This window comes from Sarcophilus harrisii, chromosome 3, assembly GCF_902635505.1.
Source record: "Sarcophilus harrisii chromosome 3, mSarHar1.11, whole genome shotgun sequence".
Classification (NCBI taxonomy): Eukaryota; Metazoa; Chordata; class Mammalia; order Dasyuromorphia; family Dasyuridae; genus Sarcophilus; species Sarcophilus harrisii.
In genome coordinates this window covers 525,321,121-525,393,209 of record NC_045428.1, presented here as the reverse complement: position 1 = coordinate 525,393,209, position 72,089 = coordinate 525,321,121, and positions in this window count along the sequence as shown.

Sequence of the window (72,089 nt, the reverse complement as noted above, 5' to 3'; positions counted from 1 at the left end):
ATGTGTTCTACAATACCTGCCTCAGCCACCATTAAAACCATTGGAACAAATTATTCTCATCCACTCATTTCACCAGGAAAAGTCTTAACTGTGCTTGGGGTAGGCATCTCCTTAATTCACCAATAGGTTTGAAGCCTGTTACCCTCAAACTGGGTTAGTTCTTCTTGATTTCTCAGGCCGTGGTTGCTATACCCATTATAGCTCACTGTTGAGTGACAGGTAAACACCAAAAGTAGGTGAGTAGCCCTAAAGAGCCCTGTCACCAAAGGTCCTAGTCCTCCCTAAATATGCCCCAAAAAAGTAGGCTATTCTGGTTTTTAATGCGGCCAAAGATAAAAATATTTCAATAATAATTTATTAAACACCTACCATGTGACAGGCAATGTGCTATGAGATTCAAATATATTATCTTATTTGATTCTCACAACAGCCCCATGAGCTAGGTATACAAGATACATACAGAACTGGTGGAAGTCACTTCTACCTCAAGTCTTAGCTTCCTTCAAAACATCTCTCAAGGGACACACCTATTTCCCCTAGATGAGGCCTTTCTTACTCCTTCTCTCTCCTTCCCTCCTACCAAAAGAGGAGGAAAATATGATTTGTCTAAGTGTTCTAGAACAATGGGAAAATACTTAAGGCCTGATGAAGAAGTCCAGGTAGCTCTTAGGTAAAACCCACCCAACCCATTTCATCACATTCAAGATTCCATATCTCTGGATTTCAATCTCTGGATTTTTAGAGCCAAGTGAGAGAAATCCGTATTTCCTCTCAGTGATGTTAAAGACTGTTTATATAAGATATTGAAGTTGGTATTTTAGTCTATTGAAAAAAGTTTTCCATGGAAACCAGATAATGAGAGGAAAAAAGCCTCAATCATAAGTCCTCCATTAAAATCTGCTTCTATTCATGTCTTACACATGCACATCCCTCATATTAGACTAAGGGATTGATGCTCCCACTAAGCCACCTACTTACATTTTTATTAGCTCCCAAGACAATCAATGAGCCTGGTCCTTTGGCTAAGAGAACTTGGAAGAATCGACAGAGACTGAAGTATAACTGTAAATCCAGCTGCTGTTGAAAAGTGAAGATTTTCACTAATACTAAAATTTTATTTTTAAAATTGCTATGTGTGATTGCTATGCTGTACAATAGTGTCAAAATCTGAAGAAAGTTTTGGAATGCTATGGAAAAATTTATACTCCAGTTTCATAGCCTTAATCAGGCTATTTGAATCATTAGAAAAGTTCTGATAAACCAGGAGTTCTTAATCTGTGAATTTAATTTTGTTTCTGTTTTCTATTTTTTCTATTCTATTTTAAAATGATAGATTTTGTCCCCTCACAAGGAGACACAAAGAAAAGAAAATTATATGCTTAAGGAACTTAAATTCCCTGGGAATATCCAAATGGACACAGATAGGTAAATACAAGCAAATAAAAAGACATTTTGAGAAAGACATATAATCTCAACCCTAAAAGGCTTACAATTGGGGGCAGGAAGGAAGAGAAAGGATAAAGCCCATTCAACAATAGCAATGATACAAAGCAAAATGTTTACAATTTTAGGGAGATAGCTAGTAAAGTGATAAGAGAAATGTGGGGAAAAGATTACTTTGGGGGAGAGAGAAAATAAGGTAAGACCTCATATGGGAAAGGTAGAGGAGACCTAAACTGTCCTTTTCTCAAGAATTATTCTGTTTCCATTTGACTCCCTCTAAAAATGCTGGGGGGAATATGCCTCTGATGTGCCCCCTAATCTGATATTTAGTGTTAAGTTCTGCACAAAAGAAATGCTTCAAGGCAAAAAATTAAACCTCCATAACAGAAAGTCTGAATGGCAGCTAATATGCATAGAGAGTAAAGAAACCACCATTTTTACTCTAGATCTTTCTAAACTCCACCAAACTTCCTCTTCTAACCTTATAATATCACATATATAGGGCTGGAAGGGATCCAAAAATTATCTAACCCAAACGTTTCATTTTATAAATTAAAAAAATGAGATAGATATTCAAGACTTACCCATAGTCAAACAGTTACTAAGTAGCAGATATGGGATTTGAATTCAGATCTTCCAACTCCAAATCCAATAATCATTCCACTGTACCAAAGAAAACTCTTCTATGGAAGATTAGCCCCAGTGTCAGGTTAGTTTTTTTAAATTGTTCTGAGAGGAAACTCCTCCCTCAACTCCCACTCACCTTTTCTATTCAACTAAGTATCTTAAAATCATTTCTTTCTTTATTGAAAATGTCTGCAATAAAGTTGCAGGATACAAAATAAATCCGCATAAATTCTCAGCATTTTTATATATCACTAACAAAATCCAACAGTCAGAGTTACAAAGAGAAATTCCATTTAAAATAGCTGTCGATAGTATAAAATATTTGGGAATCTATCTGCCAAAGGAAAGTCAAGAACTATATGAGTAAAACTACAAAACACTTTCCACACAAATAAAGTCAGATCTAAACAATTGGAAAAATATTAAGTGCTCTTGGTTAGGTTGAGCAAATATAATAAAGATGACAATACTCCCTAAATTAATCTATTTATTTAGTGCTATACCAATCAGACTCCCAAGAAACTATTTTAATGACCTAGAAAAAATAACAACAAAATTTATCTGGAAGAACAAAAGGTCAAGAATTTCAAAGGAACTAATAAAAAAAAAAAAATGAAGGTGGCCTAGCTGTACCTGATCTAAAACTATATTATAAAGCAGCAATCACCAAAACCATTTGGTATTGGCTAAGAAATAGACTAGTTGATCAGTGGAACAGGTTAGGTTTACAGGATAAAATTGTCAATAACTATAGCAATCTAGTGTTTGACAAACCCAAAGTCCCCAACTTTTGGGATAAGAATTCACTATTTGACAAAAACTGCTGGGAAAATTGGAAATTAGTATGGCAGAAATTAGGCATGGACCCACGCTCAACACCATACCCCAAGATAAGGTCAAAATGGTTTTATGATTTAGGCCTAAAGAATGAGATTATAAATAAAGTAGAAGAACAAAGGACAGTTTACCTCTCAGACTTGTGGAAGAGGAAGGAATTTGTGACCAAAGGAGAACTAGAGATCATTATTGAGCACAAAATAGAAAATTTTGATAATATCAAGTTAAAAAGCTTTTATACAAACAAAACTAATGCAGACAAGATTAGAAGGGAAGTAATAAACTAGAAAAATAGTTTACAGTTAAAGGTTATGATGAAGGCCTCATTTCTAAAATATATAGAGAACTAACTCTAATTTATAAGAAATCAAGCCATTCTCCAATTGATAAATGGTCAAAGAATATGAACAGACAATTTTCAGATGATGAAATTGAAACTATTTCTAGTCATATGAAAAGATGTTCCAAATCATTATTGATCAGAGAAATGCAAATTAAGGCAACTCTGAGATAACCACTACACACCTGTTAGATTGGCTAAGATGACAGGAAAAGATAATGCTGAATGTTAGAGGGGATGTGGGAAAACTGGGACACTGATACATTGTTGGTGGAACTGTGAATGGATCCAACCATTCTGGAGAGCAATGTGGAACTATGATCAAAAAGTTATCAAACTGTGCATACCCTTTGATCCAGAAGTTTACTACTGGGCTTATATCCCAAAGAGATCTTAAAGAAGGGAAAGGGACCTGTATGTGCCAAAATGTTTGTGGCAGTCCAGTTTGTAGTGGCTAGAAACTGGAAAATGAATGGATGCCCATCAGTTGGAGAATGGTTGGGTAAACTGTGGTATATGAATGTTATGGAATATTATTGTTCTGTAAGAAATGATCAGCAGGATGAATACAGAGAGGCTTGGAGAGACTTACATTAACTGATGCTAAGTGAAATGAGCAGAACCAGGAGATCATTATACACTTCAATAATACTATATGAGAATCAATTCTGATGGAAGTGGTTATCTTCGGCAATGACAGGATTCAATTCATTTCCAATTGATCAGTGATGAACAGAACCAGCTACACCCAGCAAAAGAACACTGAGAAATGAGTGTGGACCACAACATAGCATTTGCACTCTTTCTGTTGTTGTTTGCTTGCATTTTTGTTTTTCTTCCCAGGTTATTTTTTACCTTTCTAAATCCAGTTTCTTGTGCAACAAGAGAACTGTATAAATATGCACACATATATTGTATTTAACCTATACTTTAACATGTTTAACATATATGGAACAAAAAAAAAAAAAAAAAAACAGATATGGAACTGCCTGCCCTCTAGGGGAGGGGTGGAGGGAAGGAGGAGAAAAGTTGGAACAGAAGTTTTTGCAAGGGTCAATGTAAAAATTACCCATGCATATGTTTTGTCAATAAAAATCTATAATAATAATAATAATAATAATAATAATTTTTAAAAAGAAAATGTCTACAATTCTGTGAGAAAAGATAATAAATTATTTTAAATGTTCCATCATATTTGCAGATTTCCTTTTCCCCCTAAATCACTTTATATAAAGATAATGAAGTTAAAACATTGCCCAGTGAGCAGCCATAAGAGAACAGGGAGTAAAGAACTCACCCCAAGCTAGAATCAAACTTTTGGGGACTTTTTGGGCTTTGTTTTTCTGAGTTTTCTTTTTTAAATTATTTAAGTAGCTTTGGATTTGGAATTTCAAGCAGTCTTCAGGTACATTATAGAATTCTACCTTTTTTTCCTTTCCATTTTCTGTCTTTGGTTGAAGCAGCAAGTATTCACATGACTGAAAATACTATTGAAATTTCTTGGCTAGCTTCCCAGATTTTCCATATCCTCTCCAATATTTCTCAACTTTTTTTTGGTTATATTAGACAATCTGATAAGGGTGAGGAGGTACCTCCAAGTTGTTTTAATTTGCATTTTTCTAATCAAAAGTGATTTAGGACACTTCTTCATGTGCCTATATATAGCTTTGATTTCGTCATCTAAAAACTACCTGTTCATATCCTTTGACCATTTATCAATTGAGGAATGACTTGTATTCCTATAAATTCAATACTCTATATATTTGAGTATACTATATATATACAGTTCTCTCTCTCTCTCTCTCTCTCTCTCTATATATATATATATATATATATATATATATATATGTGTGTGTGTGTGTGTGTGTGTGTGTGTATGTATGTATATATATATATGGCCTTCATCAGAGATACTTGCTGTAAATAATATTTATTTACAAATAATACTTATTTGACCTCAGTGTATCCTAAGGTCAAATAAGTGTGAAAAGAAACCTTTCTCATCTACTGCAACATTACTTCCCTGTTTGAATAAGGAAAGATCCAGGGTTTACCTCTGCTCAGCATCTTTTCCACTGACCTCCAGTAATAAGAAAACTTCCACTTCATGTCCATACAGATATATTTTATAGTATCTATCCTTGGAAAGTACATGTTAAAAGTTGTGAAAGTAAAATGCTGGTATGGCTGAGAAACAAAAAGTACAAGAAATCTAAGGTTCTTCTCCAGCTTTCTGTTTTCCTTCTACTCTTAGTTGCATTGGTGTTGTTTGTACAAAAGTTTCAAATTAATATATTGGAAATTATCTATTTTATATTTTTTATTGTTCTCTATCTCTTGTTTGGTCATGAACTTGTAACTCAATTTCTTTAGCAATTTAGATATAATACTACTTGGTATACACACTATTTTATTGTCTATTATACCTTTTATCAAAATATAGTTTCTTTCCTTACTTATCTCTTTTTATTTGATCTATTTTTGCTTTTGCTTCAGGATTGCTATCCCTATTTTTTTACTTCAGGTGAAGCAAAATAACTGCTTCAGCCCTTTACCTTTACTCTGTGTTTGTGTCTGCTTCAAGTGTCTTATAAATGACATATTGTAGGATTTTGGTTTTTGATCCATTTTGCCATCAGCTTCCCTTTTTATGGAAGAGTTCATCCCATTCACATTCACAGATATGATTACTAATTGTGCATTTTCTTCCATCAATGTTCCCCTGTTTTTTATTCTCTTTCCTTTCATTTTTACCTTCTTTATCATTTTTTTACTGCTGTCTACTACCTCCCACAATCTGTCCTTCTTTCTGTTAGTCCCCCACCTTAATTTCTTCCCCTCCTACTTCTCTGTTGAACAAGATAGAATTCTATATTCAACTGGCTGTGTATATTATTCCTTCTCTGAGCCAATACTGATGGAAGTAAGGTTAAAGCAATATCCATTGCCCATTCTCCCATCTTCCCCTCTAGTGTAATAGATTTTCCATGCCTTTTCATGTGAAATAATTTACCCCATTTTACCTCTCCCTTACTTCTTCTCCCTTCCTGCTGTGTCAGAATCTATCCTCGTATGCTTATTTTATGGTTGTTTGGAAGTGAATATGGAGAAGTTATGTCAATTCATTACTTACTCTATCTTCTTGTCTTTTGAAAATTCTCTATTCTTTCCAAATGGTATCTACAATATCTACAAAATGATATTGGTAAATCACTACTCCATGGTTCAGAAAGAAAATGCATAGTTTGTTTCACTTCCTTAAAGTCTCTTGGGGGTACAATGTGGAACAATCAAGTATAAGTGAATAAGAAGCACATCAACTTTATTTTTCTTGGAATAGATCTGAGCTTATATCTAAGGGGAAAGGTGCCTGGCAAGAAAATGCTTTGATTCCTGCCAATACCCCAAATCCCTGCCCTTCCTATCCAAGAAAATTACTTTTAAAAAATCCACCTTTTGCCTAATCCAACCAAAAAGGAGAGTATCCCAGTCTTTCCTAGATCAAACTGAGGAAATATCAAAATTGACAAAAGAAAACTTGAAGTGAAACTTTCACCTCAGCAACTCCTACTCAGTGTATCCTGAGGTCAAATAAGTGTGACAAGAAACCTTTCTCACCTACTGCAACATTACTTCCCCGTTTGAATCAGGAAAGATCCAGGGTTTTTACCTCTGCTCAGCATCTTTTCCACTGACCTCCAGTAATAGGAAAACTTCCACTTTGTGTCCATACACGACGTATTTTATAGTATCTATCCTTGGAAAGTACATGTTAAAAATTGTGAAAGCAAAATGCTGGTATGGCTGAGGAACGAAAAATACAAAAAAATCTGACCTTCTCTCTTCCCTCATCTTATTTTGCTTTCATTCTTCTCCCTTGTTAAATTAATATTCTCCTGTGCCAGTTTCCCACACTAATAAGGATGAGTTAATGACTCATTTAATATAGATGTATATATATATATATATATATATATATATATAAGTAATTATATATGGGTATATATGCATGTTCTTTCATCTTGAATGCTGATTACCCCATAATAAGAAATATGGCCCTGTTCAAATAAAATGTTATCAGGGTTTGGAAAGATTTGCAAACATACAACATAAAAAGGAAATAGATTACTTTTCCAAAGACATCAAGTTCTTTTTTTGAAACAATAGATGGAATCTAAGCTCAACTACTTGCAGATAATTCTGGCAGTAGCAGATGGCCATGGACCATTTTATCTCTTACTCTCATTCCTTGCATATTATTGGGCTGGCTGAACCGGAAGTTCTCCCCTTGGACATTGTTTCTGCATGAGTCCATGGCCTGGGGCATTCTGGACAGGAACCCTCTCCACCCACCCTGACTTTGCTTAAGTCAAGGGTTTACCAGACTGCCTGAAAAATGTACTGTCTTTCCCACCCACCTGAAAAAGAAGAAACTGATTTTCTAAGGGTTCCTTTTCCCAAGAGAGGTTGGTGGCTGATTTGCCTTCTGATGGACTTATTTGCTACACTGACATGTACCACAAACTTAACAATGCTGATCTAAGGAGTGTGTTAGACATTTTATGTGACACCAATTAAAACTGATGCCTGCAGAATCCTAATGAATTGAAAAGGTTATTCACAGACTCCAAATTCACAGACTCCAGTGACTTTTAATGTCTAGGAAGAGAGATACTTTTAAGATACTTTCCACTTGTGTGGTATTGCAGCAGGGCAAAGGGCAGGACATAACAGATGTAGTTACAGAACAAGATATCACTCTTTTCCCTTCCAGCCCTCTTCTTCTACCTATATGAATAATCTGTTAGCTGTTAATGGGGTTTGTTACACTTTCAAGTTTGTGGCTATATAACCATTCTGCTATGTGTTGCTGATTGGATAAGATTCGTTTCTATTTAGAATATGGAAGTATGAGAAATGTATCCTTAAAGGAGTCTAAAAAGCCACATTGCTTAATGAATGATAGGATATTAGAGTAAGAAGTCAGTTAGTCCAGTTTTCTATGTGAAATTCTATAGGAAATTGTCACCTCTGAGGGTTAAAACAGAAAGCCTATTTCCATAAGGTACTGAAGACTCAATGTACAACTAACTTGAGCAAAAAACGCATCTTCCTGACCCAAAGATGCTCTTTTGCCTGACTTTGCTTGGTGGCTCTATCATTCCTTCTCCCGTGTTCATAACCTTGGGATTTAATTTGATTCTTCCCTCTTCTTTCCTTTTCCCATTCAATCAATTATCTGGTATTGCAGATTATACCTCTACAATTTCCTCACATGTGCCCCTTCCTCTGTGTTCCCACTGGCGCCTGACTAGTATGAGCTCTCTTCACATCTCCATCTTTTACCTTCTTCAAGTCATCCTTCCTACAATCACTTTATGCAAATCAGGTCATTTGTCAGTTCAGAAATCTTTAGTAGCTTTCTATTAATCACTAAGTCAAATTATTCTTTTGTAAAGACACCATGATATCAAACTGAAGAAAATTGTGAATTTGAGTCAACATTAATTCACACTGATACTCTGCTTATGTAGGTTCTATATACATCAGCCAAATTGAACTGCTCTTCATTTCCCAAACACAGCCCATGTTGTCCTACTTCTCTGTATTTGTCTATATCATCCCATGTGCTTGATATATCTTCCTCACTATATTTATTTGGCATAATGTTAGTTATCTTTTGAAATACAATCTAAAAACTACATTATCCATGGAGCTTTCTTTGATTCTCACTACCAGGAACAGCTTTCCCCGGGTCTTTATAATGTACTTTCTTTGTATCTTTCTAATATACTTATTTTTTATTATGCATAATACCTAATTTTGGGTATGTGATTTAGTTTACTAAACTGTAAGGTTTATGAGGACAGGGACTGTGTCTTGACTAAACTTTCCATATTTCCCAAAGCCCAGCACTGTGTTCTATACAAAGTAAGGAATTTAATACGTGCTTATTGGATTAGATAAATTTATGTCTCCAGCTAGGCAGTGCTAGCTTCTTGAGGTGAACTGCAGTGTTCTGCATCGCTGGTTTCTAAGAAAGAATTTTCAAGCTCTGGATTTGGACCACAAAATAGACACACTCTAAAGATGGAAAAGCCTGTGAATCAGGCTTCACTGAATATGTCTAGAAAGATACCATACTCCTCAACTGATAAATGATCAAGGATATGAGAAAATTTTCAGATTAAAAAAATTAAAGCAATCTATAATCATATGAAAAATTACTTTAAATCACTATGGATTAGAGAAATGCAAATTAAAGCAACAAAGCAATTCATACCTCTCAAACTGGCTAAGATGACAGGAAAAAATAATGATAAATGTTGAAAGGGGTATAGGAAAACTAGGAATAATACATTGTTGGTGGAGTTGTGAAATGATCTAACCATTTTGGAGAGCAATTTGGAAATATGCCCAAAGGACTATAAAATTGTGTATATCGTTTGATCCAGCAGTGCCACTACTGGGCCTGTATCCCAGAGAAGTAATAAAAGAGAAAAAGAATCCACATGTACAAAAAAAGTTTACATAGTATCTCTTTTTTATGATGACAAAGAATTGGAAAATGAGTAGGTGCCCATCAATTGGTGAATGACTAAATAAGATTGGGTATATGAATGTAAGAGAATATTATTGTTCTATAAAAAATTATGAACAGGCTGATTTTAGAAAGACCTATAAAGAGTTATATGAACTCATGCTGAGCAAAACAAGCAGAACCAGAAAAAAAAAATTGTACACAGCAACAGCAAGATTGTGTGATGATCAACTATGACACCATATTTGCTTCTTCTCAGCTGTTCAGTGATCCAAGGCATCCCAATAAACTTTGGATAGAAAACACTATCCAAATACAGAGAGAGAAGACTGAAAGTAAATCAACATATGCTATGTTCACTTTTCTTCTTTTTCTTCTGTTTCTTTCTCTCTTATGGTTTTTCTTTTTTGTTCTGATTTTTCTCTCCCAACACAATTCACAAGGAAATATGTAAAAAAAATAATAAATGAATGTACATGTATTACCAAACAAAATGTTGTTTCTACATGTAACTGAGGAAAACAAATTTAAAAAAAGAAAAGAAAGACACTATAAAGGTCTCTTAGCTTCCAGAATTCTCTAGGAGGATGGAATATCTTGTAAAATATCAAATCCAGGTCTTATTTTCATTGGACTGTCACATGTGAACCAACTCTTATATTAAAGGGCAGGACAAGATGAACAACCACAAGATTAGAACAAAGATAAAAGAAGGAAGAACAATAATGTGGCCTACCTGTGAACTACAGGGAAACCACAGCTACATGACAGAATATTCTGCTGTGGCTTAATTAACAGAAGGGCCAGCTCTTTTCAGTGTGGGTTATTAGAACAAGAAACCTGGATACTTGGGACTGCAAGTCCTGATTCTATAATTTTCTATTTGAAGTCTACTCTAGCAAATCACTTAATCTTGAACCTCCATTTATCTTTATGTTAAGTAGAAAGAATAGTACTTATATATCTCAAATGAAATGGTATATATGTAAAGTGCTTTATAACCTTAAAGTGCTACAGAAATATATAACAATAAAATAATAATAAAAAAACAACAAAAAATAACATCTAGATAGCATTTTATACTTTGCAAAGATCCTTATGTAAGTTATATCATTTGAATCTTACAACCATGGAAGGAAGGTAATATTGTTATCCTCATTTTACAGATGAAGAAACTAAAGCTGAGAGATCTTGTCCAGGATCACTTATAGCTAGTGCCTGAGGTAGAATTTGAATTCAAGACTGATTCCAATCCAGCATTCTACCTATTGTGTTACCTGGCTGCCTAGCACTATCATCATCATTGTCTTAATTATTAATCTCAAGCAAAGATAAAAGCAGTCTATGGTACGAGTCAGAAGAGACAAAGACAGAACTGTATAATAGCAGTTAAAGCCCCACACCACAACACAATCTCAATGCATCTACCAATTTAGCCTCCTCAGTCATACCTCCAAACAGAGAGAGACCCTCATTTTTATCATACAAAGTACAATAATATATATGTATATATATATATATATATATATATATATGTATCTTTAAACTTATACGTAGACAGATGAATACAAACAACCTTGTTGAAGACTCCATCCAGCTTTAGAGATCAGTAAATGACCCAATTTCATAACCTTCTTTATATCAAACTATCTATTCTGCAATCTCCTCTTCCAATCATTCCCAACCCTATCTTTGAGAATAGGATTCAGATCAATACTATATTCCTGGTAATCAATTGTTCTATGACTCTAGTAATCTTTCACTCTGACTTTTCTGTCCCAGATATCCTCCTGGCTACTATTCTCCTCCCTCTATGTTTTTTCTTTACCTACTAGAATGTAAGCTCCATGAGATCAGGAACTGTTTTAATTATGTTTATCTCCAGTGCAAACTATTATGCCTAAAACACATTAAGTGCTTAATAAATGATTTTCATTCAATATGTTCCCATACCTCCAGCATTAACATAGTGTGTTTCACAAAATGTTTGCTAATAATAATGATAAAATTAATATTTTTTCAAATATTCATATACCTTAGCACATATGATTTTTCTTTATGATAGAAAGTAAAAAATGTAGTATATGAATTGACTATACATATAAGATGGAGATAAGAGAAAGTTATCCCCATATTTCCCTGCTAGGCAAGAAAACGTTCAAGAAGCTAGACAGCATAACAAGAGTTTAGTGAGTTTTGTGGGAGAAGATACAACTGGCCAAAAACACGGATCCTTACAGATGACAGTCATAAGAATAGTACAAAAAGATAAAGGAACAAGTAAACAACATTTTCTAGCAACAAATAATATTATTCTAGTATTATGAAGAACAAATTGAGGAAATTAAGTCCAGTTAAATTCCTTTCAACAAACACACTTTATAAAGCACAATTTAATTCCACAAACATTTATTAAGCACTTAGTATTTATTTAGCACTGTGCCAAACACTAGGGGAAAAAAAGATAGAAATGGATCAGGCTTTTGCCTTCAAGGAAACTGTTCTGGGAAGGAGGGAAAGTCATAATACTTACATAGATGAGTATATATGAAATAATACAAAATAATTTCAAGAGAAAAATAATAACAAAACAGGATTAGAAAAGGCTCACTATGGAAAAGGCTCCAAGAAGGAGCAGAACTTGGAAGAAAGATGAAAGGATTTCAAAGAGCAAGGATTAGATTTGACACATGGGAAACAATTTGTGTAAAAGTAAGGAAGCATCTTAAATCCAACACATCTGAAACAGAACTCATTATCCTTCCCCTACCTTACTTCCCCTTCTTTCTAACTTCCCCTTCACTGTTAAGAGTACTACCATCCTCAGGGTCCCTTTGCTCACTCTCCCTCATCCCTCACATCTACTTTGTTCTTAAATCTTATTAATGCTATTTTCATAGCATCTCCCATAAATTCTTTCTACTACTACTGTGCCACATCTAGACTACTGCAGCAGTACTTGCACTTGCTGATCCTGTGCCTATAATACTCTCCTTCCTTCTCTTTGCCTCCAGACCTTTCTGAACGCCTTCACATTCCAGCTGAAATCCCAACTCCAAGCTTTTTTTGATCCCCAGCAATTCTAGTGCCTATTTATTCTGATATTATCAGAATTTATCATTTATACAATTTATCTCATTTTTATGTAGTTGCTTTGGAGGTTGTCTCCCCCACTAGACTGTGATTTCCCTGAGATTATGGGCTGTTTTATGCCTTTGTTTGTAACCCCAGTGAATAATACAGTTACCTGAATACAGGTGTTGTTAACTGATTAACTGAGTTACTGGAGAAAGAATGTGTAATATCAGGAATAGAGAAAAGATAGTCACTCAGTTTGTCTTAAAACTGAGAATATCCATGAATAAAACAGTCTTTATCTTTAAGGAGTATACACAGATAACTTTAATACAAAATTAAAAAGTAAAATGGAAGTCTCACTGACTCTGAAGCCAGAGAACCTAAATTCATCATCTCTGACTTTTACTACTTCTGTCACTTTAGGGCAGTCACTGTAATTCCTCAATTTCTTAATTTGTAAAATGAGGAAATTAGGCAAAATAATCATTAAGGTTATAACTCTAGCTCTATGATCCGATGATCAATAATAATTCCATGACTGTGATCTCATGAAACATTAAATCTCCAAGAGATGTCGCTGTATGAGGTTCAGGAAAAATGACTGTTTTCAACCTAAAGATCCTGGAAAGTTTCGAGGAAAAAGTGGTATTTGATTTGAGGGACAAATGGGAATTTAGCTAGCAGACTTGAAAGAAGGGTATGGCAGGCACAAGGAATAAGCAAAGGCATGGAGGTGAGAAAATAAGGCACAAGGAAAAAAAGACAGGCGTAGAGTCTGTAGGGAGAAAGGGAGTTGTACATACATGCAACTATAATACACGAAGGCCAAGGGAAACATTGTCCCTGTCTCCCTAATTCCCCCAGGCCAATCCCTGGTTACTCTGCATTCCTTTGGAGCCAAACCACTGCTCTGCATCTTGATGGGGGACCTCCTGGAGCAGCCTGGTTTGAAAAAGGGTGGAGGAGAAATAACAGAAGGGGTCATGGCTCTCAGTGGGCCAGAAGATGCATGACTATTTACGAGAGGAAACCCTTTTCCCTATCATCCCCACAGCTGTGAAGTCTGTGGGACTGCTTTTTCCCAATGCACCATTCGGTGGATAGACTTGGCATCCGTCTAGAAGCAAGCAGAAAATGGTGTTACAAAGGCCTTGACTCACCCCATCCCCCCACGCCCCATGCCAGCTGCCCCTGTACACATCATTTCCTCCTCCTCTGAAGTAAAAGGTCAGCCTGTGATGCCTCTGCCAATTTTTTAAAACCAAAAAAAAAAAAAAAAAAAAAGTGCCCTTCAGCAAGAGGGGGTGGAGATAAATTTTTTTTTTTTAATAAAAGAAATAGCAGAAAAAGAACACATGGGAAAAGATACCCTGAAGTTGACTTCAGAATTCTAGACTATGTGTATTATTTTGTGATTTTTTTTAAAATTAAGACAAAATGAGAGGAGCTGTTTCATGTCAATTTAGTGTGGCTCTTAGAAAATGACACATTCCTCTCAGAGGAAACTCATGTTTTAAGTTTATATAATGGTCATAGTGGTGATGATAATAGCCCACATTGTTAGGATGTTTAAGTCAGTCAATTCAACAATTTTTAAGACCTATTTACATAAGATACCCTATTAGTCTCTAGAGATACAAAGGCAAAAGTGAAATCGTCTCCATCATCAGGGAACTTGTAGTCTGCTGGGAGACCCAATAGACAGTTAAGTCCAAAAAAAAAAAAAAAAAAAAAATGACAACTGATGGGATAGGGAGACTGACAGCAAAGCCACAGACGGCAATGGGGCAATTTCTGTGCTACAATAGCTCAGTTGGACAACTGAGGAAAGAATGAAATGGGGAAGGACCTGTGTGTGTGTGTGTGTGTGTGTGTGTGTGTGTGTGTGTGTGTAGTTGTGTAGCACTTACTGGAGTATTCCACTCCACCTAAGGGAAGAAGACCAGTTCCCAGTTCAGCTTCATCCAAAGAGTTGGCTCCTGGATGTAGTCTTGAAGGAAGTCGAGGTTCCAAGAAGCAGAAATGAGGAGGGGCTGTGATCCAGACACAGCAAGGGAGCTGGCCTAGGCATAGGCCTTAGAGTTAGACAGAATTGAATTCTGGAAACACCTAGGAAGCCCAGGTAGATGTGTGAAGGGAAGCAATATTACCAACAAAGTCTAGTAGCAAGAGCTAGAAAGAGAAATTCTTTTTTTTTTTTTTTTTTTTTTTTTTATTTTTAACCTTTTATTTACAGGATATATCATGGTAACTTTAAGCATTAACAATTAAACCTCTTTTCCTATTTTCACCTCTTACCCCCCCCCCCTCCCTAAATGGCAGGAAAGTAGATTTAAATAAAAAATAACTTAGTACAAATAAGTATACAACCAAAACATTATTTTGCTTACAAAAAGTCAGACTCTGTTATTGTACAATTAGCTTTGAAGGAAATCAAAAAATCCCAGGCGTGCATAAAAAGGGATTAGAATTCAAGTAATGTTTTTAGTCTCTCCCAGAGTTCTTTTTCTGGGTATAGCTAGTTCAGTTCATTACTGCTCCATTAAAATGATTTGGTTGATCTGTTGCTGGGATGGCCTGATCCATCAGAACTGGTCATCATCTAGTATTTTGTTGAATATAAATGATCTCCTGGTCCCTCATTTCACTCACATCATTTGTAAGTCTCTCAGGCCTTTCGAAATCATCATTTGGTCATTTCTTACAAACAGTAATATTCCATAATTTTCATATACCACAATTTATTCAGCCATTCTCAACTGATGGAATCCATTCAGTTTCAGTTTCTAACCCTACAAAAAGGGCTGCCACAAACATTGGACATACAGGTCCTTTCCTTAAATCTCTTTGGGAAAATTTCCCAGTAGTAACCTGCTGGATAAAGGGTATGCACAGTTTATTTTTTGGCATATTCCAAACTACTCTCAAAATGGTTGGATTAATTCACAACTCCATCAACAATCATCAATTCCCAGTTTCCCCATCCCCTCAACAATCATCATTATTTTTCCTTCATCTTAGCCAATCGCAGGTGTGTAGTGGTATCTTAGAGTTGTCTTAATTTGCATTTCTCTGATTAATAATGACTTGGGCATCTTTTCATATGACTAGAAATTTTTCAATTTCTTCATCTGAGTGTCTTTCATATCCGCCATTTTCAATTGGAAATGGCGATTTTTATAAATTAGAGTTAATTCTTATATATTTTGGAAATGAGGCCTTTATCAGAACCTTTGACTGTAAAAATATTTTCCCAGTTTACTTCCCTTCTAATCTTTCTCATTAGTTTTGTTTGTACAAAAACTTTTCAATTTATATAATGAAATTTTCTATTTTGTGATCAATATTGATCTCTAGTTCTCTTTATTATAAGACCTTCCCCTTCCCAGTCTGGAGGTAAACTTCCTTTTTCCTCTAATTTATTAATAATTTCATTCTTTATCGGTCTGAACCCATTTGACCTTATCTTGGTTCGGCGTTAAGTATGGATCAATCCTATTTCTGCCATATTAGTTTCAATTTTCCCACAATTTTATCAAACGTAAGTTCTTATCCCAAAAGCTGGGATCTTTGGGTTTTGTCAAGACTAGGTTGCTTATTTGTTACTTTTTCCCTGAACCTAATCTTTCCACTGATATAATCTATTCCTTAGCCAATACCAAATAGTTTGGTAACTGCTGCTCTATAATATAATTTTAGATCTTAAGCTAAAACCCACCTTCATTTGATTTTTTTTCACTAATTCCTTGAAATTCTTGACCTTTTTTTTTCCATATGAACTTTTTGTTATTTTTCTAGGTCATTAAAATAGTTTTTTAGTCTGATTGGTATAACTAAAATAAATAGATTATAATATTGTCATCTTTTTATATTTCTTGCCCTATCCAAGAGCATTTTAATATTTTTCAATTTTGATCAGACTTAATTTGTGTGAAAAGTGGTCTGTAATTTTTATAAATTTTGTTTTCCTGCAGATGATTCCTAAATATTTTATATTATTATAATTACTTTAAATGGAATTTCTCTTTGTAACTCTGACTGTTGGATTTTGTTAGTGATATTAAGAATACTGATGACTTATTGGGTTTATTTTATAACCACAACCTAAAGTTTGGATTATTTCTAATAACTTTTTAGCAGAATCTCTGGGGTTCTCTAAGTATATCATCATGTCATCGGCAAAGAGTGATAATTTGGTTTCCTCATTGCCTATTCTTATTCCTTTAATCTAGAAAGAGAAATTCTATTTAAAATAACTGCAGACAATATAAAATACTTGGGAATAAATCTACCAAGACAAACCCAGAAACTATATGAAAACAATTATAAAACACTTCATAAAAATAAAGTCAGTTTGGAAACAATTGCAAAATATTAGTTGTTCATGGGTAGGCCAAACCAACATAATGAAAATGATAATTCTACCTATACTAATTTATTTATTCTGTGCCATATCAAGGAAATCAATTTTAAACATGTGAAAGAAGGTAGTTTAACAGTACCAAATCTCTATCTATATTACAAAGCACAGTAATCATCAAAACAATCTGATATTGGCTAAGAAATCATGGCATATAGAAGAATAGATTAAACATACAATTTATTCAGTAGTTTTTTTAGTCATGTCTGATTCTGAGCTCACTTGGAGTTTTCTTGGCAAAGATAGGAGAATGGTTTGCCATTCCCTTCTCCAGATCATTTTACAGATGAGGAAACTGAGGCAAACAGGGTTAAGTACCTTGCCCAGAGTCACCCAACAAGGAAGTATCTGAGACTAGATTTGAATTCAGGAAGTCTTCCTAACTCCAGGCCTGGCACTCTAATCACTGAACAAGCTAGTTGCCACAGAAAAGAAAACCCAATGGTACAGAATCATAATAATCTAATAGTTAATAAATGTAAAGATCTAAGCTTTGGATACAAAAAATCTTAAACAAAAATTACTGGGACAATAAAGTAGTTTAACAGAAACAAGGTATAGAACAGCATTTTACATCATATATCAAGATAAAGTCAAAATGGGTACATGATTTAGACAAAAAGTGCTATCATTAGCAAATTAGGGGAGCACAGAATATTTTACTAGTCAGATTTATGGGTAAGGAAAAAATTATGACCAAAAACCAAACAAGATATTTAGAAGGAGAGCTTTTAATTATGTCAAATTTAAAAGATTTTATATAAACAAAATCAATGTAGCCAAGATTAGAAGAAAAAAAGGAAACTATGGGAAAAAATGGCAAAAAATTTCTTTGACAAAGGCCTCATTTCTCAAATGTATAGAGAACAAAATCAAATTTTTAAGAATATAAGTCATTCTGCAACTGATAAATGGTTAAAGAACATAAATAGGCAGTTCAAACAAAGCAATCAAAACTATTTATAGTCATATAAAAAATGTTCTAAATCACTATTGATTAAAGAAATGCAAATTAAAACAACTCTAAGGTACCACTTCATACTTATTAGACTGACTATTGTGACAGAAAAGGAAAATTATAAATGTTGGAAGGAATGTGGAAAAATTGGAACAATAATGCATTATTGTTAGAGTTGTGAACTGACCCAAGCATTTTGGAAAGCAATTTGAAATATGGCCAAAGAACTATAAAATTCTGTATACCCTTGGATCCAGCAATACCACTACTGTTTCTATACAAATTAAAGAAAAAGGAAAAGGACTTATATGTATAAAAATATTTATAACAAATTTAGTGGTAGCAAAAATTGGAAATTGAGGGGGTATTCATAAATTGGGGAATGTGACAGAATACTATTGTACTATAAGAAATGATAAGGGGGAGTGGTTTCAGAAATCATTGAAAGATCTATATGAACTAATGCAAAGTGAAATGAGAAGAACTAAGAGAAGATTGTGAACAATATACCAGCCATGTTGTAATGATGATCAACTATGAAAGACTTGCCTATTCTGATCAATACAATGATCCAAAGCAATTCTAAAGGACTCAAGATGAAAAAATGCTATCTGTCTCCAGAGAGAGAAGTGATGTATTCTGAGTGCAAACTGAAATATAATTTTCTGTTTTATTTTTGCTTTTTTAAAATAGCTAATATGGAAAAATGTTCTGCATGATTGCAATGTATAATTGATATCATATTGTTTGCTTTCTCAGTGGAGAGAGGGCTGGGATGAAGGAAAAAAATTGGAACTCAAAATTTTAAAAGAAAAGAATGTTAAAAATAAATAATAATTTTAAAAATAAAAATAAATCTCTCCTAAGTATGGTTTCAACCTTACTTTCCAGTCTTATTATTATTATATTATTTTCTTTCACATACTCTCCAATTCAATCAAACTGTACTACTAAGCTATTCCCCAAACCCAGCATGCTATCTTCTACTTCAGTGAATTTAAAAGTTGACCCCACCCTAGCCCCTCAGGCCCACCACAGCACCCCTCAAAGGCTAGAATGTATCCCTCCATCATTTCTACCTCTCGAATCTTTGGCTTCCTTCAAGACTTAGCTCAAAAATGCCATCCCTTCCTTCACCATTCTTCCAAGTGGTTAGTTTTCTGTCTTCTAATTACTTTGTACATATTTATCTGTGTACATAATTCATTTCCTCAAGAGAATACAGGTTTTTGGAGGACAGTAACCATCTCATTTTTGCCTTCATGTCCCTAGTGCTTGCCTAGGACACATGACTTGCCCATGGTCACATAGCCATTACAGCAGAAGTGTGACGTGAATACAGCTCTTCTTGCTATCCACTTATATCCATTAAACAAGTAACCCCTACATCTTACATATAATAAGTCTTGGTTGAATTGAATTTATTTGAATGTCAAATATGGGGCAGAGAAGAATAATAGGAATTCATAAGGGGAGAAGAGGTATGAGGTCCATGGATATTAAGAAAGTTTATTGTCACTTAGCCAGCCCAGTGGACTTGCCTCATAACATGATTCATATATGGGAAGCAGGAGCAAGTTAGCTCAGCTAAGATTGAATGTGACTTATTAAATTTCCCTATTGTCATGCCCTATACTGGGGCATTCTGTATGTAGATCCCTATGTAGTAAAAGCTATAAATCCACACAGTATCAGATACTACAATAATGACTTGGTGATAGCAAACTTAAGGAGAAAATATGGTTCAGCAGAAATGACATTGAATCCAGAGTCAGAGGACTTTTATCTGTGTGACCTTCAACAAATCACTTTATTTCTCCGAACATCAATGTCGTCATTTGTAAAGTGAGAGAACTGGGTTAGAGTTGGGTTTCTATGACCTCGTATTTTTTTTAAACATTTTGATAATCTTATTTTTCCTTTGTAATTATATATGTATGTGTATACTTACATATTTTTTGTACTGTATGCACAATAAAAACATTCTGAGAATGTTCAACAAACTGCTGAAGAGGTCCATTATACCAAAAAAGGCTAAGAATCTCTGACTTATCTGCAAGGTATTTTCTGATTCTAACTTACGTTCCTATGATCTATGAGCTTGGGGAATGTGAGGATGGGAAGGAAAAGCACTACCACTCACACCATATATCATAATACACTTGCTACCCAACCTCCCTGAGACTGCAGTTCTTTCCCCTGCCCATAAAATGATCTCCTACCCAAAAGAAAAATACTTTCTGATGATTTCACTCTATCTCCTCCATAGCCAAAATGGTAGCTAATCTGTGCATCTTTGAAAGCACTCATCTGTCAATGTATCCCCCAGGAACTTAAAATCAAAATAGTCAATAGTTCTTCTCATCAATTGTTTCTGCAGCTGCAAGAGCTGCCAAAGGATCTTTCTAAAAGCATCCATACTCATTCCCTACCACCTCACCCTCACAGTCCCCTAGCTTTCTGAGAATGCAGAGGAGTCAGGGATGAGAATCTGGGTAGGCAAAGAGGGGAAAGCAGAACAGTGGTCAAGATGCAGGAAGAGAAGCAAGATCTGGCAGAGATTTCAGGTCTAACAACAGACACACACACACAACTCAAGGGCAAGTTCTAATCCTGAGCCCAATTTGATACTCTGTTCTGGGTGTGGGAAGGCTGCATGACCAAGGAGGATCCCATGTGAATTCTGTCCCTGAAAAGGACAGGAGCAGAAGTATTAGGATCAGGGGGTAGTTTTCACAAGGTGAACCTTGAAGAATGGGTCAAATCTGAATAATTAATAAATTGAAGACACAGCATCTTTGACTGAAATTATCTTAATGCTACTAAGTACTCAAAGAACAAACAGAATTTCCAGTGTTACTCAGTTTTGAGATTCAACAGCAACTTGTTTTGGATGGCTGTGTTCTTGTCTGAATGATGGTACCCCCTTGGGAAATTTGTATGTTTAAGCTCATAGAACATGAAGTTACCAAGATACCTCAAATCAAAATTGCCATTTTGTTTTCTCTTCTTTAAAAATAACTTTTTATCCAGTTTTATTCTTATTTTTCACTTTTTAAAAATTTATTCTATTTGTATTTTCTTAATGGCAGAATATAATTCTTTACAGTGAGATTGAGGATAGCCAATGAGAACTAGTCTGTGGAGTTTGTGCAGTAGACCATCCCTGCAGAAAATCTGAGTGGTGGCTTGGTGAGTAGGTTTAGGGAAATGCTTGATAGTGCATATAGGAGGGGTCCTGACTGGATTTGGAGCATATGAAGGTATTTTTTTATTATTTCTTAAACTTCCAGGTAAAGAAAAAGATAGCACCTAGTTAGCACAGTGGATAGAGCACTGGGTCTGGAGTCAGAAAGGAATGATTTTAAATCCAGCCTTAGACACTTAATGACTGTGTGAACCTGGGAGAGTCTCTTAATTTTTATCTGCCTCAGTTTCTTTATCTGTAAAATGAGGGTAATAACAGTACCTACTTTCCAGGATTGCTGTGGATATCAAATATCATATTTGTAAATGCTTAGCACAGTGCCTATCACAGAGCTGGTAAGTAATAATAATAGTAATAAATGCTTATTCCTTTCCTCCCTTCTAATGCTGGCTGTATCTCTTCATCTAGACAGCCATATGGCTATGAACAAACAGTGCAACTACTTTATTAATCTTTTGTAAGTTTCTTTCTTGATTTTAGGAGAATGAGTACTGGAGACAGAATCAACCAGGCCACAACCTTGTGAACTTCAAAAGTCAGAAGCACTATGAGAGACCCTGTAATAGAGGGCATAAAAAAGTTTGACAGAATCACAGCAGCCAGTCTAAAGGAGGAGCTGGTGCAGCAGAGTAACTCTTAGACCCAGCACAGGAGACAACTGACCTAGCTGCTATCACATTGTTTTCTGCAAGCAAGGGAACAACTAATTATACTTTGACTATGGAATCCCCCAAAAATGCAATGGGGAAGAGAGCATTTAGAAGCAACTTCTTTCAATCTGAGTTTTTTCTCAGAGAAGGAGGCAATAGAAATTTGGCAGGTTTTTGTATTTCAGGACCTACTATATTTTCTCTGTTAATATCCCAATATACAAACTAATTTATATTCATTGAGTATTGGTAACTTGGAGGTGGGAACTTGGGGGAATACATCAGATAATGATTCATGAAATAAAATATTCACAATCCTTCCAGGTACCTTATTATCCTGAGGTAGCAATAACCTTGCTCTGGGGACCTGAGTTGCTTATTTGCGTGTAGATTGGTATAGTCTGTATGTGCTATGTTGGGCCTCATCTGAGTGTCATTTGTAAGAACCCAGGAGAGAGATTCTCCACCTAGAACTCTCTTTACTAGGTTCTCTAGTGTGAGAAATCAACTAAAGAAAAACTATCTATTTTTTTCTCTTTTGGTTTATGATACAATTATATGGTGAATTTTTTATCAGTGATTACCTTTACAAATCACACTAATTCCTTTTGAAATAATTTTTGCATAGTCAGATGTTTAGCTCTGAAATCTATTGCATTACTGTACTCAGTAAAAAAAAAATTAGTTAATATAAGAAGTATGGGTTTTACATCCCTAAATACTGAAACCTAGCTTATAAATGCTCAATTATTTTCTTTTTCCTTTAACCAGATCCAGACTTCTTGTTTTATTGTAAGAACCTCAGGAAACTAGAAGTTTGTAAGCTTAAATCTGATCTGTAAGTGTAGAGTATAAATGGGCTGCCATCTAGGGGAGGGGGTGGGGGGGGTAAGAGGTGAAAAATTGGAACAAGAGGTTTGGCAATTGTTAATGCTGTAAAGTTACCCATTTATATATCCTGTAAATAAAAGGCTATTAAATAATATATATATATATATATATATATATAAAATAAATAAAAAAAAAAGAGTATAAATGGGGATTCTTAAAGGAAGATGTGAATGAATGCTACAATTAACTCCCTGGACCCAAAACTACTTTATTATACTTGATACCTGAATGTTCTCCAAAAGTACCAGCCTAAATCAGTTTGATTTCTCACCAGATTGGTGAAGTTATTTCTAGTTGATTCCAGATATTAAATCCCTTTGGTAAGAAAGAACTCCATAGGTTTGAGAAGTTTTTTAGGGACCAGGTTTCCTCCCCAAAAGTTGGATTTTCTTTGCCTTTTACTTTTTATTGCCTTTGGGTTAGGAAAAGATATATTGAACATTAAGACAGATATAAATTAAATACTAAGAAAGCAGATGATTTCTAACAAATATTATTCAATGATCTTTTTTGATTTAGAAAAACTCTATATTTGGGAGACAATTGTGATTTCCTATACATGAGGGACTAGATGAGAGTTTTACCACACTGACTGTTTTGACACTCCTTCCTGAATGGGTTGGTTGGTTAGTTGTCAGAAAATATCAAAATGATATCATTATGTTGGAGATAAGGCAGTGTTTCTGACTGTGGCTGATCAGACCTGAATGGTACTAGGAAAACAAGTGAAAGGACATTTGTCTGCCCTGAACCCTGAGAACTGTTCTCGATGATGATATAGACAATGTGATAAAAGAAAGTACCCTGGCCAAATTGCCAAGTAGGGCATATTTTTAATGATATTTGGGATGGAAAGACTAAGAATTTAGAGGGACTGTTATCTTTACTCACACAAAATAAAGGACCAATCAATTAATGATCTGGGAAATTTAAGCCAAAGAAAATCCAAACAATTCTATTTTTACATGAAATATTCATACACAAAAATTAGACTAGTGTCTTTTTCTTTAATTATGTAGATAATTGTCTCAATTCTCCATTATGTCTAAACACAGTTTCATATTCAGCTAAAGATGTTTGGGGATAATAATGAAAGAATAATAACTGACTTGATACATCTCTGCTTACCTTATCTGGTCATTTTTTTAATGGCTATAGTTGGACATGTTACTTTTCCTGTCTACCATCTTATCACTAATGAGCTCAGTTAACTAGTAGCCAAACAGAAAACTGCAATCAACAATTATAGAATTAAAAGGGCCCTTATAAATTAAGTAGTCTCTTATTTTATAGGCTGACTCCCAGAGAGGTGAAAGAATTCACATAATGTCACACAGCCAGTAAGTAGAAAACTTGAAACTAATTCCTCTCCAAACCTTCCTGTATCACATCAACTAAGTACATTTTTCAACATGGTACCAATACCACGAGTGCCTAGCATTCAAGCAGGCAGAAAACTGCCATTGTTCAATTGGCTTTACTCATCTATCTTCCAGCTCAGATCTTCCTGGTGTAATTCTAAAATTAGCTGTCAAAAAAAATACTATTCCATTTTCAAATTTGTTTGTTTTCCTGACTCACAGGTGAAGGGGACATCCTCTGTTTCTGCCTCCTTTCTCCCCCCAGAATTACTTGAAGGAAAAAAAATATGTATCCACATATCCACGTGGGTGTGTATATATACATATATAATGCCTCCTTTTCCTTATCAGAAGCCATGTTCCCTCCTCATTTGTCACTGAGATCCCTCATGTGACTAAGGGGAAAACCGAAAACAGATGCTGTGGTTTGGGCGGGACAAAAAGCAGTTTCAGAAGATGGTCACTAAATCCCCAAGAAGAAGAGAATCTCTTTGTGAAATATGGTTGGGCGGCTGCTGAGCTATAGTTTCACATCTCATTCTTGATGACTCAAAAAGATTTTCACAGTATCTTCCAACAAAACCTCAGTTAGCTGCTCCCACCTAATTTATAAGTTTTTTGAGGACAGAGTATACATGTTATACTTCTTTCATATCCCCTAGAAGTGCCTAGCACCTTATAGATACTCAGCACACATTGTCTGACTTGTTATCACAACAATTCTATGAGGAAACCATTACATATAATTATTTTATAGAGAACAGAAGGACAGGTGAGGTATTTTTTTTTAATCTGGATAGTAAAAATCATAAAGATATATTGCCTCACAACCCCAAAGCTGAAAAATCTGACCTTAGCATCCATTAAGAATGTGATTGAAGTCTTCATAATATCTCTCTCATTATACTGTCTCTTCAGTTTCACTCTAGCCTTCTCAACCTGTCTAATTATCCTACATAATTTAACAAGTACCTGTCAACAATAGAACTTGGACATTTAATGTTGTTCAGTATCTATACCATCCATGTCATCTATTAGTTTTTCTTTCCAATACCCCATTGTATTATTCCCCAGCTTTGACCTGGGGAAGCTTTACCTGAGACCACGCCCAGACTGATTGTCAGGTGATAAGGGTAGTTTCCATGCAACTCTCATCTCCTTTCACAGTTATACTTTTCTGAAGCAAAGAAGAGGTGAAGGCAATTATACAATCCCTTGGTCACACACTGAAGTCAATCTCCAATGATCTCACCAGGGTATGGGAATCTTGATTAATCAAGTGCCATCTCCTATATGCGTTTTGTCCTGAATCTTCTGGTTATTCATGGTTTTCCATCTTGATCTCACCTTATATTTATTTTTAAATATACATGCTATTTTTCCCCTGGTAGACTACAAATTCCTTGAGGGAAGGGACTGTTTCTTTTTTAACTTTGTTTCTCTGGCATTTAGAAAATGATAAATATTTGATAAATGTTTATTAAATTGACCAAGGGACTACAAGAATCCTAAATCCCATTTCCAATAATCCAAAGCATAAAGAACTAAGGTCTATGGAAAGGATCATAGGATTGAATGCTAAAAAGGATTGTAGAGTTTTCATCTAGTCCAGGAATTCTTAAAAAAAATTTTATGTGTCATTGGCCCCTTCTCAAAAAAAATTTATAAGATTACAAAGGAAACAAAATATATTTAAACAAAAATAATTTTTTTTTCTCATTCAAGTTCATGGACCTCCTGAAATCTCTCCACTGATATCATCTGTGGACCTCAGATTAAGAATTACTGATCTAGTCCATTTTATATATAAGAAATCTGTGGCACATATGGAAAACTGAGTTGCCAAAATCATTTGGGGAGTAAGTAGTAGAGTCTGAATTTGAAGCCAGACTTTCTGATTCCAAATCTAATGTAATTTACTCCACCATTTTTCTTCTCCTGTCAACTTAGTATTTTTGCCCTTCCAGTGCTATGTTCTTAGTTTTTTACAGAATTATAGGACTAAATGGAATTAGAAGTCATCTCACCCATTTTCATTACATTCTGCCTAGACCACCCCTTAGATACCATTATCTATTTAGATGTTGTAGAAAGGATTGACTAAATCAGATGTGCTTTAATGAACATTCAACATTTGGCAAATATGCCCTTTGGGTATTATAATATGTCTCATTAGGTTGATAGGCTCATCTTGGAAGGGAAGTGAATAATGAGGTAAAGCAATAATTTTGGAATAAAAGTTATTTGAATTCTGGATACAGTGATTCATTATGCTTTAGGTACATTCCATCAGTGTCATAGCATAGGTTTTTTTTTTTTTAATCTCTTTTTACTAGGTAAGGTGACCCCTTTAATCCCTGCTACTAGGGAAGCTGAGACTTGAGGATGGCTTGAGGAGTTTTGAGCTACAGTAGGACTAAAACCAATCAGGTAGACATGCTAACTTATACACACATATGGTCAGATCCTTATAGCTGAGGGCCACCAGGCTATAAAAGGGTGACCCACATCGGATACAAAGCAAATTAAAGTCACCACACCAATCAGCATTGAGATCTGGCCCATGAGAGACCACTGCACTTGCAGACTGAGAGAGAAGTAAACTTAATCTCAAAAAAAAAAAAAAAATTCTCTTTAAGTGTGCTATTTAGGTTTTATTGGACTTTTTCTTTTTACAAAAAACATTAGATGAGTCAGAATACATTATGTCCTCGCCTATTCAAAAGAAAAGGCTGCTAGGTGTACAATAAATAGAGAGCTAGACCTAAAATCAGGAGACTGATCTTCCTGAGATCAGTTGTAGCCTCAGACACTTACTACTTGTGTGAACCTGAGCAAGTGTGAACCTGTTTGCCTCAGTTCCTCACGTGTAAAATGAGCTGGAGAAGGAAAGAACAAACCATCTCCATATTTTTGGGTAAAACCTTAAATGGAGTAACAGAGTAAAAAATACAACAATCAAACAATCAAAAGAAACATGACATTTGAAAGGAATAGACTGCTTGGAGTATGAAATTGAATTTATAAATGGAAAAACTGGCCTAATTTAATCCTTAAATACACTTCGATACTTCTCTGAACTCCCTGTGATATTTTAAACAGGTCGGTTTACAAAATCCAATGTGTTTCAGGGCTACTGTATCACAGAATTATAGAACTTCTGAAGTACTGATAGCCATCTATCCAAATAATACCTGAAAAAGTTTCCCCTTTATTCCATCCCCTAGAGTAGAAATCCAGCCTTTGTCCAAAGAATTCCAATGAGAAAAGACCTGTTACCCCTGGATATACCTAATACATTTGGAGACAATTCTAATTGTTAATATGCTTTTTCTCATTGAATCAAAATTTGCCTTCCCCTCTTCAAAAACTTCTAGCTTCTCTTCCTGCTGGAGTCACACAGAACAAATTTATTTCCTCTTCCAAATAATACCCTTTTCAATCCTTAAAGAAAATTGTCATATCCATACCTATAGTTTTCTTCTCCAGATTAAGTACTTCTTGATTCTTCATATTCCTCTCATATGACATAATCTAGAAGGCTTTCACCATTCTGGGAGCCTCTAGAAGATGCTTAATTATCAATGTCATTCCTAAAATGTAGTATTAGAAGTAAAATGATTTTAAGATTTTTTTTTTTTTTTTTGCTGAGGCAATTGAAGTTAAGTGACTTGCCCAGGGTCATACAGCTAGTAAGTGTTAAGTCTCTGAAACCAGATTTGAACTCTGGTCCTCCTGACTTCAGGGCTAGTGCTCTATTCACTAGGTCACCTAGCTGCCCCTAAGATTTATTTTAACATTTAAAAATGAATTTAACATTAACAGCCTGGAGCAAACAATTATCATAATTGTGAATGAGATGGAACTCACTTGTAAAACAGAAAAGGTTAGGAAAATGTGTTATAAAATGAAATTGAAAAACATTGTTTATAGGAAACATACTTGAAATGTAGAAATTCACATAGGGTTAAAATAAAGGACTGGAGCAAATCTATTATGCCTCCAATGCAAAAAAAGCAGAAATAATAATTATGATCTCAGATATGAAACAACAAATATAATTTTTATTTAAAAAGATGAAGAGGGAAACAACATTTCACTGAAAGATAACACACAGGAGGAATTAGTTTAAACATGTAACATATATAAGTACCCAATGGCAAAGTATAAATACTTAAGGGAAAATTAAATTAATTTTAAGGAAAAATACTGAATAAAACTATAATAATGGAGGACATCAATTTACCTCTATTAGTCCTAGATAAATTTAATCAAAAAGAAATGAGGAAGAAGTTAAGGACTTGAATAGAATTGTAGAAAAATTAAATATCAGAGACCTCTGGCAATTACTGAATGGAAAAAAAAAAAGTACATATATGCATGTATATACATCTTTTTTTAGCTGTGTATATATAGCACTTTTGCATACAAGAAAAAAAACAGAAACAAATGCATAAAAGCAAAATTATTATATATATCCTTTACTGATCAAAATGAATAGAAAATTATTTTAAACAAGAGGCTACTAAAGAAATATTAAAAATCAGCTGGAGGGTAAACAATTTAATCCTAAATGACTGGTGAGTCAAAATACAAAACATGGAAACCACAAATAATTTCATTAAAGATAATCAAAATAATGAAAAAAAAATCCCAATTTTTTCATGCAACTCAAACAATCATTAAGGGAAATTTATATCTTTAAAACTTTTATTGAAAAAAAGAGAAGATTAAATGAAAAAACAGGTAATGCAACTAAAAATATATCAGAAAACCATCAAATTTAAACTCCAAGTTCAACATCAAAATAGAAATCCTGAAAACTAAGGAAGTAATTCATAAAATTGAAAATAAAAAGACCCATTGAATTAATAAACAAGTCTAGGAGCTGACTTCTCAAAAAATAAATAAAATAAAAAGTTAATTTTATTAAAAGGAAAAAAATCAAATTACTAGTATCAAAAATGAAAAGGAGAATTTGTAAGAAAAGAAGATATAAAAGATATTATCAAAAATTATTTGGCCCAAATATGCCAATAAAACCAATAACTTAAATGAAATAAATCAATTATTTAAAAAAATATAAGAAAACTAAATTAACAAAGCAAGAAATAAAGAATTTAAAAAACTGAATTTCAGAAGAAGAAATTGGATATCTAAACTTCCAAAGAAAAAACTTCAGAACCAAATTCAATCACAAACTAATTCTAGCAAGCATTCAAAGTTCAACTAATTCCAATGTTACAGAAATAGTTTTCAAAAACAGCAAAAGAAGGGATTCTACCAAATTTCTTCTGTGAAATAAATATGGTCTTGACACACAAAAGGAAAATCAAAATAGAAAAAAAAAATCAAACTATAGATCAATATACCTAATGAACATAGATGCAAAAAAAAAAAAATAACAAATATTAACAAATCGGCTAAAACAACTTATTCCAAAGATTATACATTATAACCAAGTTGGATTTATACCAGGAATGTGATTCAATATAAGAAAAACTATAAACTTATGTAAACTATAAGCATATAAGTAACAAAATCAATTTTTAAAATCATATGATTATATCAAGAGTTGCAACAAAAAACCCCTTTTAACAAAATATGATACTTATTTCTGCTTAAAAAATAAAACTAGAAATTGGACCTTTCTTTTAAATTATGTATATATCTAATTCCAAGAGCTACCATTATATATAACAGAGATACAATAAAATCCTCTCCAATAAATTATGGATTGAAAGAAGAATGTTCATTTGTCACCACTTCTATTTGACAGAGTACTACTAGAAATTCTGGCTTTAATAAAACAAGAAAAAAAGTTGAGGGAATAAAGGTAAAAAAGAAACAATATTATCACATTTTACAAATCATATGATTGCATAGGCATTACTCAGAAATATTGTGGATTTGGTTCCAGACTATAGCCATAAAGCTAATACCACAAAAAAGAGAATCACGAGATTTTTTTTTTTTTTTTTGGTGTCCCACTGCATATAAAAGTGATGTTTATATAATACTGAAATCTATTAAGTGAGTATTAAATACTATTGTATTATATCTAAAAAAAAAAAACAATGTATATAACTGTAACAACATTTTATTACTTAAAAAAACTGCTAATCTACCATCTGAGTCTTTAGCAAGTAATCTTTTTTGCTGATGGAAGGTTTTGTCTCAATGTTGATGCCTGCTGACTGATCAGCGTAGTAGTTGTTAAAGGTTGGGGTGGCTGTGACAATTTCTTCAAATAAGATAACAATAAAGTTTCCTTCATCCATTGACTCCTCCTTTCATTTAACACTTAGAAGCCATTGTAGGGTTATTTATTGACCTAATTCCAATATTATGGCATCCTAAGGAATAGGAAAGCCCAAGCAAAAGGAGAAAGAGAACAACCAGTCAGTGGAGCACTCAGAACAAATAACATTTATTGATTAAGTTTGTGTTTTATATAGGTACAATTCATGCTAACCCAAAACAAATACAATTAGTAATAGCAAAGATCACTGATCAAAGATCATCATAACATAATTATAATTTAAAAGTTTGAAATAATGCCAGAATTACCAAAATATGACACAGAGAGTTGTGAGCACATAATGTTGGAAAAATGTTGATAGATTTACTTGATGCAGAGTTACCATAAACCCTCAATTTGTAAAAACAAACAAATAAACAAATAAAAACAAAACCCACAGTATGAATTATGGCTATATACCTAAAGCACCCTAGAGAGTTAATTAAAAAATTACTTTTAAAAACTAATTTCAATAAACTTACAGAATATAAACTGAATCTACACCAACCATCATTTCTATAGTCATTTTTTGTTCTTTATTTTCAAAGAGGACCAATAATATCATAAGGTGATGTCTTCACTCAGGTGTGAACTGGATTTGAATGAAGCAGAGTTACACAAAGTAGTCAGTCTCACTTTTTTTTCCATAGTCACAAACATCCAATATAAAGATAAAAGCCAAGGTGACTGGCGATGGCTTGGGATGCAGTGGTTATCTTGGTGTCTTTCATATCTGACCAAGCTCTAAGCAGTCCACAGTGCCCACTTCAGTTGTATCCACGGCTGTTGAAACAAATTGTTATATGCCCATTCCACTGGGGGAAGTCTTCATATGCTTGAGACAGACACTTCCCCACCATACTGATGGGTATGAAGCCTGTTACTCTCAACATGGTCTAGCCTGTCTGTCAAGACAGTTTACTGGGGTATAGTCACTGCACATATAAAAGTTTCTCATAATGGTAGGTAAACACCAAAGATGGATGAGCAGCCCTGACAAGGGCTCAACAAACCCTCAAACCAAAGGTGCTAGTTCTCCTTGAACACCCCATCATTTCTATTTAATAATGATAAAATCCAACAGGAAGAGGTAGAAAGAAAATTTCCACTTAAAAATATTAAAGAATACATAAAATGCTGGGGAATCTTCCAAGATAAATGCAAGAATTATATAAACACAACTACACAGCACCATTTAAAGAAATACAGAACTAAATAGTTGAAAAGATTAGTTACTAAAGGAAAGGATGAACCAATATAATAAAATTGACAACACTAATTAAATTAATTTACTTATTCAATGCTGTAACAATCAAACTACCAAAGGACCACTTTATAAAATTAGAAAAATAATAAGGAAATACATAAAGAAAAAAAGGACCAAGAATTTCAAAAGAAATAATGAACTAGGCTCTAGGCCCTATTCGTACACTAATTCTGATTCCCTTCTTTCCTTTCTGTAAAATTAAGAGGCTGGATGAGGTGGTTTCTTCAGTCCTTTTTAGCTCTTATGGTCTGTGAGTCTATAAGCTTTTGGGCCCCATGGGATTCTACATCAACTCAGTCTCAATTTCAGTAAAAGATGAATGAGCTTCCTTTTTTTGTGACCTTAGTCAATTTACTTTTATTCTCTGGAGCTTCAGCTTCCTCCTCTGTAAAAATCAAGGAGTTGATCCCTAAGGTCTCTTCCAGTTTCATTATATTACTTTATGGGTTTTAAGGGAGTTAACTCCACAAAACCAACCGTTTGCTCCAACTTCTACTCTATTCATTCCCCTAATAAGGCTTCTTGTATTTTAAATGTGAAGAAAGAATTTTTTAAAAATAAATCTATTTATTTTACATACATTTATAATCTGTCCCTCCCAAATACCCCTCATTGAGTAATAAAAAATTGAAAATTAATCATAAACATGCATAGTCCAAAAAACCCAATATTTACATTGACTATGCCCAAAAACATGTGAGTCCTTTTGTTTTTTAAAATCACCACTTCTCTGGCAGAAAATGTCATGTGCTTCATCCTCTGTCTTCTGGACTCCTGATTTATTATTGTGCTAGTCAGGTCCGACTCTTTATGACTCCTTTTGGGTTTACCTGGCAAAACTACTGGAGTAGTTTGCCATTTTCTTCTTCAGTTCATTTTATAAATGAGGAAACTGAAACAAATAGTGATGAGTGACTTACCCAGAGTCACACAGCTAGATTGGAAGTCTCAGTTTTCCTGACTCTAGGCCTAGCACTCGATTCACTATGCCACAAAGTTCTAATGTCTTTCAAAGTTGTGTTCTTCTTTATAATGATATCATTAAATTGTTTTCCTACTTCTACAAACTTCACTGCATCAGTTATTAGAAGTCTTCCCAATTTCCTATGAAGATGTCCATTCCATAATTCTTATAGTAAAATAATATTCCATAATATTCATACAATATCGTTTGTTTAGTCCTTCCCCCAAAAAAGACACTTGTTAATTTTCCAATTCTAGGCTGTGACAAAAAAAGAGTTACTATAAATGTCTTTGCACATATAGATCCTTTACCTCTTCTTTTAAAAATCTCTATAGAATATAGGCCTGATATGTCTGGATCATGTAAAAGCAAGATGATAATGTACAATGTACAGTTTAGTAACTTTTAGGGCATAGTTTCAAATTGCTCTCCAGGATGTCTAAAGCACTTGTGAGTATGCACCTAGTCAATCTGATTAGGGTGAGGTGAGATTTCAAAACTGCTTTCATTTGCATTACTCTAATTATTAGTTTGAACCATTGGTCATTGATAGTTATTCATATACATTTAAATCAGTTTTTTATAGATCTTGTATTTGAGGATTTTATCAAAAAAACTTGCTGCAGAGACTTTTTTTCTCTCATGTATCTGCTTCTCTTCTAAATTTAATTACATTAGATTTTTTGCTAAGTATTCTAACTACATGAGGTCAGGTTTCTTCCATAATTTGGGGATAAGGGAGTGAGTAGCCTTGTGCTGTCTCTCTCAATGAGGTAGTATGTGCCCCTCCTTCCCATGCATGAGCATGCCCTTCATGCCATTTACCCTGGGCATTTGCCCTAGTTCTTGCTCCAAGGGCAAACTTTGTAGTCATAACTCTGGAATGGTGGGGGAGGGAGGTGAGGAGGGGATACAGGAGACAACTGTGGAGTTATGAAAAATGAACAGGATTAGAGTCAGAAGGCAGATTCTAGTCAGAATCTAGAAGGACTAGATTCAAGTCTTCACTTTTAGTGTCACAAGCTATGTGTCTCAGACAAAATATTTAACCTTTTTGAGCCTCAATTCTATTACTTTTAAAAGAAAGATAAAAATACTTGTCATATTTTCTACTACATAGAATTGTGATTGCAAAGAAAGTGCTTTCTAGGATTTTCTTTGACTTGATACTCTCTTTTTCTCCTTTCCTTTCTTATTTCTGTCATCTCCTTGCTTCCCAATATCTGAAGCAACAGATAGATGGGAGATTTTTAAAGACCCATGATGTGCCATACCTTGAATTAGGTTCTGATGATACTAAGCAAAAATGAAACCATCCCTCTCCTCTAGGAACTTACTTTTGATTGCCAGAAAAATATGTATTTGCACTACATAAAAATGTATAAAATAAATGCAGGGTAGCAGGATCAGGGGGATACTAGCAGCTAGGGAGTATCAGTAGTACCATGTTAAAGAGTTGTTTTAAACTCAATGCCTTGAACTTCTTGAAAGCTATCCACTACTCTCCTCCTATCCCCTCACTGGGTCTCAATTATTTGTAAAGCAATTCTTCTTCCTATTTCTTCCACATGCTTATTTCTCACTCAGGTGCTGGATTCTGAGATTCTGGAATCCTGCCACTTTCTCTTTTGCATCTCCTACCACTTAGATAATTAAATGTTTTGAAAGATTTGTTCCTCCGGTTTGTTTTTTAAGATCTCCTTCAAGTTCATTTCAGTATGCAACTAAAAGCCTCTTTTTACTTTTTTGTGATAAGGTGACTGGGCTGTTAGTTTTTAAATGTAACTTTCAAGGTCTAACTCTGATAGAAGTATACCCTTGGAAGACAATTTAGTGTACCATTTGTATAAGGGCAGCAAATCCACTCTTCTCTGGTTATAGCTACACAATCACACCAATGACCTTCAGAATAAGATCTTAGACTTCTTTTCTTCTTACAGGAGTAACACAAAGAAACATTCTGAAAACTACTGAACTCTAATTGCTCTGCCTAAACATAGCTTCTTTTTCAAATTTTCTCTTTGAGAATGCAAAATTTTAGCCTAAAAATTCTTAATGTTTAACAGAAATTAACAAAAAACATTTGATTAAATATAGTAGAAAAATAATCAGCTTATTAAGAATTAATTATTCCATACTTGGGTTCCACATTGTCAATAGATTTCAAAGCATTCTCCTTCAATGTCTTTCTCCTTTCTTCTTCATCGTTTATGCCATAAATGATACTTGTTCTGCTTACTCATCCAGCTGTGTCAAAAAGATCCTGTGCAGAGGTACTGGATAAGGTTGTCTCATGTTTCAATGCAAATTAAAGCCTTTTCATTCCTGCAACAAGATCTCTGTAATGTCCAAATATTTTGCTAATGAAACAACAGAGCATGCAAAATACTTTTCTAATCCAAAAACAAACAAACAAACAAAAACCAAACCATCCATTTTCTTCCCAATTTCTCTAACATCTGCTGCAGGTGCATATTTTTGCTGAACACAGTACATAGTACATGTCTTTTCCTACCCCCTCACCATTGCTACCTTCAAATTCTGAGTAATTTGTATTTTCATTTCACAGGAAAAGGGTTTCATCAAGCAAGTCTGTGAACTCAACAGTCATTCTCTTCAACAACTGCAAATGAACTTCATTAACCATAACTCAGCTGCGAGAGATTTCCTTCTTTCAAAAAAAAATTGCTCTTTGTTCTATAGAAAGTTTCTTTCTAGATTATCATCTGGAATGTCTAGAGAACTTTCCCCACCTTAACAGGTTATAAACACCATCAGAAATAAAAATCTAGGAATTACTAATGCAAACAACTGTTCTTGAGACATACTCTGGCTACTCAGTGGATCACGAACTACTGGGCAGAATGAATATAGTTATAAAGATTGATGACCACTAACTGAGCATTAACCAGGATGGGACTACAGGACTTTGCCCTATATTGCTGACATTTATAAGATATTGACAATAATTGTTAAAAACAGCTGAACTTAGCATTTCGTGAGCAAGAATAAATTTGTTAAAATAAAAAAATTACCAAAAGATATTTCCTGCACACTGCCACCTCCAACCTGAATCGCAATTGAACCATTCCCTAGAATGGTTCCTTGCTGCTCCTTCACCTGGCAGCAATCATCCTAGTAGAAGCTTCCTGCTAACAAAACTGCCAACCTTTGGGCAGATGGTATGCTAGGGTCTCAGTCTACTTAGTACAAGGAGGCACCTGTCGCTGAACAGAATCTTTTTTCCCCAAGGTCTAAAGTGTTTCTCTGAAAATTTTCCCCTACTCAACTGAATTTGTCTTACAAAGCTGATTTGAGGACACCTTTTATACAGCTTGACCTGGGAGTCAGAATTGCTATTTATGGATCAAAGTGCCCAACATTTAAGACTAATATTAAAAACATAGAACTGGAACCTACTACCAAACGTTGCTGTCAGAGGCTCATTTGACCAAGAAACAGAGAAACTAATCTCTAACTTCTTTCATCATGGCTATTGGGTTGAGAACTACCCTAAGGGTTGAGTGTAAGAAAGGAAATGCCATTGCCAACAGGGGAGTCATAAAAGAGACTTAGCTGGTCAGTGTTGAGAAAATATTCATCAAAACTCAATGTGATCCCAAATATGATGAACAGGCAACAATAGTGAGGGGAAGGTCACCAGGGTCATCTGGTCCAATCCTTTCATTTGACAAATGAGAACTCTAAATTCCAGGGAGATTGGAATCTGCCCAAAGTTCCACTGGGCAGAAGTATAACAAGCTGGGAGGGCAGAAGAAACATTTACATAGGGAGAGACATAGGCACAGCTGTAATTCATGGAGAAAGAATCAGATGACCTGGGTCCACATCCTTGCTCTGCATTTACTAAGAGTATGACCATAAGTGATTCACTTTATCTCTCTGATCTCAGTTTCCTCTTCAATAAAATAACAGCGAGTGGACGAAATAGTCCCCAAGATCTCATTTGCTCTAACAAGCTAGAATTCTGGGAAATTCACATTCAGGGATTCTTGTCCCTTTTCTCTTTCTCCCACTATACATGCACATACACCCCCTCTTATTTCAGTGCTCTCCTCATTCTTACTCCTTGAAGAATTCTCTTGCACACACCAAATATTCATTTATTCTCTAGTTCCCTAGGACTTCCTGACTGTCCAGGACCCACCTAAGCCTAAATTGCTTAGTAGCCCACCCAGGCTTTTGTCCATAATTTTATCATAGCAAGGATCTTAGAGATCGAAGATCAAGGATCTCTTAGAGCCAAATCCAAGGCTTCCAAGCTATAACTTAATAGAGATTGCAAACACCACAGCAATTTGGCAGGGAAAATATTTTGGAAAAATTTAGACACTGACACTGTTTTCATTGAACTTCACCACCTGATCTGTCTTCAAAGAGGACTAGTTCTGGTGTTAAAGGTAACTAGCATCATCATGCCCTTGACCAACGCAGAAGATTAGAAAGGTTAAAAAAGTCAAATCAGCCTTAAGTTTAGCTACTGACAATGAGGTGGCTGTTTTTGAGTTTTAGGTCCTCTCTGAGTTGAGAAAGCAGTCACTACAGGTGTTGCCCATATTGCTCATATAACAAATTTCAATGAGGCATGATATGGAAAGGATAGAAGATCTCATGATGATTTTTTTAGTCACATCCATAATCAATTAGTAGCACCAATTTCTACAATGAAGTACATAGCCATGCATAAATAATGTATTTAAATTATATATATGTATGTGTATATACATATATATGTATACAAACATTATATATGCATATACATTGTAAATATAATATATATGTATACAAACATATGTATATAGACTTACATTGTATCTATATGTGTTTAAGCAGAACTATAAAGTGCTTCTACTAAAACCTTTCTCCTGGACATAATTATGTGGAAAGGATCTTAGGTTCTTGAGAGCTGCATGCCTACAGACTCTAGAAGACCCTGCAAAAGCTAGGGGGGAAAACACCATCATCACCACTAATCCTGAGAAGACTCAGGGAGGTTATGATATCTTCCTTCAAGTGTTTGAAAAGCTGTCAGGGGGAACAGGCTCCAAAGGCTAGAACCTGAAAAAATGGAGGCAGGCTTTTAAAAGAGACAGAATTAGCCCTAATGCCAGGAAAAAAAAGTGCCTGACAATTAGAGTTATCCAAAAAATGGAATGACCTGCCTAAAAAAGTGGTGAGTTTCTCATATACTGGAGATTTCCAAGCAGAGCTATATGTCAAGTGGAGATGGCTTGTCAGGTAAGATCTGGAACAGATAGTTAATGAGTTCACTTCTAACTCTAAAATTCTAGGTTTCAATTTCCTCATCCATAAAATGAGGAGAGAGATTTGGATCCTATAGTCTTTTCTAGCTCCAGATCCAATTATAATGAAGGATCTCTAACTAATGAGGTTGAGTCCATAAGCCATAGGGGGAAACTGATTTTATTATTTAAATATCCTACTGTATGGGGTGGGCGTGGAGGTCCTGTAAGTGCATAGGTATGTCAAAAAAGAAACCCCAACTCATACCTAACAAATGGCTCCGCTTACAAATCGGATATGAAAAGATGATCTTCCAACATTTTAATTTAACTGGCAATGCACTATTTGTGGAGAGAAAAATAATCTTGAGATTTATGTTCTCCTTTCTCCAAAGAGTCCTTTCCTGCAGCCTTGGCATACATCTCCGAATCACTTTCTCTGTGCTTCAGAAAACCAAGGACAGGAGAGATCCTCCTTCTTCCTATAGCCTGCTGAGCCTCCAAGGAGGAAAGCTGTAGAATGGGAAGGAGAAGGAGAGGGAAACAAGATCTCTTCAGAAAGAGATGAGCATGGATTGAAGTTCATTTGTAACCATAGCCTCTTTCAGGAACAAACGATCTGCTCGTTTTTCACTTGGGATGTGATGATACAGCATTCCTAATACTACACTTCTTCTAAGCTTTATACTGCATCCTCATCTGCTTGTTTTGGTGACTCATTTCTACCATTTCAGACTTATGAAACTCATATTCAAATGGAGGTCTGTAAGGTCATATCAGTATTGAGATTCTGTACTTTTATCAGTTAAAAATGATACTTTTACCCCAGTTAGCTACCTACTTCTATCTACAGCTTAACCAATGGGTTTTCCATCCCTATGACATAGCTCCCATAGAAAAATAATTAAACTGTAATGCTAACATGAGCTTTAGTATGTGCCAAAGGAGACCTTCACCAAGCATGATCAATGATAGAACCAAATTAAAAGTGACAAAATCACACACTGTAGTCCAGCTAAATATGTCTAAGGAATGAAATTATGATTTATTATCATTAAATATTTGATGTGTATACTTATAGCCCTGAGGACACACATAAATTTCTTGAACAAAAAGGGGTCACAAGTGGAAAAAGTTTAAGAAGCCTTGTCTATAGATTAGGAAATTCAGGACTAAAAATTATAATTAACTTGCTCAGGAGCAGCTATATGGCACAATGAATACAGCACCCACTCTGGAGTCAGAAAGACCTGAGTTCAAATCCAACCTTAGACACTTAATATTTCCTAGCAGTGTGATCCTGGGCAAGCAACTTAATCCCAACTGCCTTGCAAAAAACAAAAAACAAAAAAACTTGATCATATCAAATATGAGATATTAATCCAGGTCATATGATTACAAACATGATTTTTTGTTCTACTTTTGACAGACTAAACTAGGTCTACCAGTCAATACTAATTGCTGCCCAATAATAATAATATTGATAATAGCTACTATTGGTATTATACATTAAGGTATACAAAATGCTTTAAATATTTTATTTGAGCTTAAGAACAATTTGGGCTTATTATCCCTATTTTACAAATAAGGATTCTGAGACAGTAACATAAGATGCCTTATTCACAAAGCTATTAAATTTTAGAATCAGGAACACCTGGGTTCAAATCCTGTTTCAAAGTTCAGTGCTCCTTATTATCTGTGGTGTAGTTTCCTATGAACTTTATCCTACTATTCACCTATCAGCTACCAGACAAGGCTGTAAACCTTGGGCTATATGCATGTTGGCATTTTGACTAACCTCCTTCTCCAATGAACAACTCTACTATTCATGTTACTTAGTTGTTTTGCATGCCAGAAATTCCTAGAATCTTACTATCATCTGAATGTTCTAATAAATACTACCAAATGCTTAATAATTAATAACTCAAACTTCTTTTTCTAGGGTATGAGATATTCTAGATTTGTCCGTTCCAAACCCCCAAAAAAATTTCCCCATATTTCTCAGGGACTTATTCAATATATAATATTTGTAGAGCAGGGTCCTTATCCCAGCTCCCATTCATGCCAAGGAATCAGTTTTCAGAGCAAGAGTACAACTCTCTTTTAGGGTTCTGAGGGTATCTTGAGAAGCTAAGGTTATCATTCGAATACTATCAGCTCTAGCCCCCATTCTGAAGTGTTTTTCCCAATACTTATCACCAGCTACAGTTAACATTTTCCTATAGTATTAATATCCTCCAGAGGTTATCATTGTGGTACCCGATTGGATGGAGAAGATTAGTTAAATATGCCTACATCCCAAGACTTACAGTGGTAATGAGATATCACTTAGCCAATTAATATCAATTACTGTTTACAAAGTGATTTTAGTTAAAAGATACTTATCAGGTGTTACTGTCTGTTGCATCTCCTAGATCTCTAATGCTTTCTTCTCCAAACCATTCAAAATTCATACAGTCAAGTCTGATATTCCACCTAAGTGCAGGAAAGAATTAAGAAGCAAAGAAAAAAGCTGTATCCACAGGGCACATATTTCTTTAGGCAGAAAAGGCCAAAGGCATCTCCCCAACCAAAAGTTTACAATGTCTTCCTCACTCAAATGAGCCAGGAAGAAAAAAGGGAGTAAATTATTTCTGTGGAGTCTTTTGTCTACCTCTCAGTTTCAGTTTATTAGTCAATTAAAAATCCCTTCTTCACTGTGAACTCCATTAGAAAATTTCAGAATATTTATACATACTCTAAAAAGGGGAGCAAGGCCCTTCTGTTACATATCATCAGGTTTTTATAAGCTACAGGTTCCTTTTCCACATGAGCTGAGAATGAACCACTGTTTATTCTGGGCATGGAGATCCCACTGGCCAGTTCCACAGCTACAAACACAACAAATGTTCATTCAGCACTTACTTTTGCACAATATACTGTGTATACACAGAGAAAAATTGAAATAATCCCTACCCCTGGATTACATGCAATTGGTATAATACATACATAGATACACACAAGAAAGCTAATTTGAGGGAAAAGAACTAATAATTGGAGGTCATGAAAAGTTTCTCTTGGTAGATCACAACTGAACAAGGAGGTTAGGAGTTCTAAGAAATATAGAAAAAGAAAGAGTATGTTCCAGGCTCACCTATACCAAGGCACAAAGACAGGAGACAGAATATAAAACTTGGGCAACAGCCATTGAACCAATTGACTAAAAGATAAGGTATATGAAGGGAACTGTTATGAAATATAGATGGAAGACAAGATTGTGGAGAGTTTTAATTTCCAAATTGAGTCCAATCACAATCACCTGTGCTTTTTCAACATGAGAATAACATGGTTAGACCTGTGCCCTAAAAATATGATTGAAATATTTATTTGGATAAAGTCTTGCAAAGAAGAAAGATCGGAGGCAAGGAGAATAATTAGGACATTGAAATAAGTGAAAATTGATAAGGGCCTGGACTAAAGTGGTGCTTCTGAGAGTGAAGAGAAAGGGGAAAAGTCAAAGACATGATGTGAAAATAAAATTTAGAAGAGTTGGCAACTGATCACCTATAAGGAAATGAGGGAGAAGAATCAGGGTTCACTCCAAGAATGAATATCTGATTAACTAGAAGGATCATGGTGTTCTCAATAGAAACATATAATTTTTAAGTAAGTTTGGGGAGGAAAATAATGAATTTCATTTTGGATATAACCAGTTTGACTGCCTACTGAATATCTCTTGGGTTCTCAATAAGGCAGGTTCTGGCATTTAGGAAGGTGATTAAAACTACTTATATAGATTTGGGGTAATTTGAATGGAGATAAAATTGAATCGTTGGAAACTCACAGAATCTCTAAAAGGATACTAAGAGAAACAGATACAGGACAGTTTTAGGGGATGCCCACATTTCATGGGTGGTAATCTGACAAAAGAGACTGAGAACGATCCATCAAACAGGAAGAAAAGAAAAACAAAAAAAAGTAGTCAAGATAATCAAGAAAAGAGAATATTTAGGAGGAAGGGAACAATCAATAGAGTCAAGATTGACTCTCGGAAAATCTGAGAACAGGAAAAATAAGGCCTGAGAAATGAGCATTGACTTTAGCAGTTAATAGGTCATTGCTGATCCTAGAAAGAACAGTTTTAGTCAGGTAATGAGGTCAGTACCCAGATTATAGAAAACTAAGGATTCAGAGGAAGAGAGGGAAATGAAAGTAAACAGTGTTGGTGACTTTCCAGAATTCTGGCTGTAAAGCGATACATGACCTTGAGGGAAAGACAAGTTCAAGTGAAGGTTAAATAAAAGTAGAATAAAGGAGTGACGATGCTGCAGTAATGTCCCAATTAAAACTATATGAATTTATTGTGTTCCCATTTAGTTTTCCTGGGTGACTTTCTATAGAAGTATTCAGCCATACATGAGCAAGAGTGGAAAAGGGCTAGCATTTGGCAAGATACAAGCAATCATAGGACAAGGAGGTAAATTATTTTAGGGTAGAGAATAATGTATAGTTGTTTAATAATAATAATTGCTAGCATCTGGATATCACTTTAATGTTTACAAAGTGCTTTATATAGTTTATCTCCTTTGACCCTTGAAACAATCCTGAGCATGCTATTACCATCCTTATTTACAGGTACTGAGGCTAAGAATGGTTAAGTGATTTGCCCAAGAACACACAGCTAGTAAGTATCTTGAGGGAGGATTTGAACTCAGGTTTTCTTGAATTCATATTTAGCATTCTATGCACTATACCCCAGTTTCTTACATTCTGGCTCACAACCTAATATGGGGCCTTATAACTGAAAGTGGTGGCAGCAAAAACTATGATTATCAGCAAATATTTGATTTGTATACCTATTTTATATACCTATTTGTCTGGGGCATGTAAAAATTCCTAAGCTGAAAAGCGGCAGTGAGCAGAAAAAGTTCAATAAGCCCTGCCCTATGGCACCTAGCTCTCAAGTCAATCTAGATCAAAACTGTAAAGTGAGGAAACTGACAAACAAAGAATTATGTTTGGGAGGAATGAGAGAGAAAGATGGGAGAAGAGGAGGATATGCCCAATGAAAAGAATGTTAGGCATCAAGGCCATGGAAATAGTACAATTCTGGATGGTGATAATGAACTTAAGACAGGATAAACCCTGGAAATGCCAGAGATTGAATGAAGATGTAGTCACAAAATTCTCTCTTCAAAGCTTATAGAAATCTTGAAGGGAAAACTTCCTTTATCATCATATTTTAAATCACAGAATTGTTTCTATCAAACATTTGGAAAGATTTGAATGCTCACATCTGTGATACTGCTTTATTTTGGCAGAGTTTTTTCTTGAACTTAAAAAAATAGCATAAATGCATTAATTATTCCTTTAAATATAGAATAAAGCCCATTCTATTACATAATGATGCCAACTTATAATAAATATTCTCCAGAGAAGTTATTTCAAATACTCTAGTTTCAAGGATGCACATTGCTATACCCAGTGAGATCATAATTCATTTAGCATCTTCCTGACAAATGAAATCCTGAAGACATTTTTTGCCTGTTTTTCAGTTGTTATGTTATCTACTGTTTAATCCATTATTTTTAGTTTCACTATAGAGATGGAAAACCAAATCAATTTCACAGATGCTGAGCAACAAATGAGGTCTGCACGTTTTTCTGCTTTGTCCTTCAGAAGTAGATTCAACCCCTCTAAAGGCTGAAGTGAAAGAATTCTCAAACTATGTATAGAGGATAACATGAAAACAAAGAGGTGCTAAAACATGCCCTCCACAGATATCCCTAAAAATTTATCAAAATTTCTTAAAAATAAAGGGATTCTTAATATGGGATCATTGAATTTGTTTTTTAAAAAATACTTCAGTAATTATATTTCAATATAATTGGTTCCTTTGTAATCTTGAGAATATCAAAGGCATTTGTGACATTTCCCAATTTCCCATAAGCTACACTGTTTTTGAAATTCTTTGGGACTCCCCACCATGCTTTCTTTCTCAAGTAAATTCATAATTGAGAAACCTCATTATTCTGTGAGATTGCATCTTCCCTGTACACATATCTCATCAGTACATTCTATACCTGTGAATGGACCCTTTGAGTGAAGGGCAAGACCAGCTTCCAGGACCTCTATTTAAAGAAGAAGTACAACACAATTTTTCTTCCCATTTCCCAGCAGCTATACGGTTTTTGGACATCTTTGGAACAGTCCCTCTTGCACAAGGCACTTTATTCCCTCAGTTCCACTTTCATTTTCCTTTTGTATGTTGTCTTCCCCATTAGATTATAAGCATCTTAAGGGGAGGGACTGTCTTTGGTTTGTATTTGTATCCCCAGCACTCAGCACAGTGCCTGACGCATAGAGGTGCTTAATAAATATTTATTGACTGACTGACCAAAAAAAAAAAAAGATTAATAATTCCTGACTTGAAAGTAGTTAACGTTATAAAATAAACATTTATCAACAGAATTTGAAAAGAAAATAGAAATCTTCTAAAATGCTGATCTTAGAAAAACATACTTTGCCTTCCACCAAAAATTAGATTGATTGGAGCATTTTGTTTTAACTAAGATATTTTTTTAGAAAATTTTTATTTAGTATTTTATTTTTTCCCAGTTTATGTAGCTGGAAAAGAAAGGAATATTTTTAAAGTTTTAAGTTCCAAATTCTCTCCCTTTATCCTTTCATGTTCCTCCACCATCCCTTTCCCCCTTATATCCCCACCACATTGAGAAGGCAAGCAATTCAATACAGATTATACATGTGTCATCATGAAAAACATTTTCATAGCAATTATGTTGTGAAAGAAAACATAGACAAAAAAACTTAAGAAAAATAAAATTTTTAAAAAGTATGCTTCAATCTGAATTTAGACACTATTAGTTTTTTACGTCTGGGAATGAATAACATTTTTCTCCCTAAATCCTTTGGAGTTATCTTGGATAATTGTATTGCTGAGAATAGCTAAATTATTCACAGCTGATCATTTTACAATATTTCCGTTACTTTGCACCAGTACATTTCACTTTGCATCAGGTCAGTCTTTCCAGGTTTTTCTGACAGCATACTGCTCATCATTTCCTATAGCACAATAGTATTTGTTGGAGTTTTTATATTCTTATTTTGCCCACATTTTAGATGTCAACCACCTCCCTCTTTCATTTCCTGTTAACCTTCATTTCTCTGGTCATCCACTTCCATGTACTTTATTGTTTTCTACCTGCAATAAAACTTGTCTTCCAAATCTTTGTAACCAGCCTATAAGACAACAGTTTTCAAAGGGTTGTCTATAGATTCTTAGGGATTCTTTAGGGGATCCCTGAGGTCAAAACTATTTTTATAATTATACTAAGATGTCACTTGCTATCAAAATACTCCTTTCTTTTCCAACTACATATCTGTGTGAGGCTACATTTTTTTTTCATATACTCTAACCAAAACAATATTATCCAAAAAAATTGAATGCAGAAACAGATATGAAAAATCAGTTGTTTTCTATTATGTTAGATGTTAAAGATGTTTGCAAAAAAAAAAAAAGTAAAACTGCCATTATCACTATCTTTTTTGGTTTGGGAAAAATAGTTATTTTCACAAAAATATTTTATTTTTGTTAACATATAATGGGTTTATTATTTTTCAAAACTAAATTAATAAGATAAACTGAATTAATGGGAAAGATGTTTGGGATTATTTCCCACATGGGAAAGTATTTCTGAGTATTTCCACATGGCCATGTATGATTATTGAGAATGAATTCGTCACTTCAGTGTGAACAGAAGTTCTTATGCTAACATCTGGGAGCCTACAAAGTGATAAAAATGGTCAGGGTTAATTTGGCTAGGGATTTCCCTTACCCTTTAATATATCAATAGCAATATCAATTTTAACAGCAGATTTATTAGTTTTCATAGATATGATGGTATATATATATATCATAAAAGATACCCTGCCTCTAATAAATATCTTGATTTCTGGCTAAATTATCCTTCCCTGATAAGATAGAATTCTTAGATTCTTTTGAATTTTTTGATGTGCTTGCTTTGTGCCTGCTTTAAACCAGGATAGTGAAGGACCTTATCACATGTCATATGAGGAGCAATTGAAGGAAGCAGGAATGTTTAGCCTAGGGAAGAGAAGACTCAGGGGAGGCAGGATAGATAACTTCAAACATCTGAAGTGCTATCATGTGGAAAAGAGGTTAAACTCGTTCTGCTTGACCTGGAGAAAGAAACAAGAACTATAGTTGTAAGGTGAAAAAAAGCAAATTGAGGCTGTCAGGAAAAATTTCCTAACAATTAGAGCTGTCTATCTCAGGAGATATAGTGAGTTCTTCTTCTCTGAGGGCTTCAAGTAGAAACAAGATGACCATTTATTTATTGGATAAATTGTGGGCATTTTTTTTTCATGTATGAGTAGAACTAGATGGATACTGAGGTACCTTCCAAGCCAAAAATTGTGATTCCATGAAATATTTCTGTTCCTTCATATGTGTATCCAGAGAATTGTTATAAAATTATCATATATCCAACAAATATACTATCTGGAAGTAATCTCTACCTCCTTCAGATATTTTCTGGTTCTGAAAAGATGAGAACTGAAAGATGCATTGCTATCTCAAAGATTATTTTTTAAAAGGTTATAATCTCTGCCTCTCATAATTCCTTCATACAATTGCAACAATGTTATGGTCACAGGGGAATGTGAATTGCTGTCAAGGGAGTGCCTTTACAAGGCTGAAAGCTGATGCTCATGGTCATTTTCTGCCTGGGTCAGCAAACCAAATCCTTGCTGTGAAGGGACATGTGATAATTTCACAGTAACTGTCTTAAATGACCCACTTGTTACAAAGAGATAGTTGTCAACTTCCCATAGGCCTCTTGTCTTCCATTAACCTCAACAATCTCAAGAAGAGGAAAAGGGTTTTCTGTCCATTTGTAGGCACTGAATGGCAAGGGGAAAATAACGTTGTCTGATGTAATTAACAAAAAAGGAGTTGAGAAATCCCAAGGGCAGAGAAACAAATCAATTCAGGAAAAAAATTTCAGAGATGGAGAGACAGAATCACAAAGAGCCCCTCTGCAACTAGAGGCTGGTGGTAACAATTAAAGAATAATTTACAAAGTGGGCAAAAGACTACTTTCCACAAAACAGGCTTTCTAGTCATACCCACATCCATTGATAGTGATATAATCCAGTAAATTCAAAAGCAATTTATTAAATTCCTATTATTTCTGTTTTTGAAATTTTCAGTTGTGCCTGACTCTTTATGACCTCATTGGGGGTTTTCCAGACAAATATATTGGAGTGGTTTATCATTTCCTTTTCCAGTTAGTTCATTTTGCAGATGAGTTTTCTAGGTAATCTAGGTTAAAGTGACCCGCTCAGGGTCACACAGCTAATAGTTTGAGGCCAGACTTGATCTCAGGGAGATGAGCCTTCTTTATTATAGGCCTAGCCTCTATCTTTATACCATATAGCTACCAATCCTACTATCCCTCTCTCCCTTCAAAGTTCCATCCAGGTGTTACTCTATAATGAGACTTTACCTGACTTCTCCCTTCAACCCTTATTATTTAGTGCTTTACTTTTCCCCACAAAAATATTTATTTTCTATTATTTTGAGTTGTATATTTTTCCTTTTTGTGCAGATAATATTTTTTCCAATTACAAGTGGTTTTCAATATTCATTTTTATAACGAATTTTTTCTCCCTCCTGAAGACAGCAAGCAATGTGATATAGATTGTGCATGTGCAATTATGTAAACATATTTCCATGTTCTGAAATTAGTCATGTTCTGAAAGAAGAAACAGAACAAAAAGGGGAAAGCCATGAAAAACAAGAAATAAAAAAAGTGAAAATGGTATTCTTTGATCTGTATTTAGACCCATAGTTCTTTCTCTGGATGTGGATAGCATCTTCCATCTTGAGGCTTTTGAAATTGTCTTGAATCATTGTATTGTTGAGGAGAGGTTAGTCAATCATAGAAGATCAAGCTACTATATATGTTATTATGTATGTACAATGTTCTACTAGTTCTGCTCACTTCAATCAACATCGATTCATCAGTCTTTTCAGGTTTTTCTGAAATCCATCTGCTCATCCTTTCTTATAGCACAATAGTATTTCATTTACATTCATATACCAATTTATTCAGTCATTCCCCAACAGATGGGCACCCACTTGATTTCTAGTTTCTTGCCACTACAAAAAAAAAGCTGTTATATTTTTGTACATGTAGATCCTTATCTTTTTAAATGATCTCTTTGGGATATAGACCCAGTAGTGATACTTCTGATCATAGAGTATACACAATTTTATAATCCTTTGGTCATAGTTCCAAATTGCTCTCCAGAATGCCTGGATCAGTTCACAACTCCACCAATAATTTTCCCACATCTTCTCCAACATTTATCATTTTCCTTTTTTGTCATATTAGCCAGTCTATTAGGTTTGAGGTAGTACTTCAGAGTGGTTACAATTTGTATTTCTTTAATCAATAGTGAATTAGAGCATTTTATATGATTATAGATAACTTTAATTTCTTCTTCTAAAAACTTCTGTTTTTATTTTTTGGCTATTTATCAATTGGTGAATGATTTATATTCTTATAAATTTGACTCAGTTCTCTATATAGTTGAGAAATAAGGCCATTATCAGAAACACTTGCTATAAAAATTTTTTCCCATCTTTCTGATTTTCTTCTAATTTGGGGGCATTGGTTTTATCTGGGCAAAAACTTTTTTAATTTCATACCATCAAAATTATAAATTTTGCATTTTGTAATGTTCTAGCTCTCTTGTTGGGTCATAAATTCTTCCCCTCTCCATAGGTCTGACAGTTAAATTATTAATTGTACTCCTAATTTGCTTGTGGTGTTACCCTTTATATCTAAATCATGGACCCATTTTAATCTTATTGTGATATATAATGTGAGATGCTGGTACATGCCTAGTTTCTGCATACTGCCATACAATTTTCCCAACAGTTTTTGTCAAGCAGTGAGTTCACATTGCAGAAGCTAGAGCCTTCGGGTACATCAACAAGTAAATTTGTTATCTTGTGTATTTATTCTAATTCCACTGATCCATCACTCTATTTCTTCTTTTTTGTTTTTCTTTTTTGCTGAGGCAATTGGGGTTAAGTGACTTGCCCAGGGTCACACCTTGGACCCTTGCAAAACCTTCCATTCCAACTTTTCCCCTCTTTTCCCCCACTCCCTCCCCTAGATGGCAGGTAGTCCAATACATGTTAAATATGTTAAAAATATATGTTAAATACAATATATGTATACATATTTATATAGTTATCTTTCTGCACAAGAAAAAAATCAGATTGAGAAAGAAGGCAAAAATAACCTGAGAAAGAAAACAAAAATGCAAGCAGACAATAACAGAAAGACTGGAAATGCTATGTTGTGAGTAACAAATAGTCTTGATGATTACTGCTTTATAATATACTTTTAGATCCATTATGGCTAGGATACCTTTCTTTGCAGTTTTTTCCTTTCATTACCTTGCTATTCTTAACCTTTTGTTTTTCTAGATGAATTTTATTAGTTTTTCTATGAGTTGTATACTCTTTATGTGCTTTATAGAAAATGTTCACTGTTTACACCACCATTTTCCTACAACTGGGAACTATATGAAGTTGTAGTCATTCTTAGAACCACAACACTGGTATGTAGTGGGATTTAACAGAATGACATTCAGCCCTTGAGTAAGCAGCAAAAATTTGCAAAACTACCAAGGGAGATATAATTACTAGGGGACACATCATATACTGTTTTTGATAGACTTTTCCCAGAATAGGCAAGCTTCCATTCCACTGTGAAAAAAAAATTTCCCTGACTTCACCCCTTTTTCTTCCCCTTACCTTCTTCTCAACATTTCCCTTTGAAAAAATCTAACTATAGCTAGAAATTCTATAGAAAGAAAGAACTATAACTAGAAAATTATGGAACATGTTCAGATATGAACTAAGATATCCATACAGCCATCCAATGGAACAGGTAAATGATGTAAGCCATGCTTCTCTAGTGAATAAATCCTTGATTAGACTGAATATTGACTGTGGATGCATATACCCACACACAGCTGCAAAGCCACTGTGTGGTTGATTTTTATCTGGATACATAGAGTTGCTGCTGTGTAGCTCCCCATTAACATTAATGATGGCAGAGCTGACAGTGACTCACCACAGCCCTCATTTAGAAAAATATAACCCTTGCCAGGGCCACAGAAGGATGCAATCGATTTACCACCAAACTAACTCTTTGGTCTGAATCATTAAACTCTTCTCCCTCTTTACATCAATCTTTTCTGCAAAAAGACAGCCTGCCTATTTCTCATTATTATTGCTAATATTAATAAAAATGGTGGGCTTAATGAGAAGAAAATGTGTTTCAGCAGAGAGGGGTCCATTTTTCCCCTAAAGTTCAGGGCTTTAGCATCCAGATCTCATTAGCATTAATGTGACTTGTGTCAGAATGAGGAGAGCCTACTCTGCCTAGACACATATTGTTTTCCCCTCATTATTTGACCATTTTCAAGAATATTCAAAACAACAACACAAATTAGGCATGTCAGGAGGCTACAGAACACACTGTTAACTCTGAAAAATGTCAGGCTGACTATGAGTATGGAATGTATGCCTTTGCAAGGCATTTCCTTTCAAATGTAGGAGTTTGAATTAAAATTTTTTTTGGAGAATTAGATTTGGTTATAGAATGAAATCCTTTCCCCAAAGTTCTGCAACTTAAAAAAAAAAAATAAAAAAAAAAAACGTGGTAAGGCTAATACTAATGTAGTGAATCCTACTTTCCCTTTCTACAACTTTTGAGAAAAATTGGCTGGTATATCTGTCTTGATGGGTAGGGTGACTGAGGAGAATTAGTGGGCAATGACTATAATTCCTTCAGGTCTAGGACCTGAGGTGAGTGCCCAGGTTATTCTTGCAGTCAGGCCAGTCCCATGAACAAAATTACTTAAATGCATGTGTAGACTTGTAAGCAAAGATGATCACACACTACTTATTACAAAATTCTTGAAGTCTGACCAGGACCATTCAGTCCTGCTATCATATATTGCTTAGGCCTGTATGTTCTTGTTTGTTCCTCCCATAAGAGGTATTTTTCTCCTCTCACACACATAACAGGTAGCATAGAGGCCTTAGAGACAATCTTCCCCTCTTCTTGTTGCTCCTAAAATCAAGATACTTTCACTGGCTCAGTCCTCACCCCATAACAAACATTCTCCTCTTAGATCCAGCTGCTATAAACAGATCACTTAGACTCTGTCAAAGTGTACAAAATGAAAAACATATACAATTAAAAGATAAGGCTGGATTTATTTTTTGACTATACTTACACAGATAAAGTAAAACAGATCTTTGAGACAATAATTCATGCCTGAAGTCATGAACCCATGTGTATAAAGTCATCACTATTGCAAAAGGAGGAATTACAGAGTCTTGGTCAATAAGATAATGCACCTTAGTGTACAAGGTGGTACTTTCAAATTGGAGAGTACTCCAAAAAGTTATTTTAATTGAATAAGCATAAAATATAGAAAATTAAATTTAGAAGACCGCAGTTCTATTCTAATGGCTAGAAGGCCAACATTCTACCTTCAATAATAGGCTGATGAACCTGAGTTATTCACCATAAGGAATATCATTAGTAGGTTGAAAGGAGAAAATTATTCCAAATCTGTAACCATGGTGCACAACAGTGAGAGTTCTGGACTTGGAGTCAGAGAGTATTAAATGCAAGTCCTGCCTCACTTACTTATTGGTTATATGAATGGGTAAGTGGGCAAATCCACTTAATATTTCTCATCTGTTTCCTCAGCTGTAACATGGGGAAATCATAACAGTATCTCCTTCACAAGGCTGCACATGCTATTGTTGCCTCCTCCTTACTCAAAGTACAGTATTATATCTATCAATATAATTCTCTATCCTCTTCTTAATTTTCCTGTTTCTATCAAGAGCTTCATCATCCTTCCAATCATCTAAGTTCACACTCAGAGTCACCTTTCATCTTAATTTGTTCTTACCTTCTTCCCATATCCAATCAGTTGTCAAGACTTATCAATTCTACCCCTACAACATCTCTTAAATCTGACATCTTCTCTCTCGATCAGTTAATCAATAAGTATTTCTTTTCTTTTTTTCTCAATGGTGTTTTAGTTTTCCAATTATATGTAAAGACAGTTTTCAACACTCATTTTTGCAGGATTTTGAATTGCAAACTTTTATTCCCTACCTCCCTTATCTCCTCCTTCCCTAAAACAGCAAGCAATCTGATATAGGTCATACAAGTACAATCATTTTAAACATATTTCCATATTAGCCATGTTGTGAAAGAAAAATCAGAACAAAAGGGAAAAATCATGAGAAAGAAAAAGCAAACAATCAAACAAACAAAAAAGATGAAAAGATATGGTTTGCTCCATATTCAGTTTCCATAGCTTTTTCTCTGGATGTGGACAGCATTTTTTCATTACAAGTCTATTGGAATTAAATATTTCTTTTTTATTTTTTAAAGTTTTTTATTTTCAAAACATGTGCAGACAGTTTTCAGCATTCCCCCTTGCAAAATCTTGCTTCAAATTTTTTCCTCCCTTCTTTTCCCCCACTCCCACACTACAGCTAGTAATCCAATATATTTTAAACATGTTCAATTCTTCTATACATATTTCCACAATTATCATTCTGCACAAGAAAAATCAGATCCAAAAAGAAAAAAAGGAGAAAGAAAACAAAATGCAAGCAAACAACAATAAAAAAAAAGTTAAAATACTGTATGGTGATCCACACTTAGTCCCCAACAGTCCTCTCTCTGAGTGCAAATGGCTCTCTCTATCACAAAATCTTTGGAATTGGACTGAATCACCTCACACCTACTATGCATAAAATGTTACTTGAGGTGCTAGGGATACAAGTGCAAATAATCAAGCAATCTTTACTCAAAAAGAGCCTACTGCATTCTCAGGAGAAATTGGGGGAGGGGAGTAGAGATGATCAAAACTTATTTAAATATATGAAATATTTATATAAGTGAATAAATTTTTTAAAATGCAAAGTAGTTAAATTCAAAGTCATTTGAAAGAAAAGACATTAGCAATTGGGATAGCCCAGAAAGGCTTCGTGAAAAAGATAGTACTTGAACTGCATCTTAAGGAAAGAGGACTCTAGGAGGTGACAATAAGAAAGAAGTATTCTTCACCTTTCACTGTAATATCTTTTGATCTCTTCTCTCATCTACTCTCCACATAGCTGTCAAAGCGTTATTTCTAAGAGACATACTTCACTAAACTATTTCATTGCTCCAAAGACTTTAGTGATTCCCTCTTGCCTCTGACACAAAATACAAACTCCACTATTAGGTATTTAGAATTCTTCACAATCTTGCTCCAAGCTACCTTTCTCAGCATATTACATAAGTACTCTCCTTTTTACTAGAAAACCTGGTCTATGTGCTTTTTCTCCTTTTCCTTGAATGTCAGTCAAAGGGAAAGATTAAATAGAATGAGCTAAAAATGGCTATTAAGGAGCTCAAGTATAAGAAGCTCAGCATGCTCACTCATGACAACCCATTTCCCATCTCTGGTTTTCCCTTATCTGAAATATTTTCCATCCTTATTTCTGCCATTTTGAAACTAGCTTTCCTCAAAGCAGAGCTCTAGTGAGGATTTCCTTGATCATTTCCAGAAATTTCCAGAGTCCTCCCCATCCACCCTGAAATTGCTGTATTGACTTTGTATATGCTTATATTATACATGTTATGTTACCAATAGAATGTAAGCTCTTTGAGTTCAAGAATTGTTTCATTTTTTCTTGATTTCCCCAGGGCCTATTGACACACAGTAAGGGTTCAATAAGTGCTAGTCCATTGACACTTTGCTATATTTTTAGGCCACAGCTGCTTTGTGGTTCTCTTAATAAAGAGAAATCATTTATTCTTATTTGATAGGTATACACAATAATAATAAGCACAACATACATAATTGTGGAAACTATATAATTAATTTCCATCTGTGTTCTCATCAACCTATTATAATCCACAAAACCATCCATGGCTTCTCATCCTGTACATTTCATGTCCTTCAACAGAGGAATTTCAAAAAACAACCTTCAGGCAGAAACTTGCATGTTCACATTATGTCTAGGTCATGGCCTAGGTCATGTCTGTTTTATTTAAAGACAGCTAGGTAGCACAGTGGATAGGGCACTTGACCTGGAATAAGGAAAATGTAAGTTCAAATCTGACTTCAGAAATTTATTTGCCATATGACCCTGGGCAGGTCACATAATCTCTGTTTGCCTCAGTTTCTTCCTCTGTGATATAGGGATAATAATACCTACCTCCTAAGATTGCTATGAAAATCAAATAAGGTAATTGTAAAATGTTTATCACAATGCTAGGATCTTACAAAAATATGGGCTTTCTTTCTATAAGCTAATGATGAGCTTCTCTGTGTTTAATTAGCCTAGTTTTTGGATCATTAAGATCATTTACTGAGCATTTTTCAGCTTGGTAAGTGGTCACATCTTGTATTCTACTGGCACAGACTTTGACAATAGAGATCACCTTCCATATATGAAATCATCAAATAACCTTTGCAGAGAAGCAACTTTATATAGTTATTCATTGGCAAAAATTATCATTGTATAAATTTGAAATCATGCCCTACATGGCCAGCAAAGCATCATAATGGTGAGTTCTGATGCTATAGCCAAGATAACCAGGTTTTATGCTGGGTTTCCACATGGACCAGCTGTCATTTCTCTGCCCATCCACTAAATAGCAGTAATATACCCATTACTCTCCGACAAAAACTGCTAAGGAAAACATTTTATACTTTAAAGTTTTTGTTGTTCATTCATGCCTGACTCTTCATGAGCCCATTTGGGATTTTCTTGACAAAGATACTGGAATGATTTACCATTTTCTTCTCCAGCTCATTTTACACAGGAGGAACTGAGGCAAACATGATTAAGTGACTTGCCCAGGATCATACAGCTGGGAAGCATTTGAAACCAGACAACTCATGAAGGTGTCTTCGGATTTGAAGCCCAGTGTGCTATCCATTTTGCCACCTAGCTGCCCAAAACCTTACAGTACTATATAAATATGAGTTATTACTGTTATAAAATCACTATATTAATAGTTATTCACAATTGTTAGTGTGATCAAGTCCTCTAGAATTATTTTTATTTATTGTTTAGTTTTATTTTTTAAAAAAGCTCAGTGCAAGGAAAGAAGGATCAAAGGAAAGACTCAAGCCCTATAGAAAGATGATAATGCAGGAGAAAAAGGAGGATATCTATTCTTTATTTTGCTTCTGTTTCTTCTCCAGAGAGACTGCTCTTTAGAGTATGACATATGCCACAAAAGTGGTTTATAAGGAGTTACAACCAAAGTTAAGTTCCAGATATCCTAAGATTCTGAGAGAACTGGCAGTATTTATTAATATTATTTTGTTAGAGAATTCAGAAAGTCTTAAGAAAGGGAAAAGCATCATAGGACTGGAAAAAAAAGGCAAATAGTTCTTCTGATTTAAAAAAAATGATAGAGACTGCAAAAAATTCTGACAATTCTGTCACACTAAAGATGATAAAAACATTTTTATATATTTTATCACAAGAGCCATGTGGGGAAGGTACAATTCATAATCATCTTTGGGTTTAGTATTCTTTCCATGCTAATATTTCTTTCCTTTCTGGTACTCCATCTTAGAAACCTAGGAAACTAAGTTTCAGAGACCTGGATGTCTCCTGATTCCAAATTTAGTACTGTTTTTCTAGTACTTCTTTCCTAGTACCATACTGAATCTCTAGACCAGTTACTATTACTTAATAGTACTATTCCTGGAAATATTCTAGACTATATTATTAAAAGGATGGTTTGTGAGCTTTTGGAAAAGGAAGGGGTAAATACTAAAAATCTCATTACATCTTTTGATATGATAATTAAACTAGAAAATCAACAAAAATGGAGACATAGTATACTTAAACTTCAGTAAAGTATTCAACTAGGTCTTTCATGTCATCCTTATAAACAAGATAAGGAGATATAGACCAAGTGAGAGTATACTAAAGGTATTCAAAATAAGCTGACTGCACAGAGTCAGATTAATGTTGTTCATCCTTCATTTTCAGAGATGATCATAGATGATGTCTTGTTTTGTTCACGAATCAGATTTAAGTAAGGAAGAATTTTGTAAAGTCATCAGCCTTAATTTCTCTTCCAGTCAGCCAAGTTCAATGGCAAGACAAAAGTTAGGATGACTAAACCTTTATTAGAGCGGCTAGTGATCTGTTTTTGAAAGAATATTAATCAACATTTTAATCAAGGATTTAAAGGAAGGTATGGTTGGCATATGATGATGTTACAAAGTTGAAAAGGATAATAACCATGGTTCATTATGAGTATACAAGAAGATCTTTACAAACCAATATGATAGGGTAAAAGAAAAAGAATTAATGAATAGCAGAGATGTAAATTCTGGAATTGAAGTTCAAAGGTCAGCTTCAGAAAAATAGGATGAGAAGGGAGAGAATGAATGTAACTAAGATAGAAGTTCATATAAAAGATGCAGAGTAAATACAGAATAGATTATAAATTCAATATGAGTCAATGAAATGACAAATAGCAATCAAAAAAGCTAATATTATCCAAGGCTGCATTACAAAAAGCAAAGTGGCCAAAACAAGGGAAATGGCAGCTCTGCTTTACTTTGTACAAGACAGATCATATCTAATCTATTACATTAAGTTCTGGAATTTTAGGAATAACACTAACAAGCCTAGAGGACAATCAAGATAAGAAAGCATCCAATACAATGGGACATTTGAGGGTATCATACAAAACTGGATTAAAAGAACTAGGAATCTTTACCTTGAAGTAAGACTTAGGGAGGGGACATAACAGACATCTTCAAGTTTTTTAAAACTGTCTTGTGGAAGTAGAAAACATAAGCAGTGAAACAATGAAGCACCAGAAGGGAAAGAAAGATTGATACAAGAAGGAGCCTTAAAGCCAAAAACTACTGGAGGAGCCAGAACTGGAGACAGAATTTATGAGTCAAAGAGACAATAGGAATGTGGTGTTCTTTTTTTAAAAAAATATAACCTGCACTCTCTCTGGGAGCAGGTTTCTTGGGGAGATTTTCTGGAGGCAGCCTTAGTTTTGGTTAAGAGTAATAATCACCTCAAAATGCAGCCAGGTGATAAAAGTCCAGATCTTTTATTGCTTCCTCCACAATAGCCCAGTTAGTTTTCTTGATGGCCTATCTCTCTACTTGGTTCCAAGAGCTCTTGCAGCTAGTCCTTTGCCTCTGCTCCCTTCAGCCTCCAGCCAGCACCAAGGTGAAAGTTGGAATTAATCTGTCTTGCCTCAGAGAGAGGGCTTGTGGGCTTCTGTATCTCCCAGAGTGCTCCTGGCTCTCAATCTCCCACAGTGCTCTCTGGCCCTAAGAGCTTCTTGCTTTTATGAGCTCTCTAAAGGTGTGAACACAAGCATTGTTTCTCAGTTCCCCTTAGTACCTTATTTCTTCTGGCCCATAACATCTCCTTGTAAGATCAAATCAATCATACTGAACCATGCTAAATTAGATAATTATTGCCTCTATCAACTCTAATGACTTAACACTTTGTAAGGATTCCAACATAGGAGAAATGTTGTAGTTATTTTTTGTTGTTGAGTCAATTGGAGTTAAGTGACTTGATCAGGGTCACACAGCTAGTAAGTACCTGAGGTTGGATCTGAACTCAGGTGTTTCTGAGTCCTGGTCAAGGGCTCTATCTTCTGCACCATCTAGTTGCCCCTAGGAAAAATTAATCTGGATCTTGCCATTTGTTAGTATGCTGAATCATGTAGATAATGAAGGTATCGGGGAAGTGAAAGGGGAAGGAAAAAAGGAAAAGTAGAAAAGGGAAGAAGACATGGAGGAGTGAATAAGGGAAGAGAGAGGGGAGAAAAAGAGAGGGAGAAGAAAGGGATGGGGATGAGAGATTATTTACTCTGTAATAATTCCACAATCTGTTTCTTATTTGAAGGATCCTTAATCCTCAGAAATAACTGTAAATCTAGATTGACTGTACATATTTTTTGTAAGAAGATAGGACTCAACAGAGGGAAAAGTTGTCTCAGTTCAGGTATAAGTGTTTTCTCTATTCATTATTGCAGGTAATAAACTTGTTCTAGGTACTATGCCTGGTGAACTTAGTGTTTATGAGGGAAGTAAGGACAGCTACATGAGTGCTAGAAAGGAATGAAATTAAAATATTCTAAGTTAATGAGAATACCAAATGGAGACAAATATAAGCCATAGATATTTCTTTTTGAGAAATCTTCCAAATCTCTGAGTCTGTGTAAGGTCACAGCAGGACTGAATTGTTCTGTTTTTTTGCACTATTCTGAGTTTCAGGTTATATCTATATTATTACCAACACACTCTCTTGATCTATTAGAAATGGAAATATATGTAGGACTTCTATATGAAATTATTCTGACTTTTACCTATCATTTTATCTTCTACAAAATTAATTTATTGTATGATTTTTTTTTTAATTAGACAAGTATAAATTGCCTGAATAGGGCTTTCCTTGCCCATATATAGAAATGTATTTGGGAATCATGATTGATTTTTTAAAAATACTTTTAGTAAATAAATTTAAATATTTTTAAAACACTTTCTAATAAGCCAGGATTCTTTTTAAAAAAAAATAGAGTTAAAGATCCTTTTATTATATGGACTGGTTCTTTTAGTTCCTTGGGATACAAGTCTTCAGACTTTAAAACAAGTTTCTCAATCAACTCATCTTTCATCAAACCATTGCTTTTCCTCCTCAAAATGTTAACTGTCCCTATTTGCAATTTTGTGGTGGTTGTTTTTATAAAGTTTTTTTTTTTAATGTGTATCAAACAGCTCCAGTTTTTATGTCACCTGTTATTATCTTTCCCTACTATATAAAATAAAGAAATAACATTTTATTTCATCCAATCTCTTGTTCCTTTTTGCCTTTTGCAACTTGCATCCTATTTCCTGCTTTCATTTTTCTGTTCTTTAGAGTCTTTGTTGCAACCTCAAGCTCCTCCTTATAATTTGCCCCAGTTTCCATTTTTGGTCATATTCCCATTTTTATGTCAGCTCTTTGTTAGATGAACTAGGTTTCCTCCGATCTTTCCTTCTATGCCACCCAGGGGTGGTAATTTCTTGTGTTCTCCCATCTTTTCTCTTTATGCACTTCCAATTCTTTAGGAGTCCTTTACTCTTTAAGTCCAATGCTTTTATAGATTTTTCAACTATTTCTTATTGAAACTTGCTTTTTTTAAACTTCATTTGCTGAAATTAACAACCCAATCTGTCTCTGTCCTGTGAATTATTGATAATTCTCCTAAGGTGTAGCTGAATCATTTTCATTTCAATAACCAGTTAACCTAAGACTTCTCCTTAAACATTCATCTTTTTCAATCTCTGAAGCTAACCAGTTACCATTAACAGATGCTTATTAATGACTAGCCTGAAGTGAAGTTATAATTTTAAAAACCAGACTGCATTTAAATCTATATTTTAATTATTGTTCTGTCATTCTACTAAGTGTTGAATTTGGCTAGAATTCCCTGAGCTACAAAAGTCTTCCTACGCTGGTTGATAAACAGTCCTTTAAATAGGACTGATTTTTCACAAAATAGAAAGTTATTGGGATCATTTATGTCCCCCACCCTCTAGAACACTGCTTCCTCACATAAACACAAAGATTCCTTTCATTTGTATACAGTAAGAATAATTTTTTGAGAGTACCTAGTATAGAGCCAAGAGCAATTAGGAAGTTAATAAATAATTTTTGATAATGACTTTGAAAATTCTTGAATAGCTGTGCTAAAAAAAAACACTGTAAATATAGAAGACATTAAATGAGTTCTATGGCAATGTTAATCCTTCAGGGTCAAAAGCACAGCAAAACAGATTCTTTTCAATTTGGTGTCTGGGAAATCAAGGCAGACACCTCATCAATGAATTAAGCACTTTTGGTCCATTCTATAATCTGAAACTTTTGTTCTCCCTACACCAATCTCCCTCTAGCTTCCTCTCAGCTACTAGTATAACTTCTTTCCTCACAATCTCTTCATTGGTTCCCCCAATGTGTTCAACGTCTTATACAATTATTCAATCCCTAGTTATCATATTTTACCTTTTTTTAAAGTATTTCACAGGTCAGAACACTTCTGGCCTTCCTGGGCTCCTATGTTTTCTCTCACTTCAGTTTCTTGAAATCCTATTGACATAGCAAAAGGCCATGCGGTATAGTGGAAAGAGTATTAGACAAAGTAAAAAAATCCAGATTCAAAGCAAAGTTCTTACACTTATTAGCTGTGGGATACAAGATGAGTAGGGAAATAGCAAAAGAGCTCCTAGCTATCAAGATGAGTCCAAATCATCAAAACCAAACAAACAACAACCCAGGGTGTAAAAGAGTTTGCAAATGGGATTTCTGGGAGTTACTGCTGAAAAATCATCGATACAAGCATCACATGATTGAGAAAGAGAAAATGTTGACTCTAGAAGCAAAAACAATGGAGGGGGGAAGAGAGAGATCTATAAAGTAAATAACACAGAATTCCACTTTGTTTCCCCATAAAATTCTGGAACACATTTTAGAGAAGATCTATCAGATCCTTAAAAGGAGAACTTCACAGAAGAATTATTGAAAACAATCTTCTTTTTTATTGGGCATGATCACAGAAAAGTCAGTTGATTAAACTGGAGGCACCTGAGAGAGCACAGCTGGGGGAAGTAGGACAACAAGGGATAGATACTATAGTAGCACCCACTCCTCAAACTGGGGCAGCAGCTAATACCTCCAAAATGGAATGAGGAAAAAAGAAGTACAAAAGAATCAAACCGGTTCCCAAATCTTAAGTTTAGGTGGAATCCTTTACTGACAAGGGGATCAGTCAAAAGAAATGAAGGTGAAACAAGTGCCTTAGTCAGCTAATACCTAGAAGAACTTCACCAAGGCAAAATGGATGAGACTACACCTTTCCATACACACTATTAGTGATTTCATTTCTTTTCAAGACTTTCATTGCAGGTTAAAATAATAACCTGATTTCACCTATCCAAAGATGTTAGAGAGAGGCCAAAAATTACACAATGTTATTTACCCATCATTTGCCTACTTTACTGTAATGGGCTGAGGCTTGAGTTGATGCACTGAGGTCCCAAGCTAAATAGTAATTGGAGTACACTCTATTAATATACATGATTGGATAAAGAATGGTCCCTGCCCACTCTCTGTGCAAGTCCTGAAATGTTGTATAGGAAATGACGATTTTGGTGGGTGGAGACAGAGAGACAGGAAGAGAAGCTGAGGGAGATTGACCTTGGTTCCATACTCCTAGCTGCTGGTCATGTGGCTGCTGGTCGAGTGGCTGCTGGTCTAGCTAGCTTCTTGACTCAACTACACACATTGCTATTGCCCATTCTCTTCCACCTCCGATCTTTCTTCACTGAGAATAAAGACTGACAATTTTCCCCTAACCTGAATTCCTGACTCCGGCTGATTTTAAAATACGCGGTCTTCACGCTTTACCCATTTGAATGTCTCTGGGGCCTATATATCCTGAAGGACAACCTTGCTAATCATTCCTGACAAACTTTTATTGAGCACCTACTGTAAGAAAAGTACTCTGCTAGGTAAAGCAATAGGACAAGATAAGCTTAGTCTGGCAATGGAAATCTTGATAAATAGTTAGTACCCATTAGTTTTTCCTAAACTTGTATTTAATTTAGCAAAATTTTTACCGTCCAAAGTAACATAAGGAATTTATAACTCTATACATATACTTCAAATCTATAGATAATTCTTGTGTGCTTACTTCTCATTTTATTCTCTAATGGTCTGCCAGTTATCACCCTGAAAGTGTTGATCCAAGAAGAGGTCGATCCCAAAAGCAGCCTACAATGGGCCAAGAAAAGCATCAGAAATAGGTCAGACCAAAAATCCAAGGGAAAGAAAAAGGAAGCAGGAGCAAAAAAATCTAGGTATTTTGCTATCAAGGAATCAAAAGGAATTATATAAGGCCAATATGTACATTTCTGAAAGTCTTCATTCTGGATAAGCTTAGGAGAGAAAAAAAGAAACATATAGAGAGAACAAAAGAGAGAGGGAGGATCAATTGGCTTCTTATGTAGAATTTGAAAAATCATCAACTATTTGTGGCATTTACCCAATATGAATGAAAGTCTGAGTAGCAGGCATCTATCATAGAAGCATTTCCAAAATCCTAGGAATGACACAACTAGAAAAATAGGACAAGGTATTCTGAAGCTGTACAACTACGTGAATCTGGTCTACTCAAATGACAAATGACAGGTGCAAATAGATTGTAGCACTGATAGAGCACTGGCATTGGAATCAGGAAGACCTGAATTCAAATTTGACCTTAGACATTTATAGCTATGTGACCCTGGGCAAGTCACTTAACCCCAATTGCCTCTAAAAACAACCCCCGCTCCCCCAAAAGACAAATCTTTGTGAGGCATGGGGGGGGGGGGAGGTTAAAAGGGGAATTCAGAAACCATGAGAATATTTTATGTATCAAGTCTAAAAATCATGTGGAACAAGATATTTTACTAAAAAGAGCTTCTGTTCAGAATTATGTCCAGTTCTTTCAGAAAATTACAAATTATGCAATTCACATGAAAGAGATTAACCTTTGCTATCACTTTGGTTAAAGTGCTTGGATAGCACTGGCCCATAGCCACACATACCACCTGGCCTTCAGATTCTGCCAATTCTCACAAACTAAGTGGAGTCAAGTTGGGTCAGTACAGGAATGGAAGACCTCCAAAGAATGTCAACAGATTGGCAGGTGATTCAATACACAGCTTCATAATCTGTTTCAGGTCTCTTAATGCTCCTGAGTAGGAAAAGATGTATTCTCTGCTGACAACACTCCCAGTAACAAATTCATGTTCATTTTCTCCATGACAACTTGTTTTTATTACTAGATAAAGTTTTGTTTGGTGGTTCCTTTTTCTTATGAAGATACCTATCTAAAGCAGGTAAAACTGAAGTCCCTTAGCTCTATGAATACAACAAAATCCAAAAAGAACTAACAATTCTGTTGGTCTGTTTTTATTAAGGCAAACTTCTGCTTCTCAGTCCCTTTCATGCATCAGGTCATGAAAAATCAGAATTTTTTGGTCAATTATGTCTCTGTTACCTATGTATGTCACAACTCAGAAGGATTCGAAATATTCATTTCCCTTCTATCTTTAGCACTTCAATAAAAGTTCTTTCAAAGTATATTCTACAGATATATTAGGTAGCTCCACTTTCCTTTAGTAGTATTTCCTTCTAAGCAAATACTAAATTGTTAGAGAATAGTCTCTGAGTGCTTTATATATAGATAGATATAGATAGATATAGACATATATCTCTATCTATATATCTATGGAGAAAGCAATTTGTGCAAAGAACTGCAAGGTACAATTAGAAACAATTATTATATTATATTATATTGAACAAAAATTTTAGTGCAACTCCTCAGTTTACAATTGAGGAAATCCAAAGTCAGGGAATTTGCCAAATGACTTGCCAAAGATCACACTGTCAGTATGACCACCTTCAGAAACAACATGGTATATACATTATTAGTGTTGCTATAATTCAAAGAGTTTCCATATAGCCATCTATTAAATAGAGAAACATGAGGCACCTTATCTCCAAAATACATTTTTGCCAAGAATCTTCACTGTACTCCACTGTTCAGGTGATGTGAGACATCCAAAAAAAGTACAATTTGAACTTAAGGAGATTGTAGGGGTACTGAGGCAAGAGAACCACAGGAAGACACTTAAATAACAATAAAACATAATAGTGAGGGTCAATACAAAATAAATGGAAAGGCAACAAGAATTCTCCATTAAAGAAAAGCAAGTGAAAGGACTGATGAAATGTCTCTCTCTACTCTCTGGATTGTCAAGAAATATTAAGAGTTTCTTAAAAGAATGGAAGAAACATTTTTCAAGAAGAAATAAATAATCTGAAAAGGTTTTGAATCAACATATAAAATATATCAACATATAAAAGGGCAGGAAAATATGATAGGACAGGGAAAAAAAGAATGACTCTCTAAATAAGCGGTGCGATACAGTCTATCTGAAAAGTTTTGGTGTATTTTTTAGACTTTTCAAGCTTAAAACACATTAAAAAAAATTGGGGGTGGGGGGAGGTACCATGTGTAATAAAGTTTGAAAAGGATCTCCATAGCAATGTTATGATCCAACTAGTACAAATATATTATTCTCATTTGATAGATAAGGGACCTAAAGCCTAGAGAAAATAAGAAAGTTGACTGTGCATATACAACTAATATATATTGAAGTCAGAATTTAGACCTAATTCTATTGATTCCAGCTCTGCTTTCTTCGTGAGAGAGATATTTTGTCTCAGCTAGTTTTCCTAATAAAATATTCTATGACTTTTCACCTCATGAATATGTGCCTTGGTTGTAAAAATATGAAACATAGCATTAAATTTTAATATGACAAATCCTAAAATACTACCTTGGGGAACAAGTGTTTTCTAGAGAGGCACTGAGTTGAAGAGAAATAGTATCGGAGGAAAAGACAGAAGATTGGGGTTCTTGTTTTTAAACTATCACCTACCATTGCAGTTATACTGAAGCAAGAGAATCATAGAAAGACATTGAAATAACAATAAAACTTTAGCTCAATTTCTTCATCCCTAAAATATATGTAATCATATCTACCTTGCCTATTTTCATGAATATCAATTAGATCATGTATATGAAAGCATTTTGAAAACTTTGTAGCACTATTCAAATCTACAGGACTCTATATTTATCATTAATCAAAAAGCATATGTGTTAAACTAAGTTCCAAGGAGCTAGGCACTATAGGAAGGATGTTTTTACAAGGAAGGGACTCATAATATCTACTGGCCTACAAAGGAGAGCCTCTGGAGAGCTATAAACAAATGTAAACCAAGTATTTAAAACACCAATCCTATCACTTAGAAAGGAAATGATCAGAATTAAATCACTAGGCTAGGAAAATGAATGAATATTTATTAAGCACTTACTATGTGCCATTATACTAGTGAACAGAAGTAGAAAAGGCAAAATAGTCTCTGCTCTCCAAGATCTCATACTATAATTAGGAGAAAGAACAATAAGAGTAGGTTCACTTGAAAGTTGATGGGCCCAGAATTCCCAAGGTTTCAGAGGCCAGGCAGATGGCAAGGCTCAGATACTTAGGCTATATCAGTCTACCAAATAATAATTGGGGGAGATTGCAGGGCATAGAGATAGAATTGGTGATGAGGTAAGGGCAGAGCAAATGAGCAAAGCCCAGCGGTCCTCCTTCTCATCAGAAGGAAGAGAGTTGTCAATTTCCATCTCCTCCAAGGCTTGTGAGCAGCCTAAATGGGTTCCCGAATGATCCCAGAAAGGGACACTCCCAGTGTTGGTGGATTCTACCTCCTGGACCTTCTGTATTAATTCTGAGACAAGGAGAGGAGGGAAGAAAAGGAAAGTATGGTTACAGCTTCTAAAGCTAGAGTTTGAGACTCTACATGGAGTCTTGTAACTGAATGTGAGGGTCATTAAATTATGATTTATTATCAGTAAATGTTTGATTTGTATTGTTTTATATACTTATATACTTAGGGGCTCATAAAAATTTCTTAGATGATAAAAAATTGCAAGTGAGAAAAGTTTAAGAAGCTCTAGATGGTAAGAGTCTATTATTAAAGCCATCTGAGAGGATTTGTTAAAAGTAAAATTCTTTTAGAAGATCCAGAATCAGATGGGAGTTGGTCTAAATTGGGAGGGGCTCAAGAATACATCCGAGTTCTAGCCCAGGTTCAGAAGTACAGAGCATGCTATAACTCTGTCAGCCAGAGCTTTGCCAAACAAAGGCATTTAGGTAAGGAAATTCCCTCTCTGGTAATTCAGAGACAGTCATCCTCTGACAGAGGGCAGACAAGAATGGGGTTAAATATTGGAATACTCTTTTTATTTTTTCTTCCTAAATGTAAATATCCCCAAAATGAACATTTTATTTATTTAGGAGGATACAAAAAGAGGAATATACCTGAAACCACAAATTTTTACTTCATACCACTTGTTTTTAAAGTATATAATAATTCTACATATTACTTTCAAAACTGTCCTACTTATTTGTGTTTCCTTCTGAAGTTCCTTCTGTTCTCTTCTATGAATTTTTTGGTAATGTTTCAAAGTGGGCTGTTGCCTTTCCTGGCACACTGTATTTTCTGTAGGATTCTTCATGGTACTTCTGCATTCCTACCCACTCAAACTGTCTTTGCCACAAGAGAAAAAAAAATTTAGTTATGCTTCTGGTAATTAGACCCAATCTAGCATGTATTATATATGTTATTTTTGAGAGGGGGGAGGTGTTAATCTCTTGGGATTATAGAAAATGCCAAAGTTCTGGATAGTGGTTTAACTTTCCAAATTCCTCAGTTACAAAATGAACTAATGATCTAGTTCAAATTAAGTATTTATTCATTATAACTTGCTAATTCCTACTAAACAGATTAAATTCTTCAAAGAACATTATTTGAATTAAATTTCTTGGTATTGTTTCTTTGGAAGCATTGTGTTCAGCCCCATAAGAAGCAGCACACAGAGTATTAAGCAATATGTCTAAGGCAGAGTTTATGTAATTCTTCAGTTATTATAGTATTTCTTTCTAAAATGGCATATCTACTTCATAGGTCACATATAAAAATAAAAATAAGATCAGCATATGAACTAAAGAGCTACTGACCTAGCTCTGCACAGGGACCAAAGGAGACTCACTAAAGTGTTTAGTTTTCATGTTCTGAAAGCACTGAGGACAGTAGACAGGAGGCTGAATTGATCTACCTGAGCCATTGCATAGGACTTGTTCAGAGATGCCCTTCCTAGTTCTGGTCAAACACATGGGAGCTCTGGGGCTCACTTCTGGCCTTTTGTGACTCAGGGCCAAAGAGCTCTTATTGAGTAATCACAAAAGTTCCCTAATTGGCTACCAACTCAGAAGAATTGCTGACTCAAGGGATGTACAAAAGTAGGTATTTGTCCCTCTGCCATTCTCTGCATTTCCAGCTTTGAATTGTATGAGAAATATTCTGAGCTAATTCCTAAGAATCAGGGAAGGGAAGGGATGATTACCCATCTCTCTCACCCATAGTCTATTGTGTGATTGTCCATCTCTCTCACCCATAGTCTATTGTGATTCTGAGCATTCGTCCTGCTAATGTAGTCTGATTCTAAACCTCTCCATAGATTTTGCCTCTTTTGTGTTTCCTGATCTTGAGTGAACAAAAATTACAAAAGAAGTTATGTTCAAGATACAGGCAATCAACCACATGGAGTCTATTAGATCCAGAGATTACCATGGAGGTTGGAATGGAACACAGGGAAGAATGCCCAGATACCAAGAGGTCTGGCCCAAGCATGATCATTTTGCCAAAAAAGTAAAGGGGCAATGAAAAGACAAAGTGAAATACAAAACACTTAACTGGTAATCCTGAAAACAATTCTCTGTTCTGGTGAAACTTAAATATTCTCCTAGAAGATTGTACTAATAGTTTTGTTACCATTAATTTAGTTATGAAGTTCTGTTCTGTTAATGTATATTCATGAAGGTTTTTATTTCTGGTTTTTTTTTTTATTTTTGATGTTTAGCTTTTCCTTTGTACACAGAAATAAATTATCACTTGTCATTGCCCTCAGATCTTTGTTACACAAGAACCATGCTTTGGGCCAGTCCTCTGGTTGGCAGCTGACTTTTCCAGGAGTGTGTAGTAGCTGCTGAGGACTCTCCTGTTCCAACCTTTATGAGATCAATAGACCTATTAAACCTACAAGGTTGCCTGTAATTCTGCATATGTCTACCTTGGTGTTTAGTTCATCTAAGATCAGAAATGAACAAATAGATCTAAATATTTTAATCAAAAAAAATTCTTCTCTGAAGAATTTAGGCTGTTCAATGGGAATTAGGAAATTATAACTAATGAATACTTAAATAGTCTTAAAAAGCATTAAGGATTTTTGAAACTGAGGGATTTGGAAATCTAAACCACTGCCCAGAATTTGGGTGCCCCACCCCACTCTTAAGAGATAAAAAGCTCATAAATGTATAATCCAGATTTAGAAGCATATAGTGAAAATTCACATACTTCTTGGTCTTATTTGGAAGCTGAATTAAGTACCCTGTGTGATTTGTATTGAATATTGAATACCTTTTTACTCCTTCCTTTTAGGGAGGTCCTTGAGTATGAGCCATAATAAAAATCATTACCTAAAACAATGAGTTGAAGAGATTTAATAAATCAAAGAATATAAGAAAGAAAGCCTAAAGGTTAATGCAGCACTGAATATAGTCCTTTTCACCTGCCTGGGTATGAAAGAGGGAGTATCGTATTACCCTGACCACTGCAGTCCTAGTCATAGCTCCTCAAAGACAGAACAGTACATGGATTCTCATACCTGGAGCTCATTTAGTACAACCCCATTATTTTACAAAAATAACTAAACTTCAAAGGGACCTAAGGTCACTGTCAGTAAATGACAAGTCCTTGGTCTCGATTCCAAATCCAACATATTATAATACTTCATGATCAATAAAAATCTATTTCAAAAAAAATTTATATAGAGCTTATTATAAAATATCTTTGAAACCCAAACAAGAGTCTAAATTCAATGGATCTAAATGGTCTTTGCTTTAAGAACACTAAGTAAATAAAATCCTACATTTAGAATCATAATATTTACAATTGGGAAAGGCTTTAGCAGATATATACTTAAGGATTCAGATTATCAAAGAGTTCTGTATATATTAGCTCATTTCACTTAATCCCTGCTTGAAAACTGTTAATGAAGAATTCCCTACCCCTTGGAGGCAGCCTGTCTTTATACCACATAGGCATCCCTAGTTCCTTCAACCATTCCTCATAGGACATCTCCCCAGTTTCCTTCTTTGTGTGCTCCCATTTATCAATACACTTGCTAAAATATGATGCCATGACTCAGCTGCCATATTCCAAATAGAGTTAAAAAAAAAAAAAAAAACTTTGGACTCAAGAAACCAAGATTCTATGCATAACCTTTTCCATTAATCAACTATTTGACTTTAGAGAAGTCATTTAACTCCATTGGTTCTAAAAAAATATAGCAACTTAAACAAATGCCATTTAGAACTCCTTTCGGCTCTAAAAGTCTATGACTATTAGTTCTTGATCAGTGTAGAATACTAAATACTGATTATTCCTCATGGTCTGGACACTTTATTTCCATTCTCAAAACTTTATAGTATATTAGCTTTTCAACAGCTATATCCCAATATGGGATTTCAGTTCCATCAAACTTTTGTGAACAGCTAAAATTCCCTTGTCTCTTCCATTCTGTTTCATATAATAACACAAATGTAGGAATTTTTATTTAATAAATTTGATCTTCATTATATACTTCAACAACAATACTATATGATGATCAATTCTGATGTGGCTCTTTTAAACAATGAGATGAACCAAATCAGTTCCATTTGTTCAATAATAAATAGAACCAGTTACCTCCAGCAAAAGAACTCTAGGAAATGAGTGTGAACCACTACATAGCATTTCCAATCCCTCTGTTTTTGTCTGCTTGCATTTTTTATTTCCTTCTCAGGTTAATTTTACATTATTTCAAAGTTCGATTCTTCTTGTGCAGCAAAATAACTGTATGGATATGTATACATATATTGTATTTAATATATACTTTAACATATTTAATATATGGTCTACCTGTCATCTGGTAGAGGGGGAGAGGGGAAGGAGGGGAAAAGTTGGAACAGAAGGTTTTGCAATTGTCAGTGCTGAAAAATTACCCATGCAGATAGCTTATAAATAAAAAGCTATAATTTAAAAAAATAACAAAAATATAATCTTTGTCCTTACAAAGCTCATATTTAAGAAGTGGTTTTTTTTTATTATTATAGTAACTTTTTATTGACAGAATCCATGCCAGGGTAATTTTTTTTACAACATTATCCCTTGCACTAACTTCTGTTCGATTTTCCTCCTCCCTCCACCCCTCTAGATGCAAACAGTCCTATATATGTTGAATATGTCCTTTATCCTAGATACAATGTATGTGTGCAGATCAAACAGTTTCTATGTCTGCACAAGAGAATGGAAAGTTCAGAAGGTAGAAATAACCCGGGAAGAAAAACAAAAATGCAAACAGTTTACATTCATTTCCCAGTGTTTTTTCTTTGGGTGTAGCTGCTTCTGTCCATCACTGATCAATTGAAACTGAATTAGGTCTCTTTGTCAAAGAGATCCACTTCCACCAGATTAAATCTTCATACAGTATCGTTATTGACGTATATAATGATCTCTTGGTTCTGCTCATTTCACTTAGCATCAGTTCATGTAATTCTCTCCAAGCTTCTCTGTATTCATCTTGCTGGTCATTTCTTACAGAACAATAATATTCCATAACATTCATATACCACAATTACCAAACCATTCTCCAATTGTGGCATCCACTCCAGTTTCCAAGCTTCTAGCCACTACAAACAGGGCTGCCAAAACATTTTGGCACATACTGGTCCCTTTCCTTCTTTAGTATCTCCTTGGGGATAAACCCAGTAGAAACACTGTCTGGATCAAAGGGTATGACAGTTTGATAACTTTTGGGCATAATTCAGAATGCTCTGCCAGAATGGTTGGATTCTATCACAGCTCCACCAACAATGTATCAGTGTCCCAGTTTTTCCTGCATCCTCAACACTCATCATTATTTTTTCCCTGTCATCTTAGCCAATCTGACAGGTGTGTAGTGGTATCTCAGAGTTGTCTTAATTTGCATTTCTCTGATTAATAATGATTTGGAACACTCTTTCATACGAGTGGTAATGATTTCAATTTCATCATCTAAAAATTGTCTGTTCATATCCTGTGACCATTTATCAATTGGAGAATGGCTTGGTTTCTTATAAATTAGAGTCAGCTTTCTATATATTTTGGAAATGAGGCCTTTATCAGAACCTTTAACTGTGAAGATGTTTTCCCAGTTTGTTGCTTCCCTTCTAATCTTGTTTATATTAGTTTTGTTTGTACAGAAGCTTTTTAATTTGATGTAATCAAAATTTTCTATTTTGTGATCAATAATGGTCTCTAGTTTGTCTTTAGTCACAAATTTCTTCCTCCTCCACAAGTCTGAGAGATAAACTATCCTATGTTCCTCCAATTTGTTTATAATCTCGTTCTTTATGTCTAAATCATGGACCCATTTTGATCTTATTTTGGTATACGGTGTTAAGTGTGGGTCCATGCCTAATTTCTGCCATACTAATTTCCAGTTATCCCAGCAGTTTTTGTCAAATAATGAGTTCTTATCCCAAAAGTGAGGATCTTTGGGTTTGTCAAACATTAAATTGCTATAGTTGACTATTCTGTCTTGTGAACCTAACCTGTTCCACTGATCAACTAATCTATTTCTTAGCCAATACCAAATGGTTTTGGTGACTGCTGCTTTATAATATAGTTTTAGATCAGGTACAGCTAGGCCACCTTCATTTGATTTTTTTTTCATTAATTCTTTTGAGATTCTTGACCTTTTATTATTCCATATGAATTTTGTTATTTTTTCTAGATCATTAAAATATTTTCTTGGAAGTCTGATTGGTATAGCACTAAATAAATAGATTAGTTTAGGGAGTATTGTCATCTTTATTATATTCACTCGACCTATCCAGGAGCACTTGATATTTTTCCAATTGTTTAAGTCTGACTTTATTTGTGTGGAAAGTTTTTTGTAATTTAGTTCATATAATTCCTGACTTTCCTTTGGTAGATAGATTCCCAAATATTTTATGCTGTTGACAGTTATTCTGAATGGAATTTCTCTTTGTATCTCTTGC